The following is a 72,089-nucleotide window of genomic DNA, read 5'->3' as shown; positions in this document are numbered from 1 at the left end:
GGGGTGGGCAAAATGTGGCCCACTGCTGCCACCAGCCTGCTGTCTCAGGCCAGTTCCCTACCCCTCATGCCACTCAAGACAGCCAGCTGTGGGAGCCATGTGCTCTGCGTACCATGAGCCCCAGGAAGGCAGAGTGGGGGAGGGAGAGAAGAGGGACCTGGGCTGCTGGCAGGGAGCTACATAGGTAAGAGCTTCCTAGCCAGAGTCTGCACCTGGCACCCCAACCCCCATTCCCCCAACCCTCTGCTTTCCTTCCTGCATCTCTGCCCCAGGTCACAACCCAAACCCTCTGCACCCCTATTCCTGCACCTTATTCCCCTCCCCGAGGTCACAACACAAACCCCTGCACCCCCACCACAGGTCACTCACAACCCCCTCCCCAACCCTGCATCACCTCCTGCACCCCAATCCCCTGCCCCAGATCACACCCCCTCTTTCACTCAAATTCCCTCACAGACCACACACCTCCTCCTGCACCCCAGTTCGCTAGCTCAAGTTGCCTTCTGCTCCCAGCCTCCATCCCAGACCCTGCGCCTCCTCCATTAATCTCATGAAAGAGTGCCGTCCTTGACCGCTTACCAAAGTGTCTCCCCAGTGTGATGTAGTGTGGGTACCTTGCTCGTCGCTAGGCTTGGGCTGTGGGTGACCCCCACTGGCTGTGGCCTGTACCACGGCCCAGCCGAGTAGCTGATGGGACAGGAAGGTAACCTGTTCTACCAGTTACCCCCCAGGGAGAGGAACAAAGGAAGGTGACTGGGGGGCAGGGCTGGAAGGGACGGTCTTTAGTTTCAGTCTGGGAAGCAGGGGAGAAGGAAGTAGGGAGGGGGCTGGGATTGTAGGGCCCAGCCACCCCGCATCTCAAGGGGGGCACTGAGGCCTCCTAGCCCCAGTTCCTGTAACCAGATTACATCTGTGCTGTATCCTGGAGAAGCAATAAACTCCCTCTAGTCTACTGGCTGGTGGAGTCTGTTCGTGCCATTACAGGGGTGCAGGAGACGGGAAAAACCCGACACGCCGTCACACCCAGCAAAAATGATTTCCCAGGCCAGACTTAGGGCATGACTTCACTACCCTCTGGATCGATGGGCAGTGATCGATCTAGCGGGGGAGGGGGATTGATTTATCACCTCTAGTATACATGCGATAAATCGACCACTGAGTGCTCTCCCGTCATCTCTGGTATTCCACCTAAATGAGAACAGGCAGTGGTTCAGCTGCCAACTTACTGCTGGGAAGACGTTGCAGCAAACAGACCTAAGTACATCGACTTCAACTAAATGATCACATCACTGAAGTGGTGTAACTTAGGTCAACAGCCTGTGATAGCACAGACAAGGCCTTACATAGCTATCCGTCTATAGGACCGATTCCCAACCTTTGGCCATGGACCCCTGGTGGTCTGTGACGGTACTGTAGGGGGATTCGCAGAAAGTTTAAAAGTAAGGAGTGGGCCCACCATGGGATTGGGACTTTCCACCAGGCAATTCTCGCCCGGGGCTCACCATTCGCAACCGTCTGTCCTCTTGCAGCCAGCTGCACTGCTGTTTATGCTCCAGCCCTCTCCCCCTCCCCAAGTCCCATGGTGGGCCCAATCCTTACTTTTCATTTCCTTGTCTTTTCTTTCCCCCCCCCCCTCCCCGGGCTCTACGCCTGGTCAAAGGTACAGTGCTGGAGCATGAGCTGCCTTTGGCCATGAGAGCCCCCTCACCATATCCTCTGCAGAGGACGGAGGGGGCAGGAGCTGAGGAAATAGTGCGGGCCAAGGGACGTGCTGGCCATCACTTCCCACCTCTCCTCTTGACCCAGAAGGGTGAAAGGCAGAGACCAGGAGCTGACAGGCTCCAGACCTGCAGATGCTCCACATGGATAAAAAGAACCATCGTGCCAGAGGTTTTTCCTGCTCGGCTGAGAAGTGACCCTGGGAAGTGCTGCGGACTCCACTGGACTCTGCTGAAACATTTGTTTGCTTGCAAGCCCCGAGCCTCTCCATTCCCATTGGCTGTGAACTGTGAACAGCAGCCAATGGGAGCAGAGAAACTTCATGACCTGCAGTCTGCATTTCCCTTAGCACATGCTGAAGCTGACAGGCTGTGACTGAACACTGGAGTTGGCTTATAAACAGGTCAGTCGCTTTTTACCATTTTTTCTCTTTTTTTGAAATGATCATGTTACGTGAATACGTTACCGCCTTCTAACTGTTCAAAAGCTATTAAAGCGGTGGGAAGGGTTCAGTGGGGCTGCTAACAAAAATGGATCAGAGAATCCAATAAACATTTTATTCGATAAAAATATATGGCACAGCAAAGTTGTTACATTTCAATGTGGACACCCTGTATTATCTCTTAGCACTATTATATTTGTTTAGATAACATGAAATATTAATATTTCAAATGATTAATATTTCAAATGATTAATATTTCAAATGATTGTCGAGTAATGGAATGTTTGAAAACACCTATATTGTTTGGGGGGGGGGGATACAATTTTAATAGATTGAAAAGGGATCCGTATGCTGGAAAGGGTTGGGAACACTGATGTATAGAAATCCTAGTTGCTAAGACATTAATAGAGCCTAAAGGAATAATTGTCAATACCATCTCCTCTTACCCTACTGCATGCTTCCTCAGAGGAAAAACAAGAAAATTACAATTAAATGATGTTAATTAATATAAAGAATGCAAAACCCAATCAGTTGGAAGCGAACAATGATCACAAGTTTATTTCCAACAGGCTAGCAACACAAATAAAGGCCAAGAACCCATCATGCGTAATGCTTTATTGCTGCTATTAACTTAATTAACAGAATGTGGCAAACTAAGCTGTGGGAAGATACGTACAGAAAGAAGAAATGGGAGCAACATCACTTTAGCTGGGGAGGTGAAGAGCTCTTCATGATAGAATTCTCATCTCTCAGGGTATGTCTAGACTACATGCCTCTGTCGCCAAAGGCATGTAGATTAGACTACCAGACATAGGAAAATGAAGCAGCGATTTAAATAATCCCCGCTTCATTTAAATTTACATGGCTGCCGCGCTGAGCTGACAAACAGCTGATCAGCTGTTTGTCGGCTCAGCGCGATAGTCTGGACGCGCGGGTGTCGACATCAAAGGTATTTGTCGACCACCCAGGTAAACCTCATCCCAGGAGGCATACCTGGGTGGTCGACAAATACCTTTGATGTCGACACCCGCGCGTCCAGACTATCGCACTGAGCCAACAAACAGCTGATCAGCTGTTTGTCGGCTCAGCGAGGCAGCCATGTAAACTTAAATGAAGCGGCGATTATTTAAATCGCCGCTTCATTTTCCTATGTCTGGTAGCCTAATCTACATGCCTCTGACGACAGAGGCATGTAGTCTAGACGTACCCTCAGGGTATGTCTACACTACAAAGTTAATTCGAACTAACAGACATTCGTTCGAATTAACTTTAATAGGCACTACACATACAAACTGCTAGTTCGAACTTAATTCGAACTAGCGGAGCGCTTAATTCGAACTAGGTAAACCTCATTCTACGAGGACTAACACCTAGTTCCAATTAACAAGTTCGAATTAAGGGCTGTGTGGCCACTTAATTCGAACTAGTGGGAGGCTAGCCCTTCCCAGCTTTCCCTGGTGGCCACTCTGGGCACCACCAGGGAAACTCTTCTGCCCCCCTCCCGGCCCCAAAGCCCTTAAAGGGACACGGTCCGGCCACAGTGCCCGTGCAAGGTGCAAGCCTGACAGCACCCAGCCAGCAGACCCTGCACCTGGCACGGCACGAGCCAGCCACCCGCTGCCACCCAGCCCTCCGCCTCTTCCCGGGACCAGGCTGGCGGCTACCAGGAGCCTGCCCGGGGCCGCAAGAGGCGGGCGCCCGCCTGGTCTAGTGCGGAGATCATGGACCTCATCCACAACCTCCGCACTAGGCACAGAAAAGTGGCTGTCTAGGGCAGGAGAGCTGCCAGCCTGGCCACCCAGGAGCAGGTGTGCATGAAAATCAGGGTGGTCCACTGAGACCCCTGACCCTGAGCCCTGAGCTTACAATGGCCGTACTGGGTCAGACCAAAGGTCCATCTAGCCCAGTAGCCTGTCTGCCAACAGCGGCCAACACTAGATACCCTGGAGGGGATGGACTGAAGACAATGACCAAGCCATTTGTCTCGTGCCATCCATCTCCAGCCTTCCACAAACAGAGGCCAGGGACACCATTTCTACCCCCTGGCTAATACTACTCCATGGACCCAACCTTCATGGATTTATCTAACTTCTCTTTAAACTCTGTTATAGTTCTAGCCTTCACAGCCTCCTGCAGCAAGGAGTTCCACAGGTTGACTGTTTGCTTTGTGAAGAAGAACTTTCTGTTATTAGTTTGAAGCCTGCTACCCATTAATTTCATTTGGTGTCCTCTAGTCCTTCTATTATGGGAAGTAATGAAGAACTTTTCTTTATGCACCCTCTCCACACCACTCGTGCTTTTATAGACCTCTATCATATCCCCCCTCCGTATCCTCTTTTCTAAGCAGAAAAGTCCCAGTCTCTTTAGCCTCTCTTCATATGGGACCTGTTCCAAACCCCTGATCATTTTAGTTGCCCTTTTCTGAACCTTTTCCAAGACCAAAATATCTTTTCTGGGGTGAGGAGATCACATCTGTACATTGTACTGAAGATATGGCGTACCATAGTTTGATACTTCCCCTCCTCCTTCTTCCCCTGTCTTCCCCCTTCCAGCTCCCTCCTCCCAGGTTTCCTCCTCCCCTCTCCCACCCTCTCTCTTCCCCTCTCCCACCTCCTTTTCCCAGTCTCCCCGAGTTTTGTTCAATAAAGAGAGTTTCTATTTTTGAACACACGTGTCCTTTATTTTATACATCAGGAAGGGGGGTTAGGGAGGGGTAAGTGGAAGGAGGTGAGGGAGGAATGGGGTATAAGCCCCCGATGGGGAGGACTGGGGTGGCTCTGCAGGCTTCTCGGGGTGGAAGCTCTCCTGCAGCCTCCCGATTGACCCTCCCCCCCGGATGGCAGCCTGCGGCAAGTGTAGCCGGGCTGATGGCCGAGTGCTGTGATGTGCCGAGTGTGGGCATTCAGGACACTCCAAGCCAGGACTGCTTTGTTGTCCCTCATCGAGTTAGACAAGCGAGCAGGGAACCCCTGAGAACTGTCTGTCTGGGGTGGGGGTCGGGTCCCTTTAAGCACAGCCCTCGGCTAGCCTGAGACAGCAGCTCCATGCTCTAAGTCCTAATCTGATGCCCTGCCGTCACTGCTTCCAGCCATCCTTAACCTCGGGTCAGGGTCCACTCAATTTGGACATGCTAGTTCGAATTAGCAAAATGCTAATTCGAACTAGTTTTTAGGTCTAGATGCACTAATTCGAATTAGCTTAGTTCGAATTAACTAATTCGAATTAAGTTAGTTCGAATTAGTGCTGTAGTGTAGACATACCCTCAGAGGGCCAGGTAGTTAGAGGCCTAAAGATACGGACCTGCACCTAAATGGGACTTAAAGGTTAGGTTCTGAATGCTCCTTGATTTCACTTTCAAAACCTCATCTAATTCCATGAATAATGTCATTTTTAAAAGTCCCACTTTTAAAATGGGGACGGGATGCACAAAGAGACTCAGGTACTGCAACACTCGGAGGGTCTGTGTGCCTAATTTTTAAGCACCTACAAAGAATCACAGCAATAGCGCCAATTCACAAAGCCTGAATTAAATGCTTCATAGGCACAATGCACTGGGTATCTTAGAACACAAAAGCCAGTACATTGGCTGCAGAGCTGCCAATCAGCCAATGGGAGATGTTGATGACAGCTGGGTATGAGCCCTGCCACTCTGATGGCAGTAGTAGCTCTTTGCAGTGTGGTCTGCGTGTCTCTCCCTCCTGAGTAATGAACAAATAAGAACCAACTTCACTCAGCCAGCTTAGGTGCGGAAGGCATTTCTTGCAGGAATGAGTAGGGTGCCAGCAAGAACTTTTGCGTTAAAGAGTATTTGCGCAAGATCATGCCAATGTAGACATAACCTACAATAATGGGTGCTCTATGAATGCTAGTGTAAGCCTGTTCAAGTTTTTTTCTAGGTGGATTTTTTTTTCATTTTGGTTTAAAGTGTTTCTTTTTCAATGAGAAATCTGTAAAAGTTTTGCTATTTTTTAATTCCACTGTGTTTCAAGGCAAAACTCCCTCTCACTTTATTCTTCCAGTAGAAACAAGTGTAAGTGAAAGCAAGTGGGGTTAATAAAATTTAAGGGTATGTCTACACTACAGCATTAATTTGAGTTAACTTAATTCAAATTAGTTCATTCGAATTAAGCTCATTTGAAATAACGCATCTACACACAAAACCTATTTTGAAATAGCGTTTTGCTCTTTTGAAATAGCACGTCTTACTTCAAAGTAAGAATAAGATCCTCTGGAAAAGGGCGCTTTTTCCGGAGGATCGGGGCCAGTGTAGATGCTCTTTTCCGGCTTTTCTAAAAGCCGGAAAAAAGCAGCGGACATTTTTATTTAAATGCCGCGGGGGATATTTAAATCCCCCGCGGATTTCCCTATTACGATCGCTGAAATTAACATGCCCCTTCTGGAAAAGGGGCCAATGTAGACATAGCCAGGGAGTAGCCTTGGAAAGACAGACTCTGACAAATGCACAATTTTTGTGGGGAAGGCAGCTCCATTCCATCCCCTAATTAGGGCTGCAGCTTAAACATAACGATCAGGATCATAATTATTCATAAGGCCCTCCATTGATAACAGTCCAGAGAGTGAGGTAAGCTTAACCCCAGCAAGGCTAAGATTTTATTGTGCAGTTTTGCAGAACAGTAGCTCTAGGTGACTGTCAGCAGCTGGATTTTCATGAATATAGCACTAGAGATCAGCAAAAAATAATGACTCGTTTTACTTTTCTACACCATTGTGAAGTTGTCATTTTCAGTGGTCATTCAATTTCTCCTACCCAGTAATTATAATTAAGCATATTTAGTTCTATTAGCCTTGTGTGAAACAAATAGGATGTTATACGATGTGAAAGTTCACAAGTGAGATTTAACTTTGGTCAAAGGCAAACATTTGATATTTCCCTAGCAAAAATAGATTTTCCTGGCAAAGTCTATATAATTTTTTAAAGTGGGGGTGGGGGAAGGCAGGTTGCCCTGAATACTCACCTGTTTGCGTGAAGTGAAAATTTTTCCCTTCTGTATCTTAAGCCTCTTTTGCTTACACAAAAATTCGTATTTTAGATTTTGTGAAAAAACAGGAGACAGCAGGGGAATGAGCTGCAAATGCAAACCTGTTATTTTGATTACAAGAGCAATTACAGAAGATTTGTCACTGATGTTCTTTCTCTCTTCTACCTCTGCTCTATCTGTGAGAACTGTGATTTGTCATTTACTGTAATTTGACATGGATCTTTTTGTGCAGCTCTGCAGAGATCTGATGTATGGTTGCAATCTGAGCCGTGGTAAAATATCTGTTGATAAAGGATAATTACTTCATTAGCAAAGCAGGGGTAACACCGTTAAGAAATTGTATGGCATTTTTTTTATTTTGTTAAAACATGGACAGTACTCACAGCTGGGCCCCGTTCTTCCAAATCAATAGCACTATTCACTAGCAGGCTGCTTCTGAGCCACTGGTGCCATTTATGTACAGGCTGTGTCCCCCCCCCCCCCCTTTTTCACCATACACAGCTTGGGTTCTAGTGTCTGCACCCAGATGGGAAGAGCTATCATGCCACTGCATCTGCTTTTTATAGAGCCCCAGGCTAATTGGGAGGGCAGCTATCCCTCATTTACCAATGAGATGCAGGTTTTCTCTAGCCAGCTCCAATTTACTTCCTTTAATGGGAGTTGGCATGATAGAGGGCTGTCACAGAGTTAAGGCCACATTTTCAGCACCTACGATTCTGATAGATGCTTGAAACTGCCAGTAACTTGCTTGGGCACCTACCCCTCATTGATTGAAATCAGAGGGAGTTCTGCCCTAGCACCTCAAAGTGCTTTAAGCACTTAAACTCTCATTGAAATCAGTGGTGGTTAGACACTTAGCTACCTAACTACCTTTTGAGCATCTGGGCTTAGGTGCATAAATCTCTTTGAAAATCTGGCCCTAGCAAACTCATGGCATGAATATGGTTCTATAGGGTCTGGTTCCATACCCCAATTCCACATATTCCCGTATTTCTCAGAGACACCTACGCTGTCTTTATGGATATAGTTAAAACACTTAGCACTTGTAACTTCAACCTTTCTGATACTCAGAGCCTAATGCATTTAAGCTATTAAAATAAATTTTACAAATGAGCTAGTCTCAAGTGACTAATTCATACACATGACACCAGGAGAAACTGACTCTCCTTTCTATCACATTTACATTAGATATTACGGCACTTTTCCCAACCTGCATGTCTGATTTAATATGAGACTTTAATTTGCTATATTCTATTCTAAAAATACCAAAGCCCATTTACTTATTAGGGTTTATCCATCTGCCCGTGTGATCTCCTGCAGAATCTATAAAACAGCCTTGTTGCTTTCAATTGTTACCCAAATGTCAGTTCACTTAAATTCATATTATATTTTAAAATTAGACCTCAATATCAAGACAGCTTATTTTGGATGTTATTGGAGAATAACGCAGCATATGAAATGGTTGTATGGAGTCCATAGAAATGGCTGTATTTAGGAAGCTAGCACTTCCCATACAATATAGGATAGTTCGCATAGGCTATGTCTACACTGCGAGGGGGAGGGGGCTAGAGGGGGGTTTGGAAAAAGATACACAAATTGCAAACCGTTTTCTGCTTGTTTTTTCGGAAGAGGCTTTTCCAACATTTGGCCTGTCTACACTGGGCCAAATGTAGGGAAAACTTCCCTTTCAAAAGATCCCTCATTCTTCATAAAATGAGGAATACAGGGCTGCTGAAAGAACGCACCCTCTTCTTCGGAAACTGTTCCCTGGACACAGCAGAGTTTTTCCGGGATACTTTTGCAAACTTGACAGTCAGAGCAGCTCACTAGGAACTACCCATGCAAAATAAAGCAGAACTGAGGCTGTTCTGTCTGGCACTGGGGGCTGATTTAAATCTCCAGACATTTTAGAGGAAAGGCAGAAAGATGATGAAAACCTCTTATGAACTTCCCTCAAACCCCTCAACAGAGCATAGATGATGACTTAGGCATTAAAATTATCCATGGGATATTTGATTAAGTAAGGTAAGATTTGGTCCTTGTGAAGGTTAATACGAGACCACTCTAACAGAGATAGTTAATGGTCAAGACAGAATAGACCAACTATTGGGAGCCAAGATACAATATTCCATGGTTATGGACATCCGCTTGCAGAGAAACATGTGTGATTCAGGAGAAAGCATGCTGGATTCCATGAGCGTAGTGTGGGATGAAGTTTCATAGCCCCTTGTATTGCAAAGTACAAGTGCATGGGTATTCCCATATACAAGTGCACTGTGCAGATTTGAAACTGAGACCTCTGGAGCTTAATATAGGAGCCTCTATAGCTTGAGATATAAAGCCAGCTGGCCCTCAGCCCAGGCTGTAGAAGTCTCCTGTTCTTTATCGGTTGCTGTAAGTGGTCTAAGGTAATGTCTACAACTGTTTTTCCGAAAAAACTTGAGTTACATCCACACTGCAATTGCATTCTTTTGAAAGAAAATCGAAAGAACAGAGGTTTTTTTCTGACATTGGTAAACTTCATTCTATGAGGAAGAAGCCTTCTTCTGAAAGAGCTCTTTCAGAAAAAGGCGTGTGTGGACGGGGAAGAAGGAGTTCTTTCGAAAGAAGAGGAAAGAGGAAAAAGCACAGGTGCCCTGGTGGCCACTCCGTCCATAGTAATCACAGCTTAAATGTGAGATAGCGTCTATTCAGTGTGGATGCTATCTTTTGAAAAAGCAGATGGCTTTTTCTATGTGCTTTTGCAGTGTGGATGCTCTCTTTTGGAAGAAGTTTTTCCAGAAGATCTCTTCCGGAAAAGCTTTTTCTGAAAGAAGCCTGCAGTCTAGACATAGCTTAAGTGCCACTGCATGGGACCATGAACCACACTAGGTATGTGGGTTACACCTGCTTCTCACCATACATTGGCTGTGTTGAGGAGGAGTTTGGATAGATGCTTCCATTCTTCCCATATGGTGGAACGACATTAAGGTCACAGGGCTATTTCCATTATGGACCTGAAATAGGTTATGGCTGTGAGGAAAGAGGACACCAGTCCTGCTCCCAAGTGCATCTTTGCAGCCCCTCCCCAGCCACCATGGAATGAGATCATAGAAAAAATCATTGACTCTACATTTGGCAATAGCCCACTATTGTTCTTATCCTTCCTCAACCTTCAGGGAGAGTGATGGTTTCAAACTTCACTCTGATCTAATTTTGATGTGAGGGGAACACTGTACAATGGTATCTCAAAGGCCCACAAGACTCCTAACAGCATGGTAATTTTTACATTGCTGCAATTATCACTTTCCCATAAAAAAAATGGAAACGAGAGAGAATTTGTTTCTTGCCAGATTCAAGCTGCTTTTTTTTTGCTGTTAATGTGCTTCCCGTAGAACCTAAGTATTGCTCATTCATACTTTGTTTTCCATCTGTGCATAAGAATCATACCAATTTACTATTCTTGTTCTTCAACTAAATATGTAGCCTAATTTTCTTCAGATTGTGAAACTATACTCTAAACTATAGAGGGTGTGCATTATAGCTAGTTATTGCTGCCAAGGTGGAGTCTGACTGCTTGTGTTTCCGAACATGCTATTTTAATGTTGCAGTATTATTTTCCTTTAGCTTTGAATGACAGATCTAGCTGTGTTCATTGGCAGGTGTGACATCACATATCATGTCAATCTGAACAGATACAAAAGGCCTAAGGAAGGCCTCTAACTAACTTGACTAGGGAATATTTCTAGATGATACTAAACTGCTCAAGATACAGGCAGTCCCCGACTTACGTGGATCCGCACTTATGAACGGGGCTTTTCTTGCCCCGGAGCTCACGGGCGGCGGGTCGCCACCCGTGTCCTCCGGGGCGAGAAAAGCTTCTCCCGGTCTCTCTGATCTGCTGGGGGGGTCCAGCAAAGCCACTGGACCCCCCCAGCAGACCAGAGACACCCGAGCAAAGCCGCCGCTTGCCAGAGGATGTTGTAAAAGCCAGGAATTTAACAGGGTTCAATAAAGAACTAGATAAATTCATGGAGGGCAGGTGCACCAATGGCTATTAGCCAGGGTGTGTGGGAATGGTGTTCCTAGCCTCTGTTTGTCAGAAGCTGAGAATAGACGTTGGGGGAGGGATCACTTGATGATTACCTGTTTTGTTCATTCCCTCTGGGGCACTTGACATTGGCCACTGTTGGAGAACAGGATACTGAGCTAAATGGACCTTTGGTCTGACCCAGTAGGTCCGTTCTTTTGTTCTTATGTTGACCTACGCAATTATAGACATGTCAGATCCAAGGCAAGATAATAGAGTGGATGATTTGGGACTTAATTAATAAAGAATTAAAGGATTATATAATTAGTGGCCATCACCAGGGGTTTATGGATGATAGATAGTTATTTTTACAGGCGCTTTTTTGTTTTTAAATGAGATTCCATGTTCAGCAGGTAAAAGTAATAAATGTTGATGTCATATGCAGAGACTTCTCTACAGTGACTTACTGACGACATTTTGATTAGCAGACTAGATATAAAATGAACATGACACTTATGAAATGGATTAACAGCTGGCTAACTGACAGGTCAGTTTTACTATAAAAAGAGGAAGTTATCAAGCAGTGGGATCCTGAAGAGGGTCAGTTCTTAACCCGACACCATTTAACATGTTTATCAATGACCTGGAATAAATACAAAAATCACTGATAAAGTTTTCAGACTATGCAAAAATTTGGGTAGTGAAAAACAACAAGGAGGCCTGGTCACTAATACAGAGCATTCTATATTATGCAGTAAGAGAGGTGCAAGCAAATGCTATGTGTTCTAGTACGGCTACATGTAAATGTATGTGTCTAAGAGAAAAGAATATAGGCCATGTTTACAGGACAGGGAACTATCCCAGGAAGGAGTACTCTCAAAGAAGGTTTGGGGAATCATGATGGGGTGGGTGGTTAGCTGAAGAAAAGTTCCCAGTGTAAGGCAGTTGCTAAAAGAACGAATACAGTCCTTGGACACAAACGGGGAAGCTTGAGAAAGAGCAAGCAGAGAGGTTATTTTACCTTTTTATTTAGCAGTGGTGTAAGCACTTCAAGAACAGTGCGCCAATTTTTCAGGTCCAAAGTTCAAGAAGGGTGTGGATAAATCTAACACAGTTGAAAAAAGAGCCCTGAGTATGGTAAAAGGATTAGAACACATGCACTTGGAGGGACTCAACTCCTTGAGTTTATTTATGTAGCTTAAACATAAATCGAGCTTAAAGGCTGGCTCGATTAAAGTGTATAAATAACTACATGAGGAATAAATATTTAATAATGGGCTTGTCAGTCCAGCATAGTGTTTCTCAAACTGTGCTCTACGGAGCCCCAGGCTCCGTGAGACATCTCCAGGGGCTCCATGAGGTTTACAAACTGGAAACATCGATAAGTACAACACATACAATCAGTAGACCACTGGGGCGTCACATAAATTTTTATGCATGTAAAGGGCTCCGGAGCCCAAAAAGTTTGAGAACCGCTGGTCTAGCAGATAAAAGCATAACATGGGTGAGCCAGAGGTTGGAAGTTAAAGGTAGATGTTCAGAATGTAAATAAAGTATCAGTTTTTAACAGTGAGGGTAATTAACCATTGTAACAATGTACTAAGGGATATTGAGGATTCTCCATACTGGCCATTTTTAAAACAAGACTGGATATGCTCTAGGAATATTTTCTGGACAGTGTGATAGAGGAAGTCAGAATGGATGATCCCAATGATCCCTTCTAATTTTGAAATCCATGAACTAACACAAAGATGGTTCTTTTTATCAGGTGTCAAACACTTGCAGGCCCTGTATTTTTCTCTGCCTCTCTAGCATCCAGATAGACTAATGCAGCCTGTGCTACCCATACAGATTTTTCTAAGATGTGGCCTGGTCTATGATGGAATGGAGTGATGGGGATATAAGAACACAAGTGGCTCGCTTGCAAGCAATTTGCACAGTCCCAGTAAGATGTTGTGAGACTGAATTTCCATGAGAAAACAGTAGCCTTCTGTTGGCTATGCCATTGTCAATTTCTTTTAACATCACTGTGTCTGCATGCATGAACATATTGAAAGGGAGAAATAAATAAAGCATATGCCCAGGGAGATAGTCCTTACCCAGAAGTTTGTAAAAAGTGCAGGTATCTGGAAGAAAAGCAAGCTCCCTGACCGATATGCCATAGTATAAGATGCTGCTGAATGCCAGCTTTCTTAGATGTAGGGCTACGTTTACTCATAAACGACAGAGGAAAACATATCTAAGAATTCCCTTGTGGACTCCTCAGAAATCTCACTTCAATAGTCTTCTTGTTTTCAGGACCTGGCTCCTGTCTAGAGCAATGGTGGCTGTGTCTAAGTATGCGGTTGGTCCTTACTTCTACCATTAATGAAGTCATGTGTGTCAGAAACACAGATTTTTTTGAATCGCTGACTTGGGAGTCTTCACCAAAAATATCCTGCAGCTCATCTATGAGGCCTAGAATGTCTGAGTCAAGCTGCAAAACTTCACAACATTGAAACTCCTAATGTGAATAGTCTTTTCACTTTGAGAAACAGGATCCCCCCACATGCATCCCCATTTCTGTTTAGTGTTGAGCCTTATCACAATTTTCAAACCCTTTGAAGAGTAGAGACCTGAACCTAATGGAATTTTACCATTAATTTCAACACTGCAACTTGGACTTTGGAACTGGTTTTCCAGTTTGGGCCTCTCCCCCACCTCATACTTTGGAGAAGTTCTACTCTGGATTCAAATCCATCCAGCTCCAAATATACATAATTTAAGCTTGTTTCCGTATACACTCTCAAAAAAGTATTGTTGTCCAGACATTTGGGGTGTGTCTAGATGAGACAAAGGATTTGATGACAAAGGGATCTGGGGTTGCCTGATCCCTGTCTAGACTACCGCGCTGTGCTGACAATCAGCTGATCAGCACAGCGCGGCGGCCATTTTGATGTAAATTATTTAAATCACTGCTTCATTTCCCTTTGCCAAGCATACTCATCTACATGGCTCCATCAATGGAGCCATGTAGTCTAGACACACCCTTGATGTCTGAAAATTGGTGTAAAAAATATCACTCATGTAAACACCCAAACAAAGGCAATATGGTAATGCTTGGATTGTCTGCCAAAGCCTCTCTGAGTCACAAAGCATTGAGAGAAGCAACTCTTGCTATTGTAAATAGCATGGAGTTATAAACCTATACTGTACAACTTCAGGGAACAACCAGGATTGCAGCCAGGAAGATGAAACCTCTGCTAAAAATAAACAGGTGCCATTGTACGTATCATAAATACCTGGGTAAATCAAAATGTAAGTATGATAGCAACAGAAAAAAGCAACTTTTTGCTCTACACCAGCTTGTGCTTTTCCATTGATTTAGCAATGCAAAGGAGCTGTCCTGCCATTCCCTGGATTTGAAAACAAAAGCAAAAAATTGTACTACCTGTAGGACAAGAAATAGGTCAACCAAGTTTGTAGCTATACTGCTTCATTAAAAAGCAAAGTATGTCATTATTTCTTAAATTGTAATTAAAGATGTACCCTTGAACAGCTGCTATACTGTCAAGCCCTGGCCCTTTGGAAAACCATGGGGAATTCTCTCAGATCACTGCAGACTGCCGAACATATTTCACGTGACTTTTAATATAATAATTTGCCTAACTAGATTAAGAGAAGTGTGCTGCATGTGTCTAAATCTTGTCATGTGTTACTATGAATATTAGTGGAAGCAGTTCTTAAATGTTAGGCAGAGATTCTTGGGGGTCACTCTGAATGCAGTTTGTCAATGTGTTTTAAAGGAATCTTTCTATCTGTATATTTCTAATGGTACCAATTATACGTTGGACAGTACCATAATTTCTGTCCTCATGACTTCAGAGGGACCTGCAGGCACCCTGCTTTGTTTCTCTTTCAGCTCTGCAGAATAATCCCACCACATACAGTCAGGCTACGTCTAAACTGCCCAGTCTTGTGCAAGAGCATATGCAAATGAGGCACAGTAATGAATATTGACGTGCATCATTTGCATACTTAATGAGCCACCTTTTGTGCAAGGGGCTTTTGCACAAGAAGGAGCAGCCTATACTGCTCCTTCTTGTGCAAAAATAACCCTCTTGCCCAAGAGCCGTTCTGCCTGAAAATAAACGGCAGAACAGCTCTTGTTCAAGAGGGGGTTTTTGCACAAGAAGGAGCAGTGTAGACAGTTCCTTCTTGCACAAAAGCCCCTTGCGCAAAAATGGCGGCTCATTACGTATGCAAATGAGGTGTGGCAATATTAATTGCCGTGCCTCATTTGCATATGTTCTTGAGCAAGAGAGGACAATTTAGACATAACCTGAAACTATGTCTACACTGGCAGCTTCTTGCACAAGAACAGCCGTTCTTGCGCAAAAACTTGTCTGCTGTCTACACTGCACGAGCGGTCTTGTTAAAGTAAATTTACAATATGGTGTTGTAAAACAGGGTTTCTTCCGGAAGAGTTATTCTTCTCCCCATGAGGAATAAGCCCTCTTGCACAAGAGATCTTCCACAAGAGGACAGTGTAGACAGGCAACATGAATCTCTTGCTCAAGAAGCCCCTATGGTTAAAATGGCCCTCAGAGCTTTCTTGCGCAAAAGCACATGGCAGTGTGGATGTGCTCTTGTGGAAGATTTTTTGCACAAGAACTCTTCCTCAAAAGAGTTCTTGCACAAGAAGCCGCAAGTGTAGACATAGCCTCAGTGTTTGTGACAGAATGGTTCCCTTCACCTCAGTTCTAATTTATTTGATACTATTCAGTTTTCTACTCACTAATCAAATTTAGGGGCTTATTGGCCTCACTCTTGGGACAATGACTCTGTGTTCTAGCCTTCTCAGCCCACAAACTCACCCAAGTCTAGGCTCTTACTGGCCTCTTTCCTGGAGACTGTGGCTTTAACTTCTGGATTCCCTGCCCTGTTACTCACCTCTCAGATTTAGTACCATATTTTCCAGCGTATAAGATGACTTTTTATGCGAAAAAACATCCCCCAAAAATCGGGGGTCGTCTTATACGCCAGGTATACAGGCAGTCCCCGACTCGCAGGTACGAACGGGGCTTTTCTCGCCCTGGAGGACACGGACTGCGGGACCTCGCGGTCCCGCCGCCCGTGTACTCCGGGGCGAGAAAAGCTGCTTCGCGCCTCCCTGGTCTGCAGACCAGGAAGCGCGGAGCAAAGCCACTGAGGGGCTCCGGCAGTGGGGCAGCCCTGGCGCGCCTGGGCTGCCCCGCTGCCCAAGCCCCTCCGCAGCTTTGCAAAGCCTCGGGGGAAGCCGGCAGCGGGGCAGCCCAGACGCGCCGTGGCTGTCCTGCTGCCAGCGTCCTCAGAGGCTTTGCTCCCGGTGTCCCTGGTCTGCTGGAGACGGTCCCCAGCAGACCAGAGGCACCAGGAGCAAAGCCGAAGCGGCGGCGGGGTGCCGCGCTGCTGCGGCTTTGCTCCCAGTGCCTCTGGTCTGCTGGGGACCGTCTCCAGCAGACCAGGGACACCGGGAGCAAAGCCGGGGAGGCAGAGGGGCGCTGGGGCGCTGCCAGTTGGCCTCTAAAGGGGGGGTAGTCTTATACGGCAAGTATAAGACGAAAACCTATGTTTTAACTAGAAAATTAGGGGGTCGTCTTATACGCCCAGTCGCCTTATACGCCGGAAAATACGGTAACCCCTTCCTGGGCTTGTGTGCTGGCTGATTTCTTTTTCCCCATCTGCCCCTTTCTGTCAGGCCTGGGCTGCAGGAAGGCTGGGTCCATGGGTCAGTTACAAATTGCAGTCAGGAGTTAGTAGCAGAGCCAGGGTCAAACAGATCAGGATACCAGGAAGTCAGAGTCAGGCATGAAGTTGCAGTCAGGAGGCAAATCGTTCAGATGGGGACAGATCAGGGCCAGGCTGCAGACAGGAAGCATGTAACAGAGTTGGATACAAAGCAAATAACCTACATCATTGCTGAGACAACTCCCTGTGCTAGTTCCTGGTTTAAATACCAGCATGGGCCAATCAGTGGGCTGCGAGGGGGCTGCCACTCAGGCCTCTCTGGGCGGTACTTCCTGCAGAGTGTAGCTTCCCAGGGTTGCCTAGGAAAAGTTGGCCTGAGCTGCTGGTGGCAAGGCAGAAATGTTGGTTTCCCAGAACCGTGTTTCTCAACCAGTGGTACGAAAGGGAAGTCTGGGAGGTACATCAACACAACTGAAATTTGGAGAAAACTGAATTTTTGTTTTAAATTCTACAGCGCTTTATTATTTTTGTACTTTTTACACCCAAAAATGTCATCGCTTGTCCAGCTACAATTAAGTTGTTTAAACAAATATGTTGCAATGGTAGAAAAAAAAATTGTGTGTATGAAAACTGTAGGTCCTGGGGGTACTTATATCTTTTTTAAAGGGGTACTTTATAAAAAATGGTTGAGAAACAGTGTCCTAGAACTCTTACTGGCGTAGATCCCACTCCTGCAGCTCTCATATTGTCAGCATCTTTCCCAGGATAGGCTTGGAGCTTCCTTTTGAGCCATTAGCCAGCCACCTGAACTCTTATTAGGTGGGCCTCATGCTCCCAGACACCAGTCTGTGCTGGATGGCAGGGAGAGGAACTTTGCCCGGCACACTCTATGGCTACGTCTAGACTGGCATGATTTTGCGGAAATACTTTTAACGGAAAAGTTTTTCCGTTAAAAGTATTTCCGCAAAAGAGCATCTAGATTGGCAAGGATGCTTTTGCGCAAAAGCATCCGTGGCCAGTCTAGATGCGATTTTGCGCAAGAAAGCCCCGATCGCCATTTTAGCCATAGGGGCTTTTTTGCGCAAAACAATTCTTCCTTGTCTACACTGGCCCTCTTGAGCAAGTATTCTTGCACAAGAGGGCTTTTTCCTGAGCAGGAGCGTGAAAGTATTTGTACATTACAAAGTCAGTGCTCTTGCGCAAATTCAAGCAGCCAGTGTAGACAGCTGGCAAATCTTTTGCGCAAAATCTTGCCAATCTAGATGAACCCTATAAGGCTCCTGGTCCTGGGCCCTGAAAGGAACAATGATCTGAGTGACCTCATTTTCTCCCTCTCCTGGAAACTGACAGCTCCCCAGGACCCACCTTCCTCTCTCCCAGAGAGCTGCAATGGGGTAACTGGCCTCTCAAACGATCTAAAAGGGCCAGTACCCAATTATACTGTAAAGAAAAAAGCGCCAAACTCTCCCTTGTTTTATGCAGTTTTTATAAGTAGGATAATCCTTGGTAGGTAACATTGAGGAGAGGCATGCTAGGATATTCTGTAACCCTCAGCACTGACAGATAATGTGCAATAAGGCTCTGGCCCAAATCCCAGTGAAATCAGTGGGACTTCAGTAAGGATGTTAAAATGTGATTATCTGGCTTATTGTATAGAGAACTGATGGGCAGGATCCCCTGGGATGCTAACATGACAGGGAAAGGAGTCCAGGAGAGCTGGCAGTATTTTAAAGAAGGCTTATTAAAGGCACAGGAAGAAACCATCCTGATGTGCAGCAAGAAAAGTAAATGTGGTAGGCGACCAGATTGGCTTACTGGGGACATCCTTGGTGAGTTTAAACACAAAAAGGAAGCTTATAAGAAGTGGAAACTCGGACAGATGACTAGGGAAGAGTATAAATATATTGCTCGAGAATGTAGGGGAGTAATCAGGAAGGCGAAAACACAGTTGGATTTGCAGCTGGCAACGGATGTAAAGGATAACAAGAAAGGATTCTACAGGCATGTTAGCAACAAGAGAGTGATCAGAGCAGGTGTGGGGCCCTTATTAGATGAGAGAGGTAACCTAGTAACAGATGATATGGGAAAAGCTGAAGTACTCAATGCGTTTTTTGCCTCTGTCTTAACAGACAAGGTCAGCTCCCAGACTACTACACTAGGCAGCACAGTATGGGAAGGAGGTGGGCAGCCCTCAGTGGAGAAAGAACAGGTTAAGAACTATTTAGAAAAGCTAGACATACACAAATCCATGGGTCCGGATTTAATGCACCCGAGATTACTGAAGGAGTTGGCAAATGTCATTGCAGAGCCTTTGGCCATTATCTTTGAAAACTCATGGAGATCGGGAGAGATCCCGGATGACTGAAAAAAGGCAAATGTAGTGCCCATCTTAAAAAAAGGGAAGAAGGACAATCCAGGGAACTACAGACTACTCAGCCTTACCTGGGTTCCCAGAAAAATCATGGAGGGGATCCTCAAGGAATCCATTTTGAAGAACTTGGAAGAGGGGAAAGTGATCAAGAATAGTCAACATGGATTCATCAAGGGCAAGTCATGCCTGAACAATCTGATTAGCTTCTATCATGAGGTAACTGGCTCTGTCAACATGGGGAAGTCAGTGGATTGGATATATCTTGACTTTAGCAAAGCTTTTGATATGAGCTCCCACAATATTCTTGCCAGCAAGTTAGGGAAGTATGGATTGGATAAATGGACTGCAAGGTGGATAGTAAACTGGCTAGATTGTCGGGCCCAATGGATAGTGATCAATGTCTCAATGTCAGGTTTGCAGTCGATTTCAAGTGGAGTGCCCCAAGGATCAGTTCTAGGACCGGTTTTGTTCAACATCTTTATTAATGACCTGGATGAGGGGATGGATTGCACCCTCAGCAAGTTTGCAGATGACACTAAGCTAAGGGGAGAGGTAGGTACGTTGGAGGGCAGTGATCTAGATTAGAGGATTGGGCCACAAGAAATCTGATGACGTTCAACAAGGACAAGTGCAGAGTCCTGCACTTGGGACAGAAGAATCCCAAGCATTGTTACAGGCTGGGGACCAACTGGCTAAGTAGCAGTTTGGCAGAAAAGGACCTGGGGATTACAGTGCATGAGAAGCTGGATATGAACAGTGTGCCCTTGTAGCCAAGAAGGCTAATGGCATATTGGGGTGCATTAGGAGGAGCATTGCCAGCAGATTTAGAGCAGTGATTATTCCCCTTTATTAGGCACTGGTGAGGCCACATTTGGAGTATTGCATTCAGTTCTGGGCCCCTCCCTACAGCAAATATGTGGACATATTGGAGAGGGTCCAGCGGAGGGCAACCAAAATGATTAGAGGGCTTGAGAACATGACCTATGAGGAAAGGCTGAGGGATTTGAGTTTATTTAATCTGCAGAAGAGAAGAGTGAGGGGGGATTTGAAGCAGCCTTCAACTTCCTGATAGGAGGTTCCAAAGAGGATGGAGAGAGGCTGTTCTCAGTAGTGACAGATGGCAGAACAAGGAGCAATGGGCACAAGTTACAGTGGGGGAGATCTAGGTTGGATATTAGGAAAAACTATTTCACTAGCAGGGTGGTGAAGCATTGAAATGGGTTATCTAGGGAGGTGGTGGCATCTCCATCCTAGAGGTTTTTAAGTCTCGTCTTGACAAAGCCCTGGCTGGGATGATTTAGTTGCGGTTGGTCCTGCTTTGGGCAGGGAGTTGGACTCGATGACCTCCTGAGGTCTCTTCCAGCCCTAGGAGTCTATGATTCTATGGTAAGCGCCGCTGTACAAAGCTGCAGCGGGGGGTAGCTCCAGGAGCCAATTCCAACCAGGAATGAGCAGTCCTGGCTCATGCAGGCTCAAGAGCCACCAGCGCTGCAGCTCTACATTTTAAATGTCGTAAGAGCCACTGAGCGCTGTAGTAAAATGCAGAGGCGGAGTGATCAGAACGAGCCTGGAATGCTTGGTCCTGACTTGCGCTGAGACCAGCAGCCCCTGTTTGTGGCGAACATCCCTGTCTGTCATGAACAGGGATTGGTGCCAGACCAGCCCCTGTTTGCAGCAGCCAGAGCTGGCAGCAGGCGGGGGCTGCTCAGGCAGCAGCCCCCCTGTCCATGGCTAGCCCTGGCCGCTGCAAACAGGGTCTGTATAGTGGCAACAATTCTGGTCTACAAGAGGGGCCAGCTCCCCATGGGGACCCCTGTGGACGGGGGCTGCTTTGCAGCAGAGTCCCCTATCCTCCTCCCCTTCCCACTACCTCTGATAGAGGCAGCAAGGGGAGGGGAGGGGCGGGGAAAGCGACTAGTTGAGCATTTGCTTATTGGATAGTTGACTAGTCACTAATATCCCTGGGCTTCAGGGCCTAAGAGAAGAATTGGACAGAGTCCAGGTTAAGATGTGATGTGTCCACAGGTGCTGGGAGGAAAGCACTCACTGGTAGTAGATGCCACCAAAGTAGTAAAGATGCTGAGTTCCTCCCCTGCTACTCACCCCCAGCACTAATGTTGTGGAGCTCCCTGGTGAACTGGAGCAAGGTGGAGTCCTGGCCATGATACAGGCTACTCAGTGACGTTCGGCACTGCTAGGGAAGTAGTGTTTCCCATGCATTTGGGCAGGGATAGCTGCAGCATTCTGGTTGTCCCCTGTGCAAAAGTGCCGGGGTGAAAGGAAGGGAGGGAGAGGAGAACAGCACTATTGACTTTCTCCTCTGCTATGTACATTCTGCAGTACCCGTAGACTCTATTAAACTGTCAGTAGTTTTATTTTATAGACACTGTAGTCATGCTTGTATGTTTTCACCATCCAATTACGTACTGATGAGCGTATATCCTAATGCCATTACACCTATTTCACATTGTGCTCTCTTGGTCTCTGTTGGCTCCCATGTGTTTTACTGAAGGATGAACATCCCTGTAGGAACTCAGGGGCCTATATCCCCATACAAGCACATTCTCTAAGGGCTAACAAGTTCACCTCAGAAATAATTCTAGGCTCTTAAAAAGTGATACACTTGCAGCAGTAGAAAGGCCTTTTAAATAAAGGCAAGAAGATCACTGAAATGTAGTACTATGGCAGAATTGTGAGAGGTGCCTCTAAGTAAGGGAAGGCCCTAAGACACAGAAATGTCTGATGTGTGTGCATCAGCAGAATCAAAGAGCCATTTTGATCAGGGTAACTCAGTTCCCCAGATATGTTAGTCAGAATATATAGACTGAGATGAGAATACCCTAAAAGAGAGATGTCTGTGGCTAAGTCAAGTTGGTTCTTATGAATACGCAGAACAAGTGGTAGATTTGGCAGAGCAAATCTGAAAAGTACAGTGTTGGGCGCACAGTGGTGAGAAGCAATATTCTATTATCGAGATGATGATGTGGACTCTCTTTTCGTTCTCTCCACTCCTGTCAGGTACTGAAATGGTGGGGAAGAAAGTGATGGTATAAAAGAGAAACATGAGGTAATAGTCTCAAATCACTGGCACACTCACATTCCCTATGGCCAATCTGAGGGCACATCTACACTATAGGGAAGATCGACACTTCCGCAGTCAATCTTCCGGGGTTCGATTTAGCAGGTCTAATGAAGATGCGCTAAATCAAACTCAGAGGATGCCCTGTTGGCACCGGTACTCCTCCTCATGAGGAGCAAGAGAACCCAATGGGAGCATTTGCTCCCGTTGACCTCCCGCTGTGTGGATGGCGATTTAAGATAAGTCAACTCCAGCTATGCAATTAACATAGCTCAAGATGTGCATCTTAGGTTGACCTTCCACTCCAGTGTGGACCAGGCCTGAATGTGCCATTATCACTCCTGCCTCCATTTTTCAATGTCCATTGGGGGAATATAAACAAAATATTTTGTTTCTTTTTGAGTCGACCTGAACTAAAAAACGGTGTTGAATGGAATCGAAAACCGTCTTTTGGAGTCCGTTTAATGTTACATTGTATTCAGCTGAGCTGCTGTGGTGCCTTGAGACAGCTATTGTAGAGATGCCTTGTGCCCCCTTTCTTCTCTAGTATCCAGGCTCTCCAACTGGAATTCATCTCAGAACTCACAGGGCAAAGAAAAAAAGCGCCAGATGCAATCATTTTAAACTCAGAATTGTAAAGCCAATCTCTTGATTTTTGTTTTGTTTTGCTTCTTGGAGCCTGATTCATGACTGCTGATTTTGCCCAGCGCTGCTTAGCTTTTGGGATCTGATGAGATCACAGCCTGCAAGCTTGAGTGATGAGTGACAATGAAATTCTTTAAAAAAAAAACAAAAAAAAACAGCTCAGTCATTGCTGTGTTATTCGAGGGTGCTGTCTCTTAATATATACACATTCTTAAATTCAAACGGATTCCCCAAGCAGAAATGCTCAAAATGCAGTTTGTTTCCACTTGTATTTGTTGCCCCACTGTTTTTTGTCTTTTGGAATCTTCACCCCTCCCCAAACCCTACTTTTCAACACTTTTAGGAAAGAATTTGTTTCAGAATTCCTTCTCCTTAGTGAACTATAAAAATGAATAAAGGTTGGCAGCAGAACTGAGCACCTGAGGACTTGCTTTTGTTCTGTTTTCAATTCCAAGATGTGGTGTCGCATGTCTCCCAAACCTTCCAAAAGCAATAAGAGTATAAACCAGGGGTGGGGAACCTCAGGCCCTGAGGCCCTCTGCTTACCTGGATCAGCCCCCCGAGGCTCAGCATGGGGGAACCCACACTGGTGCTCTAGTCCCCCTGCTACCACCGGCAGAGCTGGAGCACACAAAATCTACTAGCCTGGGCCCCATAGTCTCTGGAGTTCAAGGGGAATGTGAGGCGTCTCTCCTTCGCAATCAGGGGCTTCTCATTTTGCTTCTCACTTGTGGGCAACCCCCAACTGATTTTTCTGTGGGTCAGCAGCCCCTCACCCAAAAAAGGTTCCCCACCCCTGGTATAAACTGTCGTTAGAGTCAGTTCAGTTTATATCACTATACCTGAGATCAGAATCTGGCCTAAAGTGACTACCTGACATAAGAATTAGCTTCAGGGACAGCTGAAGACTTTGCTGTCACTTCTTTTCTCCACCCCACCCCTGTGTTCATATGAGAAGGAGAGACAGATAATCTTTACTCTTAAAAACTCTTCAGCAAGGTATGTGTAGGTCAGGAAAATAAACATTTCCACTCCTGTGGACAAGCACCTAGGCATAGTACTCAAAGTTTTTGATTTGCATGACATCTACCTGCAACATTCAAATGATCACACAAGCACTTTTACAATTCAGGATGTGGCACTCAAAGCTCAAAATGATAATGGATTTTATTCAAGTGAGGCATATTTGCTTACATTGTGAATGCAACAAACTCTAACAATTTGTTTAAGCACTTACAATTATCTCTGCTTACACTTGTCTCATATTCCTTATGCTACAGACAGAGACAGGCATGCTAAGGCATCTGTTCTGAATAGTATGGAGTAACATTTTGGGGTTCAACCCAGACCAATAAGGGGATGTCACCACCTGCCCTGTAACCCTGGATGCCTCGAAGCTTTGGCCTTGTCTACAGTGGTACGTTTTGGTCATGAAAAACTGCTTGTGGACAACAAAAACCTCCAAGCATCCGTGTTACCGTGCAACAAATGTTGCCACACATGGCTGTTCTTCACAACAAAAACCTTCCAACTCTGTGGGACTTTTGTCTCCTCACTGTCAACAATCACGCAGTGTGTACCAGGCAGGGGTATTGGTTGGGACTTCAGCATGTATTCCATGATGCCCCATTTATTTAGCCGCTCTGGCCATCACCTTGAACTCCACTGCCCTTCAGCCACCAGAGCCCTGATACTGGCACCTTGCTCACAGTGCAATAGCCTCACCCTGACTTCCACTGCTCATCTGTTCCTTACAGAGGAACCTCGACCAACCTTCCAGCTCCAAGTTCTCCCCAAAAAGTCTTTCTCTGCGGTACACAAGGGTGGATTTACCATGAAACAAATCGTCCTAGGGCAGGGGGGCCCCAAGAACAGGTAGAGCAGCAAAGCAAAGCAAACAAATGCCTCATTTTCCAGCTTTGTGCTGTACATTTCTGTTTGCTCTTATGTAATGCGCACAAGCCAGCAAAAGGAACAAGTCAATAGAGAAGCTAAATGGCCCATTAAGGAACACTTAGCTCATAATAAATCCTGGGGAAAAGCCTGCTCTGTCTACACTTGACTGAACGGTCTTTTCCTCACTCAGAAAGGGGAGGGGCAGGGCAGAGATGCTTGAGGACCCCAGAAGGAGGAGTCAATCAGAAAGCGGCCAGCGGGGGGCAGGGGGAGAGGGGAAAAGGTGGGGAAAGGAAGGGTCTGGGACTCAACTCTGATTGTTCCCAGCCCCGGTGGTGCTAGATTTCCAAGTTCCTCTTGTTCAGTGACTCAGGGCCTGCCCAGAAAACCCCTCACCCATCTTCTTCTTGCTTCTGGCACGTCAAAGCTTTTTACTCCTGCTGCACCAAGGAGCACATATGCCCAAAGGCTACTTTCAAGCTTCACTATTACACAGGCCTGGGTTCGGGGGTGGGGGATGACAAGCTTCCCACTGGACCCATGGAGGGGAGGGGAAGAGTGATCTATGGGGGGAGGAGGGGAAATGAGCCCTAAACAATAGAGGGGGAAGGGTGGGTAGGCAGCGGACTACAGTGAGAGTTGAATGTGGTACAGTGACTCTTCTACAGGGCTGGCCCTACCCATATGCAAAACACACAATTGCATAAGGCACCACGAAATTTGGGGCATCCAAATGCCTCAAGTTCCATAGCGCCTTAGGGTATGTCTACACAGCAAAGTTATTTCGAAATAACAGCCTTTATTTCAAAATAACTTTCCTAGCGTCTACACAGCCAAACCGCTATTTCAAAATAAATTCAAAATAGCAGAGCGTTTATTTCGAATTTGGTAAACCTCATTCTACGAGAATAACACCAAATTCAAAATAGCCATTTCGAAATAAGAGCTGTGTAGACACTAATTTTGAAATAGGGGGCCTCCAGCCTTCCCAGGGTGCCCTGGTGGCCACTCCAGCCTCAACCAAGAACACTCCATTCCCTCCCCTCCTCCTCAGAGTCCTTAAAGAGGTAGACTATGGCCACAGTGCCTGTGCCAGCTCCAAGCCTGCCAGCCCAGAGCCAACAGTCACTGCCCCGACCCAGTGGCCCCAAAACATGAACCAGCAAGCCACTGGCAGCCAGCCCTCCACCACTCCCCAGGAGCAGTCTGCCAGCTCCCAGGAACCTGCCAGGGCCTGGAGAAGGAGGGCACCTTCCTGGTCCAGGGTGGAGATCATGGACCTTATTCAGGTTTGGGGGGAATGCCCCCGACATCCATGATCTCTGCACTAGATGGACGAACGCGGCCGTCTATGGCAGGATAGCTGCCAGCCTGGCCACCAAAGGCCACATGTGAACCCAGAAGCAGGTTCACATGAAAATCAAGTTGGTCCAGCGAGACCCTCACCCCTGAGCTTCCCCTCCCACTTCTTCCCCTTGCTTCCCCTTTCCAGCTCCCTCCTCCCAGGTTTCCCCCTCCCCTCTCTCACCCTCTTTCCCCAGTCTCACCAGAGTTTCATCTCCCCCCCAGTTTTATTGAATAAAGACAGTTTGTGTTTATTTCACATCAGAAAGGGGGGCTGGGAGAAGTAAGTGAGGGAGGAATGAGGCACAAGCCCCCAGTGGGCAGACCAGGGAGGCTTTGAGTGCTCCTCAGGGTGGAAGCTCTCCTGCAGGGCCTCCTGGATACTGACAGCCCCCCGATGGACCTCCCAGATAACAGCCTGCAGAAAGTGCAGCCAGGCTTGCAGCAACATGTCCAAGAGAAGCGCCAGCGTGCCTGGGAGCAGCTCCGGCTCCATGTTGCAGAGTGCTGTGGTGTCCTGAGTGAGGGCAAGCCGAGCACGCAGAGATCAAATGCTTTGCTGTCCCTCAGTGAGGTAGGCAAGCAAGCAGGGAAACCTGAGAACCGGCTGTCCGGGGGAGTCCCTTTAAGCACAGGCCTCAGGGCAACAGCCACACAAAGACACTCCTGATCTGATGCCCTGCCAGACCTAGTTCCAGCCAGCCTTAAATGTGATTCAGCGTCCACTCAGTGTGGACGTGCTATTTCGAAATAGCAAAACGCTATTTCAAAATGCATTGTAGACACAGCTTATTTTGAAATAAGGCTGTAGTGTAGACACACCCTTAGGCAGCAGCATGCTGCGTATGGGCCCCAGCTGTCCCTAGCAACATCCACTGATCACCAGCCCCCAGCTCAGTGCTGATCTGGCTGCCTCCTGCCCCATCCCCTTGCCACCTACCAGGGCTCAGCGCCCAGCCCCCACTCATCAGGTAGCGAGAGGCTCTCACGAGCTGGAGGACTCTGATGGAGCAGGAAGCAGATGTGCAGCAAGCAGTTGAGAGAAGTGGCGCTTTCCCCTTAGATACTCCAGAGCCCTCCAAGCCCATGCCTCCCTCCCAGCCATGCTCCAGGCTGCCAACTCTCCCGGGTCCAGGCAAACCGGACATCACTGTAGTACATAGCATCCAGTCTGTCTGGTCTGGGAGAGCTGGCAACCCATTTCTCCCCACAGCTTCACACCCCTTCCCCCGTGCAGAGTGGCTGCTTCCCCTCTCCAGTGGGGGTAACAGTGTTGGGATGCAGAGGGCATCAGCACTAGTAGGGATGGCCCTACTCTTCTAGCCTCCTTAATGGCTGATTTCTCCATTGCACTGGACAAAGATCAGATGTGTGCTGGCTTTCTCACAACCTACCTGATATCTAAGCAAATAGCCTTGTTCGGGTGGTTTTGTCATGCCCCTCCAAAAGTCAAAATGTGTTCCCATTGAACTCAATAGCAAAACTCCTGTTGATTGCAATGGGGACAGGATTCGGCCCCAGAAAGAGATCAGAGAATATGATTTTGATCGATTGCTTATTGGTCCAGAGTCAGTACTCATGCATGTTGCTCTGCAAAGGCTGATTTTAATTGCCCCTCCTGTGTATCAGGCTGAGAAAAATAACACAATTGATGCATATGGTGTACACAGATCTATGCCCCTTGCTCTTTTTTTTTTAATGTTTATTGACATATGTATGGACAAAAATGCCAAGAACAGAAAAGTAAGAAATTAAGTAAATTCCACCAAGAGAACAAAGACATATATCTTTGTGAAACATTGCATTAATTTTATCGATAATGATGTAGTCTGTGCTTTGAGATCTCCAGTTATAGACTTGCCCATACCGGTTTGCAGTCAATCTTTGCAAACAGAGAAATCTTTCTGAAAATATTTTTAACAAATCCTGTCACAAATGCTTCTGAAGAATGTTATTCTTCTATATTGAAAGGAGTTAAAAAATTATTTGCAAAATACAATGTGTCAGGGACATTTGACAGGTTGCAATATTGGCAATTGAAAATGCCTTTTTACAAAATATTACTTAGGATGACTTGATGATTTTGTAAAGAAAAAGCGTAGAAAAAAAAGCTATCTGAATAAATAGGGTGGATTTTTTTCAATTTTTTTCCTTTCATGCGTCATCTATATTTTTTATTTTTACACTTTTTTCATGTTAGCATAATGCAAATACAAGCTTTCATCTAGACTAGAAGGTCTCAAACTGTGGTCCAAGTACTCCATTCAGGTGGACTCAAAAGAGTTAAGGTATTTTTATAAAGGACTCTTATCCAAAGCACTTTCTATTAGTTAGCTAATGGTACAAACAACATTTGGAAAAATCATTTGGAGACCCTTAGCAATTTTCAAGTGGTCTGTGGGGAAAAGAAGCCTACACAAACAATCACTTTATTTCATTTACTTGCTATTACTTATAATAGAAGAGGAGGAGAAGGAGAAGGAAGAGGAAGATAAAAGAAAGAATGAAAAATCGTGACAGGAGAAGATAAGAAAGAAAGTTCTGAGGGGGAGAGAGCCAAAAAATGAAGCTGAACATAGGACCCCACTAACTCTAAATCTGTTAGGCTACATCTACACTGGCAGGTTCTTGCGCAAGAACTATTTTGTGGAAGAGTTTTGCACAAAAAGTCTTCCACAACAGAGCATCTACACTGGCATGTGCTTTTGCACAAGAGATGTGCTTTTGTGCAAGAGCATCTATGGCAGTGTGGATGCTCTCTTGTGCAAGAAAGCTGTGATGGCCATTTTAACCATAGGGGCTTCTTGAGCAAGAAATTCATGTTGCCTGTCTACACTGCCCTCTTGTGGAAGAGCTCTTGCGCAAGAGGGCTTATTCCTCGTGGGGAGAGGAATAACTCTTCCGGAAGAACCCTTGTTTTCTGATGCTATACTGTAAATTTACTTGCGCAAGAACGCGTGTGCAGTATAGACAGCAGGCAAGTTTTTGCGCAAGAATGGCTGTTCTTTGTGCAAGAAGCTGCCAGTGTAGACATAGCCTTAGTGTGCAGCCTTCCCCCTCACTGTAGCATCCAAAAACCTTATCAAGTTTGCTGAAACATTAAAGAAACTGTAGACAGCATCTTATTAACTTAACTGGATTGGATACACCCTCTTATTCAGTACGAGCAGTGAGTTGATTTATGGTAAACAATTTTATTAACAAAAGGACATACATTTAAGTGATACCATAATAAGGATAGAAATGGTTACCAACATATGTAAAATGCTTTCAAGACTGAAACGCAGCAAACTAGAGCCTTTTGCTTAAAGAGGTTTTTCTTCTTCCATCATGGCCTGCCCGTTCTTTAGCCAAGACACAATACACAGAGTTCAAAGTGCTTGGTTTCTTTGGGTGAATCTACTTTGCACCCGTAGTTTGAAATAGCTTATTTCAAAATTTGGCACGGTCTACGCAGCACTTATTTCAAAATAAATCACAATTCTGACCCATCCCTTACTCCTCGTGAAATGAGGTTTACAGGGACTTCAGAATAGCAAGCCCATTATATTTAGAAATAATGGGTGCACTCAAAAGACATGGAATAGCTATTTTGGGGTAACTTTGGTATCCCGAAATAGTGCTGCAGTGCAGATGTAGCCTTAGACTCCTCAGATGAAGGATAACTATGGGATTCTCTCTCTCTTTCTCTTTATAGTTCAGTATATCTCTGTAATGTATTTGTTGAAAAGCAAGCCCAGACAAAAATTCCCTCACCTGCTGGAGCATAAATTCCATGTTATCTTCTCTACAAATAGCTTTGTTTACCTTATACATAAATGTACTTGTAGTGTCGCTGTATGACAGGCTAGAAAAATACACTATCCTTTGCCTAGGCCAGACTAGACTTGTGCATAACTTGCCAAATATATTTTAAGAATGATTCTAGCACATATTTATAACTCTTTGTGCACACCCTGTACATAAACCACACAGTGATTTTGGGACCATTGTGTTAACAGTTCACATAGGAGATCTTAAATGACACTCTTAAAATATAATTACAAAAGGAGTGTTTTGGTGTAGTAGTGTGTATGTCAGGCCTGGCAAAAGTAGCTGAGGGTATGTCTACACTACAGCGCTAATTCGAACTAAGCTAATTCAAACTAACGCATCCAGACTAAAAAACTAGTTCGAATTAGCATTTTGCTAATTCGAACTAGCATGTCCACATTAAGTGGACCCTTAGCCGGGGTTAAGGATGGCCGGAAGCAGTGCCGGCAGGGCATCAGATAAGGACTTAAGCAGAGCTGCTGTCTCAGGCTAGCCGAGGGCTGTGCTTAAAGGGACTTGACCCCCACCCCGGACAGACAGTTCTCAGGGGTGCCCCGCTTGCAAAGCAGTCCTGGCTTGGAGTGCCCGGAGTACCCACACTGGGCACATCACAGCACTCGGCCATTAGACCAGCTGCACTTGCCGCAGGCTGCCATCTAGGGAGAGGGGGCAATTGGGGGGCTGCAGGAGAGGTTCCACCCCCAGAAGCCCGCAGAGCCAGCCCAGTCCTCCCCATTGGGAGCTCGTACCCCATTCCTCCATTACTTCCTTCCACTTACCCCTCCCTAGCCCCCCTTCCTGATGTACAAAATAAAGGACAATTGTGTTCAAAAATAGAATCTCTCTTTATTGAACAAAACTGGGGGAGACGGGGAAAAGGAGGTGGGAGAGGGGAGGGCAACTACAATGATCAGGGGTTTGGAACACGTCCCATACGAAGAGAGGCTAAAGAGACGGGGGGTATGTCTACACTACCCTCCTAGTTTGAACTAGCGGGGTAATGTAGGCATACTGCATTTGCAAATGAAGCCCGGGATTTGAATTTCCCGGGCTTCATTTGCATAAGCTGGGCGCCGCCATTTTTAAATCCCGGCTGGTTCGAACCCCGTGCCGCGCGGCTACACGCGGCACGAACTAGGTAGTTCGAACTAGGCTTCCTAGTTCGAACTACCATTACTCCTCGTGGAGTATGCCTACATTACCCCGCTAGTTCGAACTAGCGGGGTAGTGTAGACATACCCTGGGACTTTTCAGCTTAGAAAAGAGGAGACGGAGGGGGGATATGATAGAGGTCTATAAAAGCATGAGTGGGGTGGAGAGGGTGCATACAGAAAAGTTCTTCATTAGTTCCCATAATAGAAGGACTAGAGGACACCAAAGGAAAGGAATGGGTAGCAGGCTTCAAACTAGTAACAGAAAGTTGTTCTTCACGAAGCAAACAGTCAACCTGTGGAACTCCTTGCTGCAGGAGGCTGTGAAGGCTACAACTAGAACAGAGTTTAAAGAGAAGTTAGATAAATCCATGGAGGTTGGGTCCATGGAGTGGTATTAGCCAGGGGGTAGGAGTTGTGTCCCTGCCCAAAGTTTGTGGAAGGCTGGAGAGGGATGGCACGAGACAAATGGCTTGGTCACTGTCTTCGGTCCATCCCCTCCAGGGTCCCTAGGGTTGGCCGCTGTCGGCAGACAGGCTACTGGGCTAGATGGACCTTTGGTCTGACCCAGTACGGCCATTGTAAGCTCAGGGCTCAGGGTCGGGGATCTCAGTGGACCCCCTTGATTTTCATGCACACCTGCTCCTGGGGCAGCTCTTCTGCCCTAGACGGCCGCTTTCCTGTGCCTAGTGCAGAGGTCGTGGATGAGGTCCACGATGTCCGCTCTAGACCAGGTGGGTGCCCGCCTCTTGCGGTCCCAGGCAAGCTCCCGGGAGCTGCCAGCCTGGTCCCGGGAAGAGGGGGAGGGCTGGGGGGCATCAGGTGGCTGGCTCGAGCCGTGCCAGGTGCAGGGTCTGCTAGCTGGGTGCTGGCAGGCTTGCACCTGGCACGGGTACCGTAGCCAGCCCGTGCCCCTTTAAGGGGTCCAGGGCCGGGAGGGGGGCATACGAGTTTCCCTGGTGTTGGCCAGAGTGGCCACCAGGGAAATCTGGGGAGGGCTAGCCTCCCACTAGTTCAAATTAAGGGGCTACACACCCCTTAATTTGAACTAGGCTTAGTCCTCGTAGAATGAGGTTTACCTAGTTTGAACTAAGCGCTCCGCTAGTTCGAATTAAGTTCGAACTAGCGGAGCGCTTGTGTAGTACCTATCAAAGTTAATTCGAACTAACGTCCATTAGTTCGAATTAACTTTGTAGTGTAGACATAACCTGATGGAGCAAGAAACCATCAACAGGCCTCTGTGTTATAGATGGTCATTAAAGAACATCAGTGCCTTGTCCTGACAAAACAATGGGATGCAACTATCCACTCTATGAACAAGGAATTCAGGTCATATAAGCAGAATATAGGACTCTGTTTTGAAAGGACTCTGAAAAGGATTTTGGGGGTATGTAGGACAAACAACTGAATGTGAGCACCCAGTACTGGCAACAAGGATTAATGTGATCCTTTGATGTATAAGCAGGAGAACAGTGAATAAGAAGGCGATTTAGCTCTGTGTATGGCATTACTGACACTGTAACACTGCACAGAATTCTGCTGCCAATGTTTTTAAAAGGGTATTGAAAAATAGGAGACAGTATAGAAAAAAAAGCCACAAAAATAGTTCAAGGGCTGGAGAAAATGTCTTACAATGAGTGACATAAATAACCCAGTCTGTTTAGCTTATCAAAAAGAAGATTGAGAGATGACTTGATTATAGTGTGTAAGTCTATAGCATTTTCACTGGGAGAAAATACTGGGTACAAAAACATTCTATAAATGTAGTGAAGAAAGTCATAACAAGGGCTAGTGACTGGAAGATGAAGCCAGACAAATTCAAATTAGAAATGAGGCACAGGTTTTTTTTACAGTGAAAGTTAATAGCCATTGAAATAAACTAATAAGGGAAGTGGTAAATTCTCCCTCTTTTGATATCTTCATATCAAGACAGCATTAGGGATGTAATAATGTAGTCGATTGACTGATTAACCAATAAGCAAAAGCTTATAGATTAATGCTACATACTACACACATTATCCACACTCCCCTTTGCCAGTAAATTTTTTAGCAGTCTGGCCAGAAGCCTGACTCAGTCCTGGCTCCTGCCAGGTCTGGGACCTATCCCTGCTGCGGCACTGCATTTAAAGTGAATTAGGAGCCAGGCGGGCAGGGAGCCTGACTCAGTTTCAGCTTGCACAGGTTCTTGGAGCTCAGCCCTATCCCTCCGCCTGGACAAGGGCTGCTGCCACCCCACGCTGTGCCGCTGTGCAGAGTGACAGGCAGCCAGTCCACAAGGACCAGCTCCCACCTGACACTCTATGCTACAGCCTCTGTATCAGAGACAGCAGTGCGGAGTGACAGAGGGCTCCTTGGAAGTGGGGATGAAGTGCACTGGCTGCCTGCCTCGTCCCCAGGGACTATAGAATAGTTGACTAACCTCATGAATGTTTATTGGTTAATCGACTATTCTATTAACCGATATTTAACATCCCTAGACAGCGTGCCTTTCTGGAAGATATGCTTTAGCTAACCACAAGTTATTAGGCTCAATACAGGCATGACTGTGAAAAATAAAGACCCATAATGTACAGATCAGACTACATGACATAATAGTCCTTCTGACCTTAATCAAACCACTACCGCACCTCCATTTGTACAGACAGACTGCTGCCACCAGACTTCATGCAGCTAGAGAGAGGATATGCTTCAGATGGAACCTATCTGGTGCACACAGGGATGGAGACAATACTGGAAACAAGCCACTTTTTATGCAGCCAGGGAGAGAAGGGACCCCCAACCACCACTGCTCCTCAATACGATTGAGCAGTCCCTGGCTTACTCCCACCTTGGTTTTGGTTCACCCAGAAAATAGCAGCAACTCCTGGTATTTGTACGGAGAAGCGGTTGGGGAGGGATTCAGCATGACCATGGCTCATCAGACAGACTGAGAACGGGTGATGCCTTTTTCCTCCCCAGCTCATAACTGCAGCAGTCAGGCAGCTAGTTAAGGACCGGAGCTCCTGGCCACCTCTGTGTCCATCACAACTCTGCCTTGGGTATCAAGAGCAGGTGTGCCCCAGCCCATGGCAGCTGCAATGCCCAGTCCTTTGGTGAGCCAAGGATGCATATTGCTGCCGCTATTCACATGGGCCAGCGGGGAGAGGAACCTCTGGCCCGCACCTAGCATTCTTCAACCCAACGCAAAAGTACATGGTCCTCAGCACTCTATCCTGTACTAAGCATTGGGTCTTTGTAAGATCTTAGGCCTATTTCCATGCAACCCCAAGCACTGGGCCCAGTAAGGCACATTGGCTCCACGCTCATCCTTATTCCTCTGTAGCCAAAGCCTCTGTGGACTGGCTAGCTCTTACCCATCTCCTCCAGAATCACTGTTGCCTCCCCATCAGGGCATTTTCTGCAGACATGAACATGTTCAGCAACCCAGCAGAAGGCTCTTCATGTAAGTAAAGGGGGCCCTGCCTCCTCACCAAATAGTCTTGTATGCATGCTCTCCACAACCATCGTCATAAGCAGAAAGCGGGGCTGCAATAGAGGTTTTGCATGGGGGAGCAGGGGCTGGGATGGGTTGAATTCCCCACGACACCTCAGCAGAAGGCTCTGTATCTGGGGTAGGGACTTGCCATGACAACAAAAGGCTCTTTGAGATGTCACCTCTGCTACTCTGGTGAGGCCAGGGACACAGAAGTTATAGGTGAGACTGTGCTTAGGGCCCTAGATTGCCACAGTCAAGTCCTGAACATGACATGTCGGAGGAACATGCAAGCAGGTCATCAATAACAATAGAAAAGATGAAGGGTGGGTCTACTATACCACCTACGTTGCTCACAGCTGTGACTATTCCACCCCTGAGCGACAAAGTACATCAACATAAGTGGCAGTGTGCACAGTGCTATGTTGATGGGAGAGCTTTTCCTGCTGACATAACTACTGCTTCTTACAGGGTGAGGAGGATGGATTATTTTGACAGGAGAGCTCTCTCCAGTCCACTTGAAGCAGATATATATGAGAGATCTTACAGCCGTGCAGTTGCTTTGGTAGAGCTACACTAATCTATGTTTTCTAGTGCTGACATAGCTTCACACATCACTGGAACGGAAATACATTGTAACCAAATCTCTCTCTCTCTCTCTCTCTCTCACACACACACACACACACACACACACACACACACACTTATAGCGTCACACTGGCCATAATGCAGTTAGTAGCAGGTCCAATCTTCTTTTTCCGCCAGGCAAACATCTTCTTCAGTTCCCCCCTGAAGCTGTCATGCAGCCAGGCATAAAGGAAGGCATTGGTGCAGGCAGACATCATAGCAAACCAGTGGCACAGCAGCTGGATGAGGTTAAAATACTGTTTATCTATTAGGTTAATATCCATGTCTTTTATCACGTTAAAGATGTGCAGTGGCAGCCAGCAGATGCCAAAGGCAGCCACCACCAGCACCAGCAAGCGAAAGGTTTTCCGCCTCCTTGCCCTGTCCCACTCAGCTTGGCCCTGGGTGATGTTGCCTGGAACCACTCGATTTTTCAGTTTGACAGAGATCCGGAGATAGGACACAGAGATGACCATTAAAGGCAGCACATATGTGAGGATGAGAGTACTATAGGCATAAGTTAAGTGGTCCCTCTTCATATGGAACCAAAACTCTTCACAGATGGAGAAGTCCAGTTCTGGGAACTCAGCATGATATGTGTGGACCAAGGCTGGAGCAGCCAAGATGCAACTCAGTAGCCAGATAGCAGCCAGAATATAAGCACAGACTGGTATCGCGAGTCTCCTCCGGAGAGGATACACCATGGCATGGTATCTGTCCACAGCTATGACAGTCAAGGTGAAGACAGACACAAACACGGTGACTGGTTGCATTAAGAACACAAAATAACACATGAAACGTCCATAAACCCATCCCCTGGGCTCAAAGGCATATGCCAGCGTCAGGGGCACGCAGGTGGCACACATAAGCATGTCTGAGAAAGCCAGGTTGCCTACCAGGAAGTTGGTGACATTATGCATTTTTTTCGTCTTGCAGATGACATAAATGAGAAGATAATTCCCAATGATGCCCACAAAAACCACCAGCGAGTAGCATGGGATGATGAGTGGCTTGAAAGACTGAACAAACTGGAGCCCTGAGAATAAATTGCTAGTGTTGCTATGAATGGCTGAGAGGAAGCTTAGGGAGGTTAAATTGTCCGGATTCATCATTTTCCTTCTTTGTAGTTTGCTGTCAGCAGGGTTAAGTAGTCACCGCTGCACACACATTTGCTCTCAATCAGCCTTGATAATGAATGGATTGTTCACTGTCCAGAGATTGCCGCCATATGGATAATAAACAGTCATCTGGAAAGGCAAAGGTGAAATTACAAACCTCATGAGGCTGCGTTCCATTAAACGGTTAAATGGAGAGATCAGCTGCAATCGATAGCCACTGAAGTTCTTTTATTTGCTATTAAAGCCATACAATTTACTAAACATTTAACACAATGAATACTTACTGTTGTGGGATTTTCATGCTATTTGATTTTCCTGAGGATGCCAACTCAGTTTTGGTGCCTTAGATGTCCGTCTTCCAAATATCCATGAAAGAGAGAGTGAGAGAGATGTGCATTTACAAGATAAGCAGAGACCAGTACACTTAACACACTTCGCTCCTTGCTCACAATACATTTTTTTATAAGCCTATATCCCTATTGGCTATCCTGGGCATTACGTTACTCCTCACACTGTGTCTCTTAGTTATAGCAATTAGAATTCTAGCATATCAGTATCACTCATTCGCTGAATTTCCTGTTTCTTCCAGTGCATCTATACTTGCTGACAAGTGGCTATAAATCAATTTATACTCATTAATATGGATACAGACAGTGTGTGATCCAAGATCAGGTTTCAGTAGTCCTTTAGAGAGCCTCAGAAAGTGCTAGCATTGAATCCACTGATACAACTGGGTTTTTTAAATGCAATGTACTAAAATGCTGAATTTATGCCACTAGAGGGACTCAGCTACTTGGATTGTGAATAAAAGTTATGAATATGGATGCATATTTTAATAGCAATGAAGTGCACATTTTAAAAAAGCTATTGTACTTTCATTTAAAAATAAAATCCTGCCACATGCCCGTGCTATTTTCCATGATATTTACATGTTTTAGAGATAGAATAGAGTTATCACAATGTTATATATTTTACGCATTTAAAATGGTTTGAAAAGAGCTAATAATCAAAAGTAGCTGTTATATAATTTTTTTCATCAGTAGATCTCAAAGCACATCCCCGTCTTATCCTCATAATACCCCATGCTAAGCAATGAAGTAGCATCATCATCCTGATTTTTACAGTTTGGGTACGGAGCTACACAGAGGCTAAGTGACTTGCCCAAGGTCACAAAAGAAGTTTGTGATGAAGCAGGAAACGGAATCACAGCCTCCACGTCATAGGTTAGTACCCTAACCAGTGAACCAGCTTTCATAATCATTGCATGGATTCATCAGCTGAGGAAAAATGAAAGCTACTGATTAGTATCCCGAACTCTTATCAACTTCCTTACAGTTGCCCAGTTATATGGGAATTTCTTCTTTTCCACAATGGGGTTTAAGCCTCTAAATATTTCTACATCAAAGAATTTGTCTTCTGAAAATTCAGCACAGGATAGTATTAGTTTGGTATTGTCTTAGTATTCAAAAGTCTAATTATAATAAATCAGCCTTTTGGGAGAGTATACTCCTAAATAAATATAGCCTTCCTGGTCTTAATCATAACCCCTGTTGTACCTTCAGTCTTCTTTCCTTTTGTCTGGTGTTAACTAGGGCTGTGAAGGTTTAACCAGTTAACAGGTAAGTCTTACTGTTTAAGATTACCCGGTGGGAGGATGGGGGACACCCCGGAGTATCCCTTGCCTGTGGCAGGCCTGGGGTCCTACAACCTCTATCTGTGGTGGGCCCTTCAGGCAGAGGCTGCTCCGACTGAGACGAGGCAGAGGGTGTCTCCCTCACTCATCTCCCCCTTAATCGGTTACCCAATTAAACAGGATTTTACATCCCTAATGTTAACATCTAACACTGGTCAGCAGCGTCGTTCCATAGAAGTCCAGTCTCCACCAGCAGAAGTGCTGGCTCATCGGGATTTTTCTGACCGAATAAGCACCTCGGGGCAGAAATCACAGTTAAGTTTTTCAAAGTCCTCTTGTGATGTAGACACATTAATGTAGTGGAAGACACGTGTCTAAATCCCTTAGGCTACTTTGAAAATATTCACCCAGATCCTTCTTTATTGTATATTTGTAGGTGCACCCCATAAAGCAGGGTGTGACGTAGTGGGGGTACTTGCTGGGATGTGGTGACCTCTGCTGTCTGGAGCAAGACCCAGCAGGGAAACCTCACTATGCAAAGGTAGTGCCAAACTTGTTGAACCAGTGGCCAGACACCCCCCATGGAGAGGAACAAAGGAAGGTGGAATGCTGCCCTGGCTGGGGGGCAGGGCTGGAAGGGGATTTAGTTAGTTGCTGGCTGGAAGCATGGAGGAGAGCCTAGGAGAAGGGGCTGGAGTTTAGGGGCCCAGTCTCCCCCATCTCAAGGGGGCCTGAGGCATCCTAGCCCAGCTCTGTGACCAGATTCCATCTGTGCTGCGCTGTGCTGGAGGAGCAATAAACCACCCTCAATTCCACTGGCTGGTGCAGTCTGTTTGTGCCATTTCGGGGTGCAGGAGACGGGGAACCCCCAACGCGCCGTCACACAGGGACCTTGCCAGCCCTCCAGTTTCCAGTTCTACTAGTGGGGCAGCGCATGGTTCAGGTAAAGCTAGATGCACCTAGCATTATACACCCAAGTTTGAAATTGGTGCCATTCATTTTTCTTCTCCTTTGTATTCCCTCAGTAAAATGGTGCTATTAACTTTCCATTCCCTCTGCACAATGAGAATACTTCATACAGTACCTGCTTTATGGGCTGTAAATGAGTGGAAGGAGAGCTGTGAGACACCATCAGCTAATACCAGGTTTGGGATCTTTTGATGACAGGTGTATATAGGTGCAATGTTTTATCAGTCATGATGTAAACGTCTAATAAATCACTTTTTGTTTGGTTTTGCATTTGTATTTTTAGTTACTTTGTCAAGCTGACCTGCAGTGACCCAAGAGGGTGAGTACTTGTCTCAGGGCAGACTATTAAGAATCAAAACACCAGCCCCAAGCTGCCTGTCAATTCTATACTTTAATGTCTCCAACCAATTATCAAGTATGAATTCCTCAGGCACTGTAGCAGCCTTACAATGGAGTCAGACATTCCCCCGGGGTACTCTGACGTATCTTGTTACCTAGGCAAACCTGCCTTTGTGATAGATGGTTCCTTACACCAAGAATCACAGCAATATTTAGATTAATCCCAGCCTCAAAGGGTCAGTCACTTACGTCAGGCCAATTGCACTTTCAATCTCACACCAAAGATACTGCTTGCAGACAATCCTGTAATAAATATATTACATAGGACAATGGAGTGCAAACTGCGGGGAAGCAACCCCACCCAAGTGGACGTCAAAAGGTTCTCTGGCGGAGGAGTTAATATGGGGAAGGCTGCTACAGGGATGGCCAAGATAGAATGCAGGGGCTGCCTGTGGTGGAAACAGCCCAGGCACAGCCTGACATGCAACATAGTGGCACCCCTGTAGCATTGGCCACTGAGCCTGCTGGCTCCAGAGGGAGTTGGAGCCACTGTCAAAGGCCTCCAATTTGGCTAGGGTCCCTGGACGCAGGCCCTGGGTATTAATCCATCATGAGGTGGGAAGAGAAACAGAAAGGGGATGTGACTGCCTCAAGATCATGTAAAGTCAATAGTAGAACCCTGATCTTTTGAGTCCCCTTCCAGTGATCTAGCTACCAGACCATGCACCCTCACAGGACAGGGCTTCTGAAATGATTGGATATGGGATCTGTTTTCCTCTCCCTGGTTGATAGCTAAGACCCATGCCAGGAGTGCTGTAACCCCATGGTAAAGTCTATTCCCTTTATATTAATGGTTGCTCCCAGGCTACATTGTGAGGGAGAAAGGGAACACCAGACCAATCCCTGAAAAGGCAAAGAAGGGGAAAGGCCTGCCAAGTCCCAACCACGTGGCATAAGAAACCAGACTCTCTCTCTCTCTCTGTGTCACAGGGTGTAAGAGGTCTCAGGCCCACCTGAAAATGGTGGGTAAGGGAGCAGAGCATTGCTAAAGGGAGAAGGCAGACGAGTCGAGTGCTAGATCAGTCAAAATTTGAACCCACCAAGAAACCTTCATCCTGTCCCCTTCACAAAGAGTCATTCAACTACCCGTGAAGTCCCAGCTTTCTTCTACCCTCTGATCATATGGTGAGCTGACCTGACTGGAGCATCACCAGGATCCTAGGATGCATCTCCACTCCCCTGGTTTATGCAGAGGCAGCAGATGATGATCAGCAGCCATGCACCATGCTGTTTGACTCACTGCAGTGTCAAATGCCTTCTATGGGCTCAGTTCCCAGCAACCTTTATAAATCTTCAACTAGTAAGGAGATCAGGCATTCATGGTGGGAAATGAAGAGGTTACAAATTTCTTCCAAGATTTACGTAATTTGGATAAAGCATCAGAAGGGCATTCAAGATTGTGTAGGCTGGTTCAATAGGAAACCACACCAGCTTCAGTTCATTATAAATACCAAAACAGAAGCTGGTTTTAAAAATTGGCCCTAAAACTGTAGAGTTGGCAATTTTCCTCACCCTATGATTTTTCCAGTATGTTATCCCACGACCATTTTGAGAATTAGCAACAATATAGTTCTGCTATTCTAGATGGTGCTGGGTTCTGCGGTGAGGGCAGCGGACTGGACTTGATGACCTCTCAAGGTTCCTTCCAGTTCTCGTGTTCTAGGATTCTATGATTATCTGGTCTGTTGTCCCACCTCTGGGTTGCTCTGAATTCCTGTTCCCCAATACGAGAACTACTGTCACAGTGTAACAGGGTAGTGAAATTTGTTGAGATGATTTACCCACCCATCAACTCAGCACTAGCAAAACAAAGGAATAGATGAAAATGCCATCTTTTTTTATTTTAAAAGCATGAAAATCATGGGATCCATGTATTCTGTGACAGTACCAAGTCCAGCTTTGTTGATTTCAGATTCAGCTCACAATCTGAGTCTCTGTGGTTAATTAACAATGCCCATATTTAAATGACAGTGTATAATCTCACAAAAATTTGTAGATGTTTGTTGTCCTAATTCACAACTAGACAAAACAGCGAATACATTAGACATGAATGAGAGGATACTTCATGCTGTATCAGAGATTGAAAAACGAGAAAGCGAAAGAGGAAGAGGAAAAAGAAAAGGGGGAAAAAAAGACAGAATATTAGCGACTGACTGGCAATGTTCCTTCTAAGCTGAGTGGCCGCACAGCTTCACAGATGATTAATCAGCCCTACCCAATTAGTCAGCTCAGTGCATTGAGCCCTGAGCCTCTAGGCAGGGCTGATTAAACACCGGTGAAGCTCTGCTGCCATGCAGTGTAGAGGGAACTTGGGTGACTGGTTATGGAATCTTTCAAATCCACTTCAATTGTACATATCTAACGGGGCAAGAGAATCTGGAGTTAATACGTTGATTGTTCTTATGTGGCATATGTAAAATAAATTGATAGTCTCAAACTAGTTCCTAGTGCACAGGTGTACTAAAAGGTTTCATCACCGTTGATACTACTTTGGATCATTGGCTGCAGTCTCGGCATGAGATCAAGTATTGGTATGAACTAATAGTTATGCCACACTCTTTATCCTTAGATCTTAAAGAGGGCAGGAAGTTGTTTTAAATAGTGCAAAAGCAGATGCAAAGGTGAAAGTGATTTCCCCAGCAGGTTAGTTGCAGAGCTGGCAATACAGGCCAGAAATGCCATGTCCAGGGTCCTCACCTCTTCTGGATCTGGTTGAGAAATAAGACCCTCTGGCCTTCATTGTTAATCATTTCTGTTCTGACCTATAGCAGGGCCTTTCAGACCAATGATAGTTTTATTATTTTAAAACAAGAAATAGAGAATATAAACTCGCTTGAAGATTACAAAGGAATCTTTCTAAGTGCACAAAATAGGAAAGCATGTTGACCATTAACATTCCCAGATTTTTAAAAAAGAAATCTCCAGGGAACCAAAACAGTTATCACCAATTGTATAATGTATTCACCAATTTGGAAAGGTTCTGAGCCTCTTTAGAGGAAGCTGCAGAGACACAGCATCTCAGAGTAGGGATCCATACTTATTTGTTCCATTCTTATTTATTGAATCTTCTTTTTGGGGAATTTTTGAAACATCTCACTAAGATGTCCCTTGCATCCATTTCCTTTATAAACTATACACCAGATTAGGCCAGGAAAGGAGGTAGGAAGGGGGAAATGATTTCCACTGATTTTCAAAACAAATATCTATGAATGTGTTTAATATATTTTAAGTAGCAAGACTAAAAAGTGAATTTTTTAAGTAGCAAGACTAAAAAGTGAATTCATTAACTCACACACATACATACATCCCAATTCCCCTCTCCTGGGCTAGTACCTCCAAAGGAACAATCTGCAGAGAATACGTTTCACTGTGTCTATACTAGCAATTAATCAACAAATGTTTTGCTGTTCATGGAGTGCAAGTGTGAACGCTGCTTTGTTGGCAGCAGCGCTCTCCTGCCAACAAAGTGAAAGTCATTTGTGGGAGGGTAGAAGTATCTTGTCAGCAAAAGTACCAACGAACAGCAATCACACACAGTGATTTAAGCACCAGGGTTGCATTGACACAGCCTTGTCACTAAAAGCTGCGTAGTACAGACATATCCTTAGAGACACAAGTTCTTTAAAGAGGACTGATGTCCATAGCTTTCAAAGTAGAATCTGGCAAGTTGTGCCTGACCCAGGGTTGGAATCATTTGGATAGCACAGCTCATTGGTTTTGTTTGCAACTTCAGATATAACATACTGTGGAGCTGAATGTAGATCAGTGACCCTGCCAGAGGAGCTGCTGAGTAGCAGCTCAGATGACAACACTCACTGACATGTTTTGCCCATAAGGAGCCACTTTCCGTGCCAGACCAGTAGCTTCTTTAGCTCTTCCCTAAAGCTATCATGCAGCCAGGCATATATGAAGGGGTTGTAGCAAGTGCAGCTCATGGCAAACCAGTGGCACAGCAGCTGAACAAGACAAAAATAATAGGTATCAATGGCACTGATGTTGATGTCCCGGATGAGGTTGAAAGTGTGCAAAGGCAGCCAGCACACCCCAAAGACCACCACCACCATGACCAGCAGGCAGAAGGTCCTCTTACGCTTGGCTCTGTCCCAGTTGGCCTGACTCTGAGTGACAGTTCCAGGCATAACCATGTACTTAAGTTTGAGGGAGATCTTGGTGTAGGAGACCAGGATGGCTAGGAGAGGGAAGAGGTAGGTGATAAGCAGCAAGCGCAAGGCATAGGTCTGCCGCTGGTGCTCTTGTTCCCCCCAGAATTCCTCGCACAAAGAAAGCTCCTGCTGGCCCAGTTCCACATAGTAGGTGTGAGCCATGGTTGGCAGTGCCAGGCAGCCAGCAAGGATCCAGATGAAAAGCACCACATACTCACCCAGCTGCAGCGAGATGCGATGTCGCAGAGGATGCACAATAACAATGTAGCGGTCCACAGCTATGGTTGCCAGGGTGAAGACGGACACAAAGACGGTGACGGGCTGCATGAAGAAGACAAAGTAGCACATAGCACTGCCGAAGATCCAGCCCCGGGGCTCAAAGACGTAGGCCAGGGTGAGTGGGATGCAGGTGGCGCACATGACCACATCTGACAGTGCCAGGTTCCCGATCAGGAAGTTGGTGACATGGTGCATCTTCTTCACCCTCACAATGATATGCACCAGCAAGCAGTTCCCAACCATGCCCACCACCACCACTGCTGCATACATCAGGATGATCAGCACCTTCAGCTGGTGCACCAGCTGCAAGCTCTAGAACACTGCCAACGCCCCATTGGCGGTTAGGCTGAGTGCAGACTGGCTCTGGTTGCGGCGAACAGAGCCTGAGCCTTCCAAGAAATCAGCCATCTTTGCCTAGAGGGCAAGGAAAGGTGGAAATTAGTGGCACCTCCAACCCTTTTGGGCACTAAGGGCAACTCTCCTTTTGCCCCACCCCAAGGGCATTAGTGGTGCCTCCTTTTCCAGTCCTGCCACAGGCCCTAGGGACACTTACACACAGAGACACTAATGGCACCTTGCACACATACCTTGTGAACATTTATGGGTGCTCCATCCTTTGTGCAGTTCAAGCCTCTCATTAGGGGAGAATAACAAGTACAGCCAAAACACCTGGAGGAAGAGATGAACAGCCATTCCTTCTAGTAACAGCCATGCCTCCAGGCACATGTACACTGAGACCCTCCCCTGAGCCCTAAGGATTGCTGTACTAACACCTGGCTGAAGCTTTAAGAGGCAGTAAGAAATAGTGACACCCTCCCTTTGCAGACACTTCTGAAGTTTTTATCCGTGCCCCATAGGAAACTCAAGCAAAGAGGGAGAGCACCTAGACGATGCTATCCATGGCCACTGACTGGGAGACTGGCAGGCAGTTACACCTCCACTGGGAGCAGAGATTACAATGAAAAGCAAATGGATGATGATAAAGTATAGTCAGGCACATAATCAATAATCCGTAATTACAACACGCAGTGCAATGAGCCACACAATGCTATGAAAACGCACACGGAAGAAGGATTACCCGAATTAGGGACCCCCCCAAATTAAGGGACCACCCCCCAGCCACGGAGACTGTTTCAAAGACCCCAGCAGGGAGATCTCCATGACCATCGTCCCATTAACAAAGGGGCTTCCCTCCCCTGGGGGCTTCTCCTACCTTCTGTCCAGTAACCCGGCTGCCTGGTTAAGTCAGTGCCACAGGAAGCAGCGTGGGCCCCCCGGAGTCACACCCCCCCACACCCCAGCTCGCAGTGTGAACCGGCACCCACAATCCAGCAGGATGAGCGCCGGGAGAGTGTCTGAGCCAGCCCCGGCTTTAGTAACGAGTTTCCGCACCTCCCTCCCCACGCCCGGAGCGTGAGGCGGCAGGCCATTGGCTACCGTGCTGCGCCCGTCCCCGCCTGACCGGCAGAGCCAAATGGGGTAGCGAAACTGAGCCCGGGCCCCAGCCCCAGCACCCCGGGCAGAGAAGTGGGGTCCCGCGCCTCCACACCTGCCTAGCCCCGGCAGCGCTCCCAGCAGCGTGGTCCGGGCTGTGCATGGCGAGCCACTGCTGGGCATGGGCTGATGGGCTGGGGTACTCTCCGTGGTCCTGAAGCCAGCCTTGTGTCGCGGCTTAGCAGCTCCCCTCGGCCAGCAACTCCCAAGGGCGCTGCTAATGTAAGACCGCGAGCTGGTAAAACCCCATGGCCTTTCCCTTCTGAAGGAAGGTGCATGGGAGGTTTTGGAAAAGTCAGGAGTCAACAAAGAAAAGACAAATGCGCTTGTCTTCTAACAGAGGTGCTGGAACTAGGGGTGTACTGTAGCACCCCCTGGCTTGAAGGGGTTTCCATCATATATAGAAGGGGCGGGGAACCTTTTTTGGATTGGAGGCCACTGACCCACAGAAAAATCAGTTGGGGCTGCACACAAGTGGGAAGCCTCCCCCCGCAAAACCCTCACTGAGAAGGAGAAAGCCATTTTCCTCACACACTAGTGCCTGGGGGGCCAAGGCTAGTAGATTTTGTGTGTTCCAACTGGGGGGGGGGGGTTGGAGTGCCAGTGTGGGCTCCCCAATGCTGAGAGGAGCCCTGAGCCTTCAGGACCAAATCCAGGCCTGAGGTTCCCCACCCCGATAAAGTGTTTACAACTTGGTTTAATGGCCCTCAGCACCCCCACTATGCAAATTGTTCCAGATCCCCCATCTCCTAATGGCTAACTCCAGGGTGTCATTTACTAACCAAAGAAAAGTTAAGGGCAGAATAATACATCTAAAGAAAGATTAACAAAGGAGAAGATGAAAGTGAGAAGGGAAATGATCAATGGAATGTAAAGAAGAGAGGCAATTTCAACCTACTTTATGGGGGGATGACAAAAATCTGTCTTACATTCAGTTATTAGTAGATTCTTGCATTAGCATGCAGTGGAAAAAAATCAGGGGCTGTGTGTTAATAGATGTTAACAACAAGCAGATAGCAAAATCCTTCAGTAATTTCAGAGGTTGAGGCCACTCTTTGAATTCATTTCAGACAGTGTAAACCAAAATGATTCTGGGCCAGGAAAGAAATTCTTCCTCCTGAAAATTCTAAAGCCTATAAGCCACAGTACAAGATGAACTTGCCAGCCTTAAAAAAATAAAAGCTATTGTTTGAGGATCTTCTTTGACCTTACCTTCACCAGTACAAACACGTAGCATGTCATATATACACTGTAAACACATACAACAAAAATTTTAAAGCCAAATGAAATTTCCCCAAAAACTGTAAGAAGAAAGGAACATGACAAATACTAATCACGTTAGTAAATGCTTTACAAAAATCTTCATATTCCATAATAATTCTTCTGCAGAGATCAGAATGGGCTAGAATATGTTGTAAGGTCACCGACCATGCTTTATTCTAAACATCTTTCATTAAGTATCTTTTAATTGGTTGAGTCACAAATTAATATTTGTCAAAGGGGGAAAAAACCTTCTCCAACTTAGTTCCAGCTGTGTTTGGCTGTTATAAAAACAAAACCTTGCGTCAATTGAACACTGCTAAAAACTTTCCCTACAGTGGTGAAGGCATTTCCTATCAAGCACTCATCTGGGGAAGATTTATCTAATTGTATTATAGTTTGTATAACTGAGATGGGAAAACAACTTTTAAATCATTTATACTTCCCCATCCTTGTGCAAACTGAATTTTGAAAGAGAAAGACTGAACTTTGAAATCCCACATTCAGGAAAAGAAACATTAAGTTACTTTCAATTAATATTGTGTTTTAAAACACACCTGATCAGAGATTTTCCTAGTACCGTTTTAAGCTAGAAACTATTTTTAGCTAGAAACTAAGTGTTCATTTTAGCTAGATTTTTTTTTTCAAACAAGAACAAGTAAAGGTTTTCCTAGCACACCAACACCTAAGCTGAATATTGTAGATTTCTTATGGAAATCTACACCCACTAAGAACTCCACCCACTAAGGTCCTACCATATTTCCAAACAAGCTATAGGCATAACTCCTTCAGATTTCCTAGAGTCCCTTCAGCTGAGTAACATGAGGAACTTTCTCTTTATTTAGTGCTTCCAGCACAGAAAGAAAACTTGGCTCCCAAAGGTCCTCCACCAGAGAGCTTAAACATCTGTATAACTTTAATCACATGACATGGTCCATTGAATTCCATGGTGCACATACTTAAATGTTTTTTTGGATCAAAGCCATAATAATATGAACCACCACCAGTTAATAATCTGGAAGTCACATCATAAGGCATTTATAGCAGTTATAACAAAGAGAGAGAGAAAAAAAGACAACTTCTACTATACAGGCAGTCCCCGGGTTCCATGGATCCGACTTACATCGGATCCCTACTTACAAACAGGGTGAGGCAACCCCGCACTAGCTGCTTCCCCCCAGCAGACCAGGGAGACGCGAAGCTAGCACCCCCCGCCCCCGCCAGCAGACCAGGGAGGTGTGGGAGAATAAAATTGAGCTCTGGATAAATGTGTGGCTAGAGTTTCCCCTACAATATGTACCAGTTCCGACTTACATACAAATTCAACATAAGAACAAACCTACAGTCCCTATCTTGTACGTAACCCAGGGACTGCCTGTTTGTCCCCCAGCTGGGAAATATGTACTCCTACTCCATCTGTGCCCATTGGAGTAGTAGCAGCCATGAGGAGGCGCTTTTCACATGGCCCCAAGCTGCTGCAGTGAGGCTACGTCTAGACTGCAGGTTTCTTTCAGAAGAAGCTTTTCTGGAAGAGATCTAAAAAAACTTCTTCCAAAAGACAGCGTCCACACTGCCAAAGTGAATCAAAAAAGTGATCTTGAATGGACTCTCTCTCGCATTTAAGCTGTGATTACTATGGACAGAGTGGCCACCAGGGCACCTGTGCTTTTTCTTCTTTCCTCGTCTTTCGAAAGAACTTCCTCTTCCCTGTCCACATGCACCTTTTTCCCAAAAGACCTCTTCTGGGAAAAAGGCTTCTTCCTTGTAGAAAGAGGTTTACCAATGTTGGAAAACCCCCTCTGTTCTTTTGATTTTCTTTTGAAAGAACATGATTGCAATGTGGGTTTAAGTGAAGTTTTTTTGGAAAAACGGCTGTTTTTCTGAAAAAACTCTGTAGTGTAGTTAAGACAATAATTACAGCAAGGACAGGTCCTGTTGAATATATGAAGTGTTGTTACTGCAAAAACATTAGGTCTTCAGCTGGGGTAACTCAGCAGAGCTCCCCTGTAGTAACAAGAGCTATGTCATTTTACACCAGGTGAGGACCATCTGGCCATTTAGGCTGACTGTTAAAAGGAGTAAATACAAACTATTGTGTGTAGAAAAGGAAATTCTTTTCTCTTTGTACCTCTGAATTGGGAGTCAGGAGACAGATTGCTAGTGGTGAGGAAGAGGAAAAATAAAATATATGCAAATAGATCAAACAAACATCCTTTCTGGTCATATTGAGCACATTGGAACCCAGTATATCTTTGCTGATATCAGAAAGTACTGCATATGATTACTGCTTTTACTAGAAGATTTACCTGGCACTGTTCAGGTCCTTCAAGGCGGGGCTCTGGGGATATAGAAGCTGCCCAAATCAGGGCAGGGACTTGGGGATGGGGGGGGGGGAGGCTCAGCACAGGGGACTGAGGTGTGTGTGCAGAAGTCAGGGTTTGAAAGTGAAGAGGGGCTTTGAGACAGGGGCTGGCACGTGGGCATGCAGGAATTAGAGTTGGGGGTAAGGAGGGGCTCCGGACAGGAGGCTGGGGTGGAGATGCAGGATCAGCAGGGGTTGTGCTGGCTGGGTGGTGGCTCCCCCAGGCTGGCTACGGTGCAGGTAATGCTGGCCGGGCAGCAGTTCCCTGGGGATGGCTCTAGTGGGGGCTGCGCTGTCCAGGATGTGTATCCCCGGGGCTGGCCTTGGTGTGGACCTTGCTGCCCAGGTGGCAAGCAGGAATCTTGACTCCACCTCTGCCCCCTGCTGTTCCAATGGGCTTATAGCTTTCCCGGTCCCCATCTCAGGCCCTCCTGTGGTCATTCTACAGTATAACAGTCCCTTCTACCAGACCTCTCCCTTTCCATTTTATGAGAAACAATCACATTTCAGTTGTATCTCTTTGTCCTGGCACAACCAAACCCTGCCCTTGCTTCAAGTTAGGATAAGAGGGAATTTGGTGTTCATAGTTCTTACCATTTTGGAGGAGCTGAACAAATAGATTCAGACAGATAGACACAGACAGACACACAAACTCTCTAAAGTATATAGTAGATTTGTACTTACGTAGCCCCTGTAGCACCAGTAATAGACCAGGGCCACACTGTGAAAAGTATGTGCTGAACAAATACATTACCAGAGACCTTATAATCTGTCCCAAAGACCTTACAAATGAAGAACCTCCAAGCATTTGGCAAACATTAATGAATTTGTCCTTACGACACGTAGAATATGTCTACACTTGCATCCTCTTTCAAGAGAGGGATGCAAATGAAGACATTTGAAATTGCAAATGAAGCCAGGATTTAAATATCCTGCGCTTCATTTACATATTCCCGTTTATGGCGCTATTTCAAAATAACAGACGCTGTTAAGACACAGTTATTTCGAGAGAAAACCCCTCTCTCAAAATAACTGGTAAACCTCATTGTATGAGGAATAAGGGTTATTTCAAGAGAAGGGTTTTCTCTCAAAATAATTGCATCTTAACAGTGTCTGCTATTTCAAAAAGCGCTTTTTCGAAATAGCGCCATAACGCAAATATGCAAATTAAGCATGGGATATTTAAATCCCGGCTTCATTTGCAATTTCGAATGCCTTCATTTGCATCCCTCTATCGAAAGAGAATGCAAGTGTAGACATACCCACAGTAACCAAGGGTTATCAACACCTCCATATTACAGATGGGAAAGTTGAGGTTCAGACTTTTATCTTTATGACTTATCTCCTTTTATGACCTGAGTTCTTTCACAACTTGGCCCACAAATTTTTTGAAAAAGTTATTTAATCAGGCCCATGTGGCTTCCAGCCGGGGGAGGAGGGGACAGTGCACAAGGACTCATCCATTCACATAGCTTCCAGCAGCACCCAGGCCTCCAGCGTCCACTCAGTCCTAGCTGTAGTGGCACCACTCAGTCCAGGAAGCTGTGCTGGCTGCTTCCACCATGAGCTGAACCCCGCTGCCCAAAGGACTCATCTGAGCTGATATGCTTCTTCAGCCAACAGGGTGGATCAGTGGGTTTCACTTTTGGTTACCCCAGGAGGAGGGGGATCTCAGCAGGAGGATATGGATGTTAGCGGGGGTAAATGGTATCCCAGTGCCAGGGTGCAGATGTTAATGTGTATGGGGGGGAGTGGGATCTCAATACGAGTGTGTGGATGTTAATGGGGGGCATCCCAGCATGAGGACATGGGTGTATCAGAATGAGGACTCGGTTTCATGCCTTTTGTCGAATCCTGGTCTCTCTCTGGGCTCCTAGACAAAGGAGGAAACACTATCTACTTGCATGTACTGTAATGCCAACCCCAAGAGTTTCACACTCAAGAACCAGCCCCTCTGCTCCCCAAAAAGAAAGTGGCTTCTTGAAATCAAATACAAATATACTTGGGAATCTTTTTTATTTAGCATCTGGCGTTTGAGGTCTTTGGCTGAACTCAGGGCACGTTTTCTAGCTTTTCTCCACAACCCATGAGACCTAAAGTCTTCCTTTCAAAAATCAAAGGGGGGGAAAAAGAGGCTGGGATTCTCTTCTAATACCATGCAGCAACAAACAAGCAAAATCTACTAAGTCAGGGAGATCACAGTTGATAGCAGGTGCATGAAGCATCAGATAGTGAAGTTCCCAGATGTGTCTTAATTCTAATGACCTGTCTGGGGCTTTCCAGAAAAAAACCCACCCCAACTATCAGGAGGTTTGTGATCAGATCAGGAGAGCTGGCATCACTGACATTTAGATAGGTTTCACAAACTGAGTTAATAGTTTCACAGCTTACACTTATTAACTCTGCATACACCTCCCCCAGGCCACAGGAATGTGCCAGCAGTGGTGTGGAGATAGCAACCGGATGCTACTCTAGCCGAGCTGAACAGCTGGTAGTGGTGGCAAAGGTCCCCAGTGGGCTCAAAATCAGGGGAACATCAGGGAGGGACAAGAGATACATGTGGGGTGGGAAAGTATGCCTGGATCCCTGCCACAGACAAGTGCCTGCTGGCTCGCTAGGAGGATTTGAGGACTAGCACTGGCCCTAAGGTAAACTGAGTTTGAGACCCCTGATTTATAGTTTATTACAACAATCCATAACTCTCGGACTTCTCCTGCATTTTCTTCTCCTCATGCCCCAATGACTGGAGAGATATTAACAAACTACTTCACCTTGCATAGTGCCTTGAAATGTGTATTAACTGCTTATGATAAACAATCTGTTCTGCCTTGTAATTAGTTGTGACAGTGATGGCTGCACCAGAGAGCTAACAGTGATGTAGCTGCATTGATGTAAGCTCTATAGTGTAGCCTGTCTAAGCTGATGGGAGAGAGCGCTCCCTTTAGCTTAGATACCCCAGTCCCTGTGAGTGACAGTACCTATGCTAACAGGAGATGCTTATGTTGACTTAAGCTGTCACATTGCCATAGCCACTCCGAGTACATTTTCCAGACCCGAAGAAGAACTCAGAATAAGCACAAAAGCTTGTCTTTCACATCAACTAAATTTGGGCCAGTAAAAGATCTCTCTCTTGCCTTGCCTCCCTACTATCCTAGGACCAATACAACTTTAAAAACACTGCGTACAAGAGAGAAAGCAGCAAGGCAGGAATCTCCTTTCAAACATTTCATGAGCATGAATGCAAATAAGCAAAATGAAAACAAGCACTTGAAATACAACTAGGTCTTGACAACAAACCACTTGAAATCCATTTCTGAAAAATGTCTGCTCAACTGCATTCATCTCAAATAAGGAAATGCTCATTTGCTGTCCTCATTCTAGTACAAAAAAAGCTTTTACGTAGAATTGAAATTGTACATAATATGAGGTAATGCATATAGAAACCCAGGGCTCTTTTATGCAGAATATGAAGAGGAAAAATGCACTAAAACCCGACCATATTATTTGCCTATCTGAACATGTATTAATTGCTAAAGGAGTCGTGCACACAAATCCCCTTCTATATAATTACTGCATACTGCCTAGCGAATATATATGTTCAAATGATTAGATTAACTTCAGCTGCTCCCTTCATTCAGGTCAGCTCTAGTATCTGATGAAAGAAAACCAGACAATACTCTAGAAATTCCACTAAGATATATTGTCAGATATGTATTCAATTAAATATTGGAATAAGGCTCACAACAAGATTCAGTGTTAAATTAAAGCAATTGGGGGAGCTGAGAAAAGAGGCTGAAATAGTATTTTCAATTTAAAGGAATAATAGCTCTGATCCTCAAGTCTGTCTAAACAGTGCTTCTTTCTTCAGTACCCACACCGAGATATGGGCATGGGGGAAGAAGGCTCTACTGTGCATTTGTGGTATCTCAGTCCTGAACTACCGATATTAGCTGGCACCAGTTCATTACAACTAAGCAGGTCAGGGCTGACTAAGAGACAATCGGGGCCAGAGGGCCACTAGGACATAAACCATTCCACTGCTCCACCCCCTGTAGATCAGCTCCACCACCATTTTCAGTGATCGTAGCAGGGGTCCCACCTAGGAAAGACCCTTCGGAGTTTTTAAGGATTGTATTTAAAAAACAAATCAGGAAAAACTTGGAAACACTGAAAATGAAGCACACCCGGTGCAGGGCAATCCCTAGGCATACATGGAATATGTGGCTGTGTAGGGCACCTGAAAATTTGGGGCAACAAATTTTCAGGTGCCCCTACACAACTGTGTGTGCTTGTATGCCTAAGAATGGCCCTATTCACCAGCCTGCCTGGTTCCTCTCCCTCCTACTCCTGCTGCTCTCTCCTGCTGGCAGCAGCAGGTCTGCCGTCTCCTTGTCCCCTCCCCCTTCCACATGCTACGCTTGGCCAGCAGCGAGCCTCCCAGGCTAGGGGTGGAGAGGAGCTCTCAGCAGGGAAGCCCCCCAAACTCTGGTAGGAGCAATGCAGGAGTGAGGGTGGGGAGAGCCCTGAGCCTCAGGTTCAGGGGGTGGGAGAAAGGGAGGGAGGAAAGTGGCAAGCCATAGACCCTGGGCAGAAGCCATGCGGGGTAGGGGAAACCCTGAGCTTCATGCAGAAGTCTCGTGGGTAGGTCTGGAAGAAGAAGCCACAGCCCCCAGCAGAAGCAGCACAGCAGGGGTGGTGGCATCAGTTGCATAGGGCCCCATAAAGTATAAGGACGGCCCTGACCAGGTGTGAGAGGAAGGAGTGCCCAGTATTCATGTTTGCCAGCAGTGGGGAGAACAGCAGTAGGGAGAGTAGGGTGCCTAGTACCCCAGGGGCTAGATGAAGGGGATTGACTGCTACTCACAGGGACCAATGACCAGACTCCATGCTTTCTCGTTCCTCCCCCTGCCCACTGTAGAGGAAGGAAACAAGGCCAGGCTGAAGGCCAGGGCCAGGAGGGAAGTGGAAGTCTGCAACCTGTCACCACTGATCCCTTCATTTTTGGACAGAACCCCCTGCTGTCCCTGATGGCCTCTCCATTCAGAGCTGTCCACTTCCCCTAAGAAAAATTCCTGGGTCCTGAAAAAGCCAAAATTCAGCTGATAACTGGTAAATACCAATAACAAAGGACACTGCATACAAGCAAGGCAGCAGCATGAGGCCACTTCCCAGAGCAGAAGTGGCTTCCTTGTGGTAGCAGAAGTCCCTTCTTTGCCCCTGGCAGGGCTAGCAGCTGGCATGTGTCCTCAATATTTACCCTATCAACTTGGAGGGCAGACTGGTCCTACTGAAGTATTCTCCTGCCACTCAGAGGGTGTGTCTAGACTACACCTCTCTGTCGACAGAGAGACATAGATTAGGCACGTAGAAATTGCTAATGAAGCAGGGATTTAAATATCCCATGCTTCATTAGCATAAACATGGCCGCTGCTTTTTTCAACATGGCACTTTTTCGAAGAAAACAAACAGCAGTCTAGATGCGGATCTGTCAAAAATAAACCCTTTTGTGACAGACCCTGTAAACCTAATTTTTTGAGGAATACAGGATCTGTCGAAAAAGGGTTTATTTTCGACAGATCCGCATCTAGACTGCCAAGTTTTTTCCAAAAAAGCTCCATGTCGGAAAAAAGCGGTGGCCATGTTTATGCTAATGAAGTGCGAGATATTTAAATCCCTCCTTCATTAGCAATTTTGACGTGCCTAATCTACGTCTCTCTGTCGACAGAGAGGTGTAGTCTAGACACACGCTCTGAGTGGCAGAGGTCTGAGTGGCAGATATTTAAATCCCTGCTTCATTAGCAATTTCGAGGTGCTTGATTTGCATCCCTCTGTCAACAGACGGATGCAGTCTAGATGTAGCCAGAGTGTCCTCTGCTGGATGGCAATGGTAGCACCCCACCAGAGCTGTGGATCTTGGCATTAGCACATCATTGGCAGCCTTGATTAAACTTGTTTCACATTTTCAAGCTTTTCTTCCCAATCTGGAGGCTAGAGGCTTACTTTGAAAATGAAAGCTTCAATATTTGTGTAATCACTTCACCTCACCAGCCAGGGCATAGACATGTTTACATCTTACAATGGCCCCTGATAATTGCAGCACTCTAGCAACATCTGTCCACTGGGAGAGCTGGTAGAAAGTGGTGCAGAGAGATTCTTTATCATGATGGAATCCTCAGCATTTGGCCCAGGTCTGCCGTCATGCTGTCAGTGGGGTGCTTACTCCAGAGTCCTGGAACAGTATTCTGACCCTTTGTGCTATGTGTCTGGATCTGGTCTATTGTTCTAGAAGTGTTAATTACCTGAAAAAATATATAAGCTGATTAAAAATAGGCAATTTTTCAACTCAGTAGCCAAATGCTTCCCAGCAGTATGTGTGAAATGAATTTTATGGTCTCTCTGGTATTCCCAATGAACCGCCTCAGAGAAAATGCCATCAGAGTTGGCATCCTTCTTGGTAATACCAGTGGAAAGGCAGAGAACTACATGGATATTGGGCCTGGACTATCCTGTCACGGTCAGAGGAGGTTCCTATAAATCAGGATCTGGTACATTGGCAATGCTGAGAAGCTTGCCCTTTGGCTGCTCATGCTAGCCCTACTCTGCATAAGATAGGTGTGGGAATGTGAAGTACCCCCATGCCCACAACACAGCTGTGCACCCAAGTGGCACATTGTTCCCTTTCTTACAAACCCCTGGTTGCCTCAGGTGCAGGTCAGCCATAACTCCTCCAGATACCAACCTAGCGTAGACAAGGCTTGCTGTTGTAAGAGCACTGCTCATATTTTATATTAAGGGTCAATTATAAAGGTTTCCTACATGATTAGTCAATTGTTATCGAATCCAGCAGATTGCTTGTGGCCACCCATGTAACACCTTCTGCTGATGAAGAGCAGAAGAAGTTCATATTCCAGACAACTCTCATTTATGTGACAGCTGCCCTCTTGGCTGACGAGACAAAATGGGATGCCTCCAGAGTGAAAAGCAGCGCAGAGACAGGTCATTCCATTTTGCAGAGGATTTTAATATTCCAAAGTAGGGTTTGTCCCAATTTGGAATGAAACCTGAAATTGTCCATGTTCTCTGCGAAGGGAGAATGGATCCCCATGTCCAGGGCACTCTGTCTGGTGTACTGCCCCAGAGCCAAGGGCCAGAGAAGCTCTGGCTTCTTGAGCTGCTAAGGAGCAATGAGCTTAAACTCCCAGGCTCTCGACTTCCCATCAGTCTGTCGAGCAGGCTGCCAAGAAGTCAGGTGGAAAGTTGGTGGGATCCCAGCGAGGTTCCAAAACCTGCCATGGTTTAATCAAAATCAAATTTAATCAAAACCTGCCAGAACTTTAATCAAAATCAAATGGTCTCTATAAAATTCTTGAACTTTGAGAAATCAGCAAATGCTGACCATAAAATATTTCAACATAATTTTTTCCAATTAGCACCACACTGTAGAAGAGAGCTGTAACAGACTCCTCTGGGGACTGGGCATCAAGGGGAACATATAACACACACCTCATCTAAAATACATAGAAAGATCTGTAAGATGCTTATGGCAACTGCTCATCATTAATTAACCTTTTAATGACCATTTATTCATAAGAACATAACATAAGAATGGCTATATTGGGTCAGATCAAAAGTCCATCTAGCCCTGTATCCTGTCTTCCGACAGTGGCCAGTAAATGGTTCCCTAGTGGTAATAAACAGAGCAGATAATCACCAAGTGTTCCATACCCTGTCACCCATTCCCAGTTACGACAGAGGCAAGGGACACCATTCCTACCCATCCTGGCTAATAGCCATTGAAGGACCTATTCTTCCTGAATTTATCTAATTCTGGTCTTACAACATCCTTTGGCAAGGAGTTCCACAGGTTGACTGTGTGTTCTGTGAAGAAATACTTCCTTTTGTTTGTTACCTATTAATTTCATTTCATGCCCCCTAATTCTTGTGTTATTTACTTTCTCCACACCAATCATGATTTTATAGCCCCCTCTCATATCCCCTTTAGCCTCCTCTTTTATAAGCAGTTGCTAATCTCTCCTCATATGGTAGCTGTTCCAACCTCCTAATCTTTTTTGTTGCCCTTTTCTGAACTTTTTCCAGTAACAAGTGCACCTTTTGAAAGATGTAGATCAGTGTGCCCATAACAGGAAAGCCTCAAGCTGCCTTAGAGTGAATAAACCCCTCCCACATCTCAAACTATTCTACAAACAACTAGGTTATTTTATAAAGACAAAAAGAACACTGGGAGATGGTTTGCAGGTGGATAATACCAAGCACTAGTTCTCCCCCAACCCTACTCTAGCTGTTCAGAAGCGTTGGCTGGTGGCAGGCAAATGCAGATATTTTTATATAGCATCAAAAGGTCAAAAGAGTCAAAGGATGGGTCTGAAGGATAGAGTTGGAGAATGAGGTAGGAAACATAGTACTGGCTTTGGAAGCAAAGTCACTCTTTTGCGCCCGCCTGCTACTGCTGGTAACTGCTGTTTTCACATCCTTGGCTGAAGAGAATTAGGTTCCTGATTTCCTCCTTCAGATTCATCCTTTCCACATTTAGAGTAAAACATAATTGGGCAAATTGTGCCCCAACATGGATCCAAATGCCAAGACTCACTTAACAATGGGTTCACTTAACACTGCATGACTGGAAGGTTAGCAGATTATATGATTTACAGGTATCAAGATTTCACACCAAAGCCACATTCTAATCACTAAATGGACTTGAAGCACAAACCTAAATTGCCCTTGAATTGGGAAATCATTAAAGAAGATGTTCCTCCTTTTTTTCCTTCAAGTAATTAAAGGAACAATCTGTATGTTTAGTCCATTGCAGATTAGCATTTCAAGAGATTGTAGTTCAACTAGCAACACTTTGATATCTAGCATGACTCAGACGAATATTCCTCAAACACCCAACACTGCAGTTTCTAGGCAATGCTACATGATTTAAAAGGGAACACTTGCCACTTTTCATGAGAAGGAATTAATTATTTTCTCCCTATTCTTTGGTGCCAACTTTGCATTTATTTGCAGTCCTATTATTAAAGAGAAAATAATTAATGGTCTGGCTTAAGGCTGTATTTAAATAATTCCCAATGGGGCCCCAGATCACTGAAACTAGTTCTATACAATAGAACTCTGCAGCATGCTCATCTTTAATTAAAAGATGGATAAAAATGTTATTGGCTAATCCAGATATAATAAATTAAATAAACTTTTGCATTACAAATGCTTCAACCCAGCAATTCTGAATTACCAAGATGTAGTAGCATTTCAGACACAGTAACAGAAAACACCATTAAGTAAACGCATGCTTAGAGAAAACTACAATAAAGATCTTCTGCTTCAGATTCACAGTACCACTGTGACAGTCACTAGGATAGTACTATCTAGATTTAACCTGGGAACCATTCTATTGTATTATTAGTGCCTTGAGCACAAAATCTTCAACTAATTTAGGAAGGAGATAATGAGAGACTATAATAATAGACATTACAAAGCCTAAGCAAAAGAAAAAACAGTTTCTTGCCATTTCAACCAGAAAGGGCATTGTCTCAACGACTTGATTACCTGCATCCTGCTTCAAAGACCTTTTAACACCAGACTTGAAAGAGAATCCTCTGAACTGTCATTCATGCTTAAATTCGACACTTTACGTCTAGGTCTAAACAAAGACATTAATTATCTTACCCATTACAAAGATAGCTTCCCCAATTATCACCTTTAATATCATTAGCTCACAGACATTTACCTCCCCTCTCATCCCCCTTCTGTCCTGAAATTTGATTTGTCCTTTTCATGTGTGTTCATTTTTTTGATTGTATCCTTTGGTATATATGGTTGTGCCAATTTTCTTCCACTATTTGATCTGAGGAAGTGGGTCTGGCCCACAAAAGCTCATCACCTAATAAACCATCTTGTTAGTCTTTAAAGTGCTACATAGTCCTGTGTTTTGTTTCAGCGACACCAGACTAATACGGCTACATTTCTATCACTATCTATCTATCTTCTCTCTCTCACACACACATACATACACCCCTATATGGATAACTAAAGCAGTGCCTGATTATATCTGGATCTGTGATGATTACCTAATTTTCTTAATGTGCATGATAAAGTCACTGAGTGAAATCCTGACCACCATGGACGTCACTGACCAAACCATTGACTTTACTAGGATTTCACCCACTAAAATCAAATTCTGCTCTCACTTACCTCCTGACCACTAGCTGAATGACTAATTCTCGTCTAGGAACGGAACATCCCAGAAAGTGGTTCAGACATCAGCCACTACTAGGAAATTCCCCATCCACCAATCAGCTAAGATGGCTATTAGTGGCATGGTGGCATTGGTATCTTGAAATGCAGGGTCAGCTGGAGGAGCCCTTGTGAAAGCAAGTCACAGCCCGCGAGAGGAATCATCCAAAATGTTTGGTAGCAGTGAGCTGTAGCAGATTGAACACTGTGCGGTAGTTTAAAGAGAAGAGAATGGAAAATGAATGAGACCTGCCAACACTAGACAGACCTGCTCTCCTTTGGTTTCTATGAAGTTACTTGGGATTTACATTGGTATAAATCAATTCATTTATATGGCCCCCCCATTACCATGCTATTTAAGTGCCTCAGAGTCCCATGATGAGGTAGGAAAGTATCATCCTCATATTGCAGGTGAAAAACTGAGGCACGGAGCACTTCAGTAACAGTCAATAGAAGAGCAGGGTCTTTAACCTAGGTTACACTTAGACTTGTGCTCTACCCACTAAACATTTCTCTTCACTGAGAGCACAGTTTGGAGTAGGAGCTCCAGCATGGCTGTGGCTCTTTGAACTGGGGAAAAACAAGAGGAGAAAAAGGAAAAAGCCATTTTATTTTGCAGACTCTGTCCCGCATCTATCACATGGAAGAAATGGAGGCCTCTCAACATAATGGACTGGTAGCAGATTGTAATTTAAGTATGTTATTTTACTGACAAACATTTCATGTATTTCTGACATTTTGAAGGGGCATTGGCCTGCCATATAGAATTCAAGTCTTTTCCCTGCTGTAACAGAGTAACCTGAGATGTAAATTTCTCCTGGGAGAACTCCTATACAGCCCAAATCAAAAAGCTCAGGTTTCAATCAAAACCCAACACTTTGAAACAAAAAAAACCTTTGAAAGGTTTTGTTTCTTGTTTCCCTGCAAAATGGATACAAATGTCAAAACCTCAAAAGTTGCTGCAAAATGGATTGTTCTTCCTCTGGTAAGCTTTATTCTGGCTCTCTTAAAGCCAATGGGAGTTTTGCCATAGACTTCCCTAGGGATGGGGTTTCACTTATGTAGGTTAAAAGGATTGATGCCTGTTTTAATACAGTAAGGCTACGTCTAGACTGCACCCTCTGTCGACAGCAGGGATTTAAATATCCTGTGCTTCATTAGCATAAATATGGCCACCGCTTTTTTCAAAATGGAGCTTTTTAGAAAAAAATGGCAGTTTAGAAGTGGATCTGTCAAAAATAAACCCTTTTTCGACAGATCCTGTATTCCTCAAAAAATGAGGTTTACAGGATCTGTTGAAAAAGGCTTTATTTTCAACAGAGCCGCATCTAGACTGCAGTGTGTCGAAAAAGCTCCATTTAGAAAAAAAAGCGGTGGCCATGTTTATGCTAATGAAGCGCGGGATATTTAACTCCCCGCTTCATTAGCAATTTCGATGTGTCTAATCTACATCTCTCTGTCGACAGAGAGGTGTAGTCTAGACACAGCCTCAATGTATGAATGTTATTTAATTCAAATGTTGCTACATGGGATAACAATCATGTGAAAGAAAGCCCCAATGTACATAATCAGTGAGATTTACACAGGTCACAAGGGTACATTTTTAACGATGAGGGGCGGTAGGCACTGGAGCCGATTACCAAGGGATGTGATAATGAATCTGCTGCAGAGTTAGGAATAGAAGCCCACTTGTCTGAGTATCACATGTGTCCAGTCCTCTACCACAAGACTTTCCTTCCTTTCCCATTAAGATTGGAGCCACATTTTCAAGATTACCACCCACATTGAGCATGTCAATGAAGATAAGTGTACAGCATAGCCCAGCTGCTTTTGAAAGTTGAGTTCACAAGCCAAGATTATCCCAAATGATGCCCTACCTAAAGGCTCCAAAACAGTATTTTGGCAACTGCATTAGTTATCTGATTTTCAAATGCAATGAGCACCTGTCGTTTCCTTTGAATTCAGGTTCTGATTTTTTGAGGAGAGGGTCTTTGCCCTTTTAGAAAATTGTACCCTTTTAAAGACACTTAAGTTGGGTACGAAAAAATGCATGGATCCCAAAGCATGAATCCCTCATGAAAATCTTCACCTTGAGAGCCAAATTGTAGATTTTTCCACTGTTGAAAATCTCAGTCCCTGTCTGTAGAGCACTTGAGAGCTTTTTGCATTTTCTTATATCCAGTAAGGTCAAGTATCATTAAACTAGAGACTGGACTACTCCAGGATTATTATCTATTACCCATCCCTTGAATAACTCCAACATTGGTTGGTTTAGTTTTCATTAGACAGTTAGTAACTTCACAAGAAAAGAATCTAGAATAGACTGAAGTTATGCAGCACAGCTGTACTATGGGCCCACACAAAACAAAATGTCATTGTGTCAGGAGTTGTTTGTATATTCATTGTTCCATTTCTCATTGTTCCATTCACTACAGTCAAACAGCACTAGGCAGTAATTTCCAGCTATTGAGATGGTAAAAGTGGCCTATAATTAATTATAGAAATTGTAGGCAACTTTAAAGGCTTATCCCACTGTGGGCTACTCCATTTTCTCTCTCTCGCACAGCTGGTGATGTCTACATCTAGTGTAATGGATGGAGTGCTATATGAAGTCCTATTTCAAATGCATGAAACTCAACACAGCAAGAAAACCATAAAAATCTGGTAGAAGAGTAATGACGAAACAGAAAGAAGACAAGCAGATTACAAAGGCGCCAGTCAGGAAAGCACTTAAACACATGCTTTATTTTAACCATATGCTTTGCTCCTGTTGACTTCAATGGAACTTAGGCAGAGCTCAAAGTTAAGTATCTATTTAAGTGCTTTCCTGAATCAAAGTGGCTAAGGCCTCAACCCTGAAATGACTTGACTAGTTGCATAATTTGACATAAATCAATGGGACAGCTCACATGCATGACCTTGCTAATATGGGTACATGTATCCAGGATCAGGACATAATTGTGTTCACTTAATTAATAGAGTGAGTAACATTGTGTTCGCTAAGAAACAGTTCCACACCATTAACTAGTGTAAATCAACCAAGCTCCATCCGCCCCAGGGTTTAATAAGTAGCCGTTTCATTCTGAGTTCGGACTGGAGATGCTAAAACTGGTAAGGGCAGGTTCAAGAGTTTAGCTCCAGGGATGGCAGTGGTATGTCAGGCTCAACAAGGGATAAGATATTAATATTACAACACTAAGCAAAGATTTTATTAAACAGTTAAGTATGGTCTGGATTGTTGTGTCTAATGATTGCTACTTGTAATAACCACCCTTGTAAATAGTGTAAACCTTTGGTTAAAGATACAGGGAAAGGAAGAAAATCAGTTAAGGCATTTGACATGGAAAGTGCTAAGTAAGCCTTTGATTTTGACAACATCCTCATTTCTTTTGCTGTTAATGGTAGGGACATTCTAGTCAGGAAAGGCCCCTGTTTGAGTCTTTTCAGTGATAGAAATAATACTATGAGCATGGCTGACAGCCTTGTCCTGAGCAAGATGGGGAGACCCTGCTCTGCACCCCCAGAAGGTGCAGGGATGGGCCAGCCAGCCCTCAGTGCTGCCTGGACCCCTGCAGCACTCCCAACCCTGAACACTGCCTGGATCGCTCCACAGGGCACGCTGGTGGCGTTTTAATAGACCTGGGGCTCCAGCTGCTGCTGCAGTATTGGCAGCCAGGAGCTCCGGGCCCTTTTCTATAACCGGGCCCTGGGGCAGTTGTCCCATTTGTCTCTCCTGTCATGGTATAGGAGAGCCTGTCATGGGCCTGGATGGTACAAATTGTTATTTTGGGGGATTAGACAAGAAGTGGGTTGGGATGATCCAGAGCTGCTGTTATAGAGAACAGGACTGGGCTGCAGTAAGACAAACACACACCAAAGGGGACAGAAAAGACTAGCAGAGAGAGAAAATTCGCTTCAGCCTCTAGCTGTGACTCTTAATTGCAGCCTCCCTGGTGAAGACCAAGGGGCACAGTACATTGCCAATTAGCCATGCTGAGACTTGATAAATGTACCAGTGTTGGCTTGTTCAGTCAACCTCTTTTAGTTGCCCCGCTAGACATGGGTTCACAGCAGTGCTGCAAAAGATGGTGTTGTTTTAACCATCTTATGAAACACAAGGCAAAAAGGGAGAGAGAAAAGAGAAGAAATAAGAGGCCGGGGCAAGAAACCGGACACATGAGTGAGGAGCTGACAGTAGGAATGTAAGTCCCATATTCCAGGTGCTGTTAAGAAATTTGCCATTTCCAGCAGCTTTGGTTATATAATGGGTGCCCCCTCTCTGGCCAAATGTAATGGATCTTGAGGTACCAGAAGATGTTGAGGGGGTTGAAACGAGCCTAAGGAGAATTCCTCAGGGTGTGTCTACATTGCACTGTAGCTCGAAATGAGATACACAATTTGAGCTATGCAAATAGCGGATCTTATTTTGAAATAGCTTATTTTGTAATTTGGCGCTGTCTACACAGCGCCAAATTTTGAAATAACCCACTATTCCAAAATGTCCCCTAATCCTCATGGAATGAGGTTTACAGGCACGTCGGAATAGCGAGCCTGTTGTATTTTGAAGTAACAGGCTTGCTGTGAAGACGTGTCATAGCGATTTCGGGATACTCCAGTATCCTGAAATAGCATTTCAGTGTAGACGTAGCCTCAGTGCAGAAACAGTGTTGGGCCAATGGAAGAGGCCTAGTGCTGCCCCCTATTGCTGGATATCAGGGGGCCAGCTGGCATGCCCAGGGTGGCTCTGGGGGCCGAACAGGCACACCTGTAGTGATAAGCATTGTGGAGACTCTGTGCTGCAGTTTGGCCCATAGGAAATTCTCCGCAGGTTGCCATGTTAGATCAGCCTCTGAGGGTGATTTAACTTATGCCAGAGGCCATTTCAGGTCCCCGGCCACACCCCCCCAGCTGCTCAGAATCCAAGAGGTGCAAAGGTGGAATAAAGGGGCCAGTGATGTGAAAGTTTAACTGAGAAACATCCCTGCAAACAGGTGATGCTTACCGGTTCCTGTTAACTGGTAACTGAGAGGGTGGGAGGGGGAAGGTTACCAGCCCCAGCACAGCATGGTTAGCCTAATATTTAACTGGTTAACTGATTGACCAGAATTCTACATCTCTACAAGGGGCTCCCACCATTGCTCTGTACCACTCTTCTACTTTGATGTTTAGGTCCCAAGGCTGAAATACAGACACATGCTCCTCCTTTGATGCATGTGAGCAGGACTGTTGATTTCGATGGTGCCTTGATGTGAAGGGTACTCTGTTCAAGTGAAGTCAGGTAGCTCTATAAGCGTTTGCCAGATCGGAGCCATAGCTTGCAAACTACAACAGGGCCCCGTCCTGATTAGAGTACAGTATAATAATAATAATAGCAAACAAACAGACTGCATCTTCTGTTCTCTTCTGTCCTGGCTCCTACTCCACCCTCTCTTTTCTTATTGCTGTATTTGTTCCCAGTAGAGAAGCTATTACAAAAGATTTCATTCTGCAGGCACTACTGGTTTGTGGTCAGTCCGTCTTAACAGCTGTGGAAGAAAGTTCCTGAGATGTAGGTCAGCTTGTGAGGGCTCACACTGACTCTGTGTCCTGCTTTCCAGTCTGGCTTGCTCCTGATAGCTTCACTGGATTTGTGCATCACGCCTCCATAATTTCCAACATGATGCTGAATTCAGCCGAGCTGTGCCCCTCTCCTGAGGGAGCCTGGCTGCAGAATTTAGGTTTAATGTGCCACATGGTACAGAACACTAGTCCTTGAGCTTTATATACCAAGGTGAGTCACAAAAGTAATTGCATTTGTAAATACAAACCCAATAAGCCCAGAAAGATCTATTCATCTAAATAGTGAGGCAGATTTTAAACTTTAAAATACAAGAAAAGTGACTGGAGGCTGAACTCTCTTAGCAAAAGTCAGTGGGGGGGGGGGGGAGGGGGAAGAAGAGATAAGCATGCTAGGAAAAGTGACATCATTCCTTTTCAAAGACTTAGGCAATTAATCTGGCCACTTCACAAGACAAACAGTCATTCAGTGAGATGAGCGTCACTCATATTTCGGTGTCTCAATAGAGACAATTCCACTATTCTTCCCTTCTCGGATTTGCACCATCTTCCCAACACTCTGCCTCTCAACAGCCCCAGAAAGTCCATCTTTGCTCTTTTGTGAGAGACTCGCCCTCAGAAATTAATTCTCCCATGTGCAAACCTCCTGCCTGGAGTGGCCAGCAACCATCAGGGCTAGATTCAAAAAGTGAGGGGAGGCTCTTTCTTGAACATAAAACCCCTCCACTGGCTCAAGTCCCCATCCAGAATTTTGGGATCACTAATTAATTTGACGGGGTACAATTAACAGGCAATACTTCCCCACTTACAAACACTGAGTCAGGATGAAACTAGAAAAACATTATTAGGAGGAAAGGGAACAGCATGCATTTTGGGAAACACAGCAATAATCTGTTTAAGGCCAGGTCCACACTAAAGGGGAAAGTTGACTTAATATACGCAACTCCAGCTATGTTAATTATGTAGCCAGTGTCAATACATCTTAAACTGTGGTTTTGCACCATCTACAGCAGGAGGTTGACAGAAGCAAATACTCCTGCCAGCTTCCCTTAGTCCTCATGAGGAGCAGGACTACTGGTGCTAACAGGGCAGCCCTCTCAGTCTGAATTAGTGTGTCTTCACTAGACCCACTCAATTGAACCTCGGAAGATCAACTGTGGCAGTGCTGATCTTCCATGTAGTGTAGATATGGCCTAAGTGAATGGTAATGCCCCATGGTAACATTAGCAATAGTACATTAACTTGGTTCTTCATGTGCCAGTGTAAACATCTAGTAGCCAAATGTCCCTTTACCATGTCACTTTCCCCTTGCATACCCATGAAACTCCATTCAGAGTTTGGTGTCAGTGGGAAACAGTGTGAGAATCCTAAGGTGGACCCAAATCAGCCTATCTCCAGTCACTTGGCAAGAGCAGCCTGTTTCTGTCTTTAGGCCCTTTCACCTAACCAGCTGGAATGATTTCAGTTTTGTTTAGTAAAAAGGATCGCTAGCATCAATTCAGCTGTAGTGCAGTCCTCTGCAGCAGCATCAAAAGCCACCATAACATCACCTCTTATTGACAAGACCTCCCAATAGTATAGGTTTCTGGCAACAGTCGCTCAGCATCCACTCCCTATCATTCTATGTGGTTTGCAGAAGACGGATATCATGCATGGCAACGTGGTGGAAGCAGGAGAAGCTATATATGCCACAGCAGTACACCTCTGTTGGCTCATTCTCATCAAAGCATGGTTTGGCCCCTGGCCTTCCACCACTTCCGGACCGCCCCCCTCCTGCAGGCTCCTCAGAGTCCACATGAGTGCCTGCCCTTCTGCCACACCTGGGTCCTCTCTCCCTAAGGATGTTAAGGACTAGTTGACTATCCAATAAGCAAATGCTTATAGGATAGTCGAGTCGACTAGTCGCTTCCCTCCACCCCTTGCTGCCTCTATCAGATAGAGGCAGCAAAGTGTGTGTGGGGGGAGAATAGAGGATACTTCAAAGCAGCAGCACCGCACGGAGTCCAGGGTCAGTGCGGACTCTGAGTCCCCTGCTGACCCCAGGCTCCATGCGGGTACTTCCATTTTGAAATGCACAAGAGCCACCACAAGAGACTCTTGTACATTTCAAAGCTTGCATGCCGTGTGCAACCCGGGGCCAGAGGGAAATTCCGCTGACCCCAGGCTCCTTGCAGGTGCATCTGCTTTGAAATGCACAAGAGTTCTTGTGCCTTTCAAAGGGGAAGCACCCATGTGGAGCCTGGAGTCAGCAGGACTTCCCGCTGGCCCTGGGCTACATGCAGAGTTCCAACTTTGAAATGCACAAGAGCCCCTGCTGGGAATGTCTTGAGCATCATGGCAGAGCTGATGACACAGGAAGTAGACTCACAAGAGAGCCAGATCTACAGACACTCCTCCAACCCGTGATGACCCGTATTCCCTCCTGTCCAAGTTCCATAGCCTCCTCTCCCAGGGGCCATAGAACGTGTACTCAGAACTATCCACTGCACAGTTTTAGTGTCACCGGGCACTGGGAGCATAACCCAGAATGCAAAGGGGTGGCAGGAACTATGGGATAGCTACCGACAGTGCACTGCTGTCAAAGTCGACGATAACCACCCTACTGGGGATGCTCTACATCAAACTACTGCACAGTGCTGACACGCACCTTCAACTTTACAAAACTGGGTACTAAAAAATTGACCTTAATAAATTCGACCTTATCTCATAGTGTAGACAAGACCTCAGAGAGCTCAGTCCCTTCTGAAGCTTCTGCCCATATTGAGCTTTGGGTAAATATACAGATAAAGCAACTGTGTGGCCAGTCTTCCCCTTGTTCACCAACAGATGGGAGCGGAAAGCTTCTTACCCAGTAGGACGTCAGGCCACAAGGCTGACATAAGCACAGGTCATAAAAACGAAGATCAATTCTTGCCGGTTATTGTGAGACTCCATGAAAGATCTGGAATCAATACAAAGAAAAATTAGGGCTAATGATCTCATTTCTTCCTTTCTTTAGTGTGTGCATAGTCATCTAGCTAACGGATGGCATCTTCCATGGTGTAATGCAGTTCTTGATCTCACAAGAAGCCAGACATCCAATTCCTGCTTAAAATGCAAACATACTCCATTATTATTATCTTTCTTACTTTGCCATGGAGTAGACAGAAACAATATTGTAGCCAGGCTTACTATGTAGCGCTCATGTAGCTCTAACCCAATAGTAGGAAGCACAGTTTTCCATAATTTCTTGAAGATAATTATACATTTACCATCAAAGTCATTATAACAATCTGGATTATGGGGCCTGGGATGCTAATAAACCAAGTGCCAGTTCTTGCCAAGTTTGTAGGTAGCAGCTGATTACTGATAAATTCATAGCAGCAAAGCAGACCAGCTCAGCTTCATGGCAAGATACATTGGAGAGTCCCGGGGAACTGTATGTGACTCCATAATAAGGCTGCGATAGTAATCCAGGAGTTTACAATATTTACTGGGATGATGACATCTAATTATAGGACACACCATCGGCTTGGGGTGTTTGCTCTTCTTTGACAATCTGCCCTGAGATTGGCACTCATGGTCATAAGCCTCTCCGGACAACAGGACAGGCTCCTCTTTGATTGTTTGCTAGGTATTCTTGCCTATTTGCCTTTGATTGTATTGATCCTATCAAAGAAAAGCATCCCTAATACTACTGATGGCATATTCATTGAACTTCAGTGTGAAAAGCACATAATTTAGGATATTTGGTACCTCTGAATCGTTAGTCCTTTTATAGGAGTCTGAAAAAAAACCCACCTTCCAGATATACCCAATAAAAGTGACCAATATAGCAGAAACTACTGCATGAAAAAGGTGTTACTTTCTACTTTATTTATTTTTGATATATGGACATCCCATAAGCAAACTTTTCCCAGTATGAATCTCTTCCCCGCAGGTTTTCCCTGTCTGAGTCAACCAGTGTTGCCTAGAGCAGTAAAGTCTGCTACTGATGAGGAGAAATGTGAAAAACTCAGAGAACCTCCAAAGTGCCTTTCCACAGTCAAATGTATTGTCTACAGTGTGAAAAACACCAATATAAAATTGTTACCAGAGGGTCTCAAAGGCTGTTGATGATAACCTTTCAGGTTCATGATTTAAACACCTTTGGTCCCAGTCTCTAGGACAAATCTTCGTGGGAGCCAGATTTTATGGAACAGAAATATTACCTGTCCTGAACAGCTAAACTGGGAAACCAAGAGCCTAGACTTAAGTTCCGACATCTTTATTCAATTGATGGACTTGCCAGTGGACTCAGGGAGACTGCTGGTTCAAATAAATAAAGCTGCACAGAACCCCTAACCTCACATTTCCATTCTTTGAGGCCTGCATGTACATTCAGTCAGAGCACTACCATGTGCAAAGCTTACAAGACAGAGGAGGTGCAACAAAACTCCTATCATGGTTCCTCAAATATGATTCATACCATCCTTCTTGTGCCAATCCTGGGTCTCTGTTCAGTAGACATAGTGAATTGCAGTCAGTGCTCTCCAAATACATGGTGAATGTTGAGAGGTGTACAGATGGGGACAAAGCTGGAATCTCTGATTATGGGCAGGGCCCAAACATGCATAGCATCAGACAATAGTCCCTCTAATTTCTTCCATCCACATGCAGAATACTTGTTAAGTGTACTAAGGCATGTGTAGATACACCCCACCAGTAGAAACAATCTGCCAGCTATGCGTTCTGCGGGCAGTCTGCTCATCAGCTGGGCATCATTTGAATCTCCAGGATGGCCGCCCAAGCATTCAGCTTATAGGGAACACTGATGTCAGCTCAGATATATAGCAGGTCAAAGAAAGTGCAATGAGAGTCAGGAAACCATTTACTTGAGGTCATGGAACATTGTCTTCCACTGAATAAATACGGCATAAAGATTTTTTAGTGCTTATTTGCTTTCTCCTGTATTGCCTCACCCATCTCCAGTGAAAAATAGTCTTGCCTTTTTTTAAAAACTCATGATACTATATATTTGTTAGTCTTTAAGGTGCCATAGGACTACTCATTGTTTTTTTTACAGTCCCTTCTGTTAATCCCAACCAAACCCAGCAGAAGACAGAAACCTTCTGAATCAAAGAAACTCATTCTCCATTGCTTGAAATCATAGTAAGTTCATGGCATCATCACTCAGTCCCAACACAAAGCAAATCCACTGGTGTCTGCATGGAGCTATCACTAGCCCAAGAGAAAGGAAGACAAGTAATTCACTGGGCAATATTTTCTTCTAGAACCAATCCAAATATAATTTCCTTATTTACAGTTAAATTGGTTGCACTGACACGAGGACAGTGCCAGTGAAACAGGGGCTTTATTCAGTCAGCCAGCAAGTAACTGTAACAAAAACAGGACTATAGAAGGAACAGTGTATGAGAGGGGAAATGTTCTCCCTTTATCAGGTAAATTCCATGCACTAATCAGTGCTTTGATTTCCCTTAAGTCAATTACATGCTCTTTTAAATGCTAAAGGCCCTTTTTAATCACCTGAAGTTGTTGTAGATACCACCTGTGAGAGTTTAGAGATTGAGGAGGCTGGTAGGAGCATGTTTCTGAGCTCTCCTATCTGAGACTAAAACAGAGAAAGGGGAGCTCTGAACTCAGACATTATTATGTCATTAGTATACAGATAGGAGCATATTTACTTTTAAGAGGAAGCCTTTTTATGAAAAAGTTATTTTCAATAGGCATCGCAATTCTCAATCCGTAGGATCTTTATTATTCTGAAGGACAAAAATATGTATCATACTGACAGCCAATGTGAGGAAAAAATGAATCAATGTGAAAAGGGAGTCAGTTCCATCACCCAAACTAATATGGTTTATATTTGCATTTTCCATATCTCCCTGCAATATTAGAAACATTTTGTGCACCCATCTTTCTTTTTCATTGCTCTGAGCATCTCACTGTATGTTTTGAATCCTTTCACTGACTGCATTTTCCAGCACTTCATGTTCAAGCATCTTGCCATCTCCTTCAAGGCACTTTACTGCTCTGCCCCATATTCATCTCCTCTCTCCTCCTCTTCTGTTATACCCCTTCCACTCTGCCTGTGATATACCTAGACTGTTTGTGTGTCACATCTCCCACAATCATCTTCGTGCTGCCTTTCATGCCACACCTTACAAGAGGGCTTGATTCTTAACATCCCTTTGACTGGGCGAAAAAATTGATACAAGTTAATTTTCTCCCATGTTACAGTCTGAACCAATGTAAAGAAGCCTTGGTATGAACAAAAATGAGGCTCCAAATGCCCTCCCTGATCTAAGTCACAGGGTCACTGATCAATTCTTCTCCAAATCCCAACAGAAGAACAATTTCTGCTCTGATGCCAAAATTAGGTGGGGGAGAACATCCCTCTCTCACACACACACTGTTCACTGCTGTCATAGGGGCTACATCTAGACTGCAAGCTTCTTTCAGAAGAAGCTTTTCCGGAAGAGATTTTCCAGAAAAACTTTTTTCGAAAGAGAGCGTCTACCTAGAAAACACGCAACAAAAAAGTGATGTGCTTTTTTGAAAGATAGTGTCCACATTGCTTGGATGCTCTCTCGCATTTCAGTTGTGATTACTGTGGATGGAGTGGCCACCAGGGCACCTGTGCTTTTTCCTGGAGGCCTCTTCTTTCAAAAAAAACCACTATTTTCCACGTCCACACACACCTTTTTCTAAAAAAGGCTGCTTCTTCGTAGAAAGAGGTTTACCGCTGTTGGAAAAACCCCTCAGTTCTTTTGACTTTCTGTTGAAAGAACTCAATAGCAGTATGGACGTAAATGTAGTTTTTCCAGAAAAACTCTGCAGTGTAGACATAGCAGGCCAATGTAAATATGTGAAAATATTGTTCTCCTTCCCTCCTATTGTTGCAGGAGCAGAGTATGGCTGATTTCCAGTTAGATTGTAAGCCATCACCATCCAGCCTGCTCCTACAGGGGTCTCACTATATATCTGCACCAACTTCGAACTACAACCTTAAATCCAACCTGAAGGTCTGGTGACAACTTAATGTGTTGAGCATATGACATGCTTCACTGTGAAAACATTCTTGGAGGCTGGTTCTGAGGATGGTACAGAGTGAGCGAGTGACCCACCCCTACCCATGAAACAGAGCAGTCAGTGACTGAAGGTCTGCCCATTGTTAGTAAGAGGAAATGTTACTACACAAGGCTGGTGAAGAGAGGAATGACATGAGGAAAGGCAGGTATTGCCAACGGTCTCCTTCTCCAGCACCCCCCACTCTTCCTCATTAACGATAATCTGATTTTCAATGTGCTATCTGAAGGTTAGTTCATTCCTCCGAATCTTCCTCGTTT

At 45.3% G+C, this 72,089-nt stretch overlaps 2 protein-coding genes across 2 annotated transcripts; both read right to left on the bottom strand.

Moving 5' to 3' along the window:
- Positions 1–35,354: 35,354 nt before the first annotated feature.
- LOC102449628 (prolactin-releasing peptide receptor-like) lies at positions 35,355–36,490 on the bottom strand. Its single transcript, XM_025184761.3, has one exon. It carries the CDS (start codon positions 36,387–36,389, stop codon positions 35,355–35,357), a length of 1,035 nt encoding a protein of 344 aa, XP_025040546.1. The 5' UTR covers positions 36,390–36,490.
- A 6,704-nt stretch (positions 36,491–43,194) lies between these two features.
- On the bottom strand, positions 43,195–44,246 carry LOC102449883 (prolactin-releasing peptide receptor). The gene is given in 2 exon segments (XM_075935786.2): positions 43,195–43,247; positions 43,250–44,246. Coding segments are annotated over 2 exon segments (1,050 nt in total).
- Between the last annotated feature and the right edge of the window lie 27,843 nt (positions 44,247–72,089).

Source organism: Pelodiscus sinensis, chromosome 8, assembly GCF_052426305.1.
Source record: "Pelodiscus sinensis isolate ZL-2025 chromosome 8, ASM5242630v1, whole genome shotgun sequence".
NCBI classification, from domain to species: domain Eukaryota; kingdom Metazoa; phylum Chordata; order Testudines; family Trionychidae; genus Pelodiscus; species Pelodiscus sinensis.
Note: the sequence above shows the minus strand (reverse complement) of the source record. Positions and strands in the feature narration are given on the sequence as shown.

What these genes read in the sequence shown, in the direction of transcription:
- LOC102449628 (XM_025184761.3), bottom strand. Translation starts at nt 36,389, where the DNA reads ATGATGAATCCGGACAATTTAACCTCCCTAAGCTTCCTCTCAGCCATT.